Source organism: Gossypium hirsutum, chromosome D04 (genome assembly GCF_007990345.1).
Source record: "Gossypium hirsutum isolate 1008001.06 chromosome D04, Gossypium_hirsutum_v2.1, whole genome shotgun sequence".
Lineage (NCBI taxonomy): Eukaryota > Viridiplantae > Streptophyta > Magnoliopsida > Malvales > Malvaceae > Gossypium > Gossypium hirsutum.
The window spans coordinates 53,602,007-53,673,822 of record NC_053440.1 but is presented as its reverse complement, the minus strand read 5'-3'; the positions used below and the strand labels follow the sequence as shown (position 1 = coordinate 53,673,822).

At 32.5% G+C, this 71,816-nt stretch overlaps 6 protein-coding genes, 1 long non-coding RNA gene and 1 pseudogene across 16 annotated transcripts; 3 read left to right on the top strand and 5 right to left on the bottom strand.

Annotated features, from left to right (window-relative positions):
- Nucleotides 1-14,220: 14,220 nt before the first annotated feature.
- On the top strand, nt 14,221-15,859 carry LOC107898918 (peroxidase N1). The gene is made up of 3 exons (XM_016824490.2): nt 14,221-14,664; nt 15,001-15,163; nt 15,250-15,859. The coding sequence occupies exons 1-3, from the start codon at nt 14,263-14,265 to the stop codon at nt 15,663-15,665; spliced, it is 981 nt and encodes a 326-aa protein (XP_016679979.1). The 5' UTR covers nt 14,221-14,262; the 3' UTR covers nt 15,666-15,859.
- A 1,007-nt stretch (nt 15,860-16,866) lies between these two features.
- Nucleotides 16,867-18,904, bottom strand: LOC107898919 (chlorophyll a-b binding protein CP24 10A, chloroplastic). 2 transcript variants are annotated; one of them, XM_041090904.1, is made up of 2 exons: nt 18,476-18,897; nt 16,867-17,568 (listed from the first exon to the last, which is right to left on the bottom strand). In XM_041090904.1, the coding sequence occupies exons 1-2, from the start codon at nt 18,706-18,708 to the stop codon at nt 17,208-17,210; spliced, it is 594 nt and encodes a 197-aa protein (XP_040946838.1). In that variant the 5' UTR covers nt 18,709-18,897; the 3' UTR covers nt 16,867-17,207. The 2 variants fall into 2 exon arrangements, with proteins under 2 accessions (XP_040946838.1, XP_040946837.1); XM_041090903.1 differs by having other exon boundaries at nt 16,881-17,536; nt 18,476-18,904.
- A 13,661-nt stretch (nt 18,905-32,565) lies between these two features.
- On the top strand, nt 32,566-34,247 carry LOC107898917 (non-specific lipid transfer protein GPI-anchored 31). Its single transcript, XM_016824489.2, has 3 exons — nt 32,566-33,201; nt 33,326-33,352; nt 33,867-34,247. The coding sequence occupies exons 1-3, from the start codon at nt 32,829-32,831 to the stop codon at nt 34,034-34,036; spliced, it is 570 nt and encodes a 189-aa protein (XP_016679978.1). The 5' UTR covers nt 32,566-32,828; the 3' UTR covers nt 34,037-34,247.
- Nucleotides 34,248-34,742: 495 nt separating this feature from the next.
- LOC107898916 (BRASSINOSTEROID INSENSITIVE 1-associated receptor kinase 1) lies at nt 34,743-39,032 on the bottom strand. The gene is made up of 9 exons (XM_041091442.1): nt 39,016-39,032; nt 38,695-38,838; nt 38,059-38,130; nt 37,886-37,957; nt 37,681-37,757; nt 37,084-37,212; nt 36,653-36,994; nt 35,895-36,289; nt 34,743-35,287 (listed from the first exon to the last, which is right to left on the bottom strand). The coding sequence occupies exons 1-9, from the start codon at nt 39,030-39,032 to the stop codon at nt 35,027-35,029; spliced, it is 1,509 nt and encodes a 502-aa protein (XP_040947376.1). The 3' UTR covers nt 34,743-35,026.
- Nucleotides 39,033-39,188: 156 nt separating this feature from the next.
- Nucleotides 39,189-39,883, bottom strand: LOC121203281 (BRASSINOSTEROID INSENSITIVE 1-associated receptor kinase 1-like). Its single transcript, XM_041090902.1, has 3 exons — nt 39,667-39,883; nt 39,356-39,488; nt 39,189-39,264 (listed from the first exon to the last, which is right to left on the bottom strand). The coding sequence occupies exons 1-3, from the start codon at nt 39,746-39,748 to the stop codon at nt 39,189-39,191; spliced, it is 291 nt and encodes a 96-aa protein (XP_040946836.1). The 5' UTR covers nt 39,749-39,883.
- Nucleotides 39,884-44,836: 4,953 nt separating this feature from the next.
- On the top strand, nt 44,837-45,592 carry LOC121215953 (uncharacterized). Its single transcript, XR_005911938.1, has 3 exons — nt 44,837-45,093; nt 45,219-45,284; nt 45,425-45,592. It is a non-coding gene; the product is annotated as an uncharacterized lncRNA (long non-coding RNA).
- A 4,962-nt stretch (nt 45,593-50,554) lies between these two features.
- On the bottom strand, nt 50,555-57,164 carry LOC107898915 (BRASSINOSTEROID INSENSITIVE 1-associated receptor kinase 1-like). Of its 9 annotated transcripts, none has more exons than XM_016824486.2 (13): nt 56,703-57,164; nt 55,922-56,054; nt 55,727-55,798; nt 55,073-55,216; nt 54,552-54,623; nt 54,375-54,446; nt 54,178-54,254; nt 53,598-53,741; nt 53,170-53,511; nt 52,392-52,786; nt 51,377-51,784; nt 51,054-51,281; nt 50,555-50,811 (listed from the first exon to the last, which is right to left on the bottom strand). In XM_016824486.2, exons 1-11 carry the CDS (start codon nt 56,782-56,784, stop codon nt 51,467-51,469), a joined length of 1,851 nt encoding a protein of 616 aa, XP_016679975.1. In that variant the 5' UTR covers nt 56,785-57,164; the 3' UTR covers nt 50,555-50,811; nt 51,054-51,281; nt 51,377-51,466.
- Nucleotides 57,165-62,514: 5,350 nt separating this feature from the next.
- On the bottom strand, nt 62,515-63,947 carry LOC107898087 (glucose-1-phosphate adenylyltransferase small subunit, chloroplastic/amyloplastic-like; annotated as a pseudogene).
- Between the last annotated feature and the right edge of the window lie 7,869 nt (nt 63,948-71,816).

The window sequence follows — 71,816 nt, the reverse complement described above, 5'->3', positions numbered from 1 at the left end:
AGCCCAAATTTCTTTCAACTCCTGAAGATTGTTCTGAGTCACATTGATGCTGGTGTAATCCCATAACTCTGATGCAAACCCCATTGTCAGACTATCACCTTTCTCGAGTTGCGACTTTTCTGACCATATTCGGATAACCGCATTATCTTTTACCTTGCTAAGAAATTCACTTTCCATGATTGGCTTTTCTATCTAGTAATCGAATGTGAATCAACGCCTTTTACAATGAAATGCCATGCAGACAAAATGCCATGCAATCAAAACAAAATAAGTTAGTATCAAAATTAAAATCCGATACAAGAAAGAAATAATAAAGCACCTATTTGAAGTAGTTCTATCTAGGCTGGGTTCCTAGGGTTCACTATATGTGGTTTGGTTCTAAAGATAAGGTACCCGAACCAGCAGATTCCTCGATCTTCACCCATTATAGGCTCATATAGACCGAGTTCGGTTCAGGGGAACACATTTCCCTATGGCTGCACGGAGATGAAAATCTCACGAAGACATAGGTACGGATGTATCCCGAAAGCGATCCACTATCCTGCACGGAGGTGAAAACCTCACGAAGGAAATAGCTTCTCACTCCCACTTAAAAGGTGTGACCAACGGTCATGCAATGCAATGTGCAAAAAGATACTAAAGTTTAGAATACAAAACGTGATGAAAACTATAACTCAAAACCAATGCAATGAGAGGATCGTATATTTAAATCACATTTTCAAATTTCGACAAAAATACAAGAAATGATCAACACATGGCTTGACTCTCTTATTTTTTGAAATCCCCAGCGGAGTCGCCAAGCTGTTGACACCATTTTTTTGGATGGAAAACGGGGTCGACTTGGGTTTTTGAAAATGAAAACGAAAACGGGAGTCGCCACCAATCCTTTTTTATAAGGTGTGATTGGATCACCTCGAAAAGTGGTTGTTTTTATTAAAAGGTTTGATTTTATTAAAACAACAAGTTTGGTCCACGAAACTCAGAAAAACGGGTTCGGGAGTCGATTACGCACGAGGAAGGATTAGCACCCTCGATACGCCCAAAATTGGTACCTAGTTGATTACTTAATGTCTTAGTGTCGAAGATTGAAAACTTTAAAGAAATTTAAAATACGATCCTTAAAAAAAACTCGAATGGCATGGATTAAAATTCAAGAGGAAACTTGGCAATTTGGTTAAACGAGAAATCGAAACCCAACACCTTAGGGCACGTTCCTCGAATTTCCAAATGCTTATTTTGAAACCCAACACCTTATTTTGAAATTTTTATGAAGGATATTAAGCCATTTGGTTGAACGAGAAAAATCGATACTCAGCACCTTAGGGCATGTTTTCTCGAATTTCCAAATGCTAAATATTGCCTCAATTTGAAATATTCTCCCTTTTTTTTTGAAATATGGTATTTATATGCATGATGGAATAATAAATAAAATAACGTGACTAAAAAAAATAATATGAGCACAAAAATGAATAATAAATAAAAAACAAATCACTCATGAATATACAATAACAAGTAAAAAAAACTAAAGCATTAAATAAATGGACATATAAATAATTAAATAAATGAAAAAAATAAAGAAAATAGATAAAAAATTATAAAATATGAAAATATATAAGTACATATAAAATATATATATGAAGGTATACATATTTTAATACGTAATATATATATATATATATATATATAAGTATGTATGTACATATTCGTGAGAAAAAACAGGAAGAAAAAAATGTATATAGATATATATGTATAGATATGTATATAAATAAAAAATATATGAGTATGTATGTATCTATTAAATAAGTTACTAGATATATATATGCGTGTATACATATAGATTATAAAAATGTATATATATAGGAATCTAAAAGAGTTTATACATATAATGATTTAAAATATATAATATATTAAAAGAATTAAATAAATAGTATGCAAAAACAATTTATAATAAACAGTAAATAGGAAACTCAAAACAAATAATAATAAAGGAAACCCTATTTTAAAATGATAATAAAATAAAATAAAATAAATGGACTAGGGACGATACTGAAACCAAATCGAATCTGGGGGTTTTAATTGCAAAAACCATAAACAGGTCACTTAGGGATTAAAATGGCGCTTGCACAAAGAAAGAAGGACTAATTGGGCAATATACCCCAGTCCTAGAGTGCAATGTTCCAGCGCAGAGGACTATATATGGTCAAAGGACCTGATTGGAGCAGAAATAAAGTTTGCGGCCCAAATCGAAAAGAAATAAGAAGTTGGATTGCGCTTCCACGCAAGATGGAGGGACTAAATGCATAAATTACCCATTAAGGCAAAGCATGCTCAGATTCCCCCCACCAAATGGCGTCGTTTCAGTTATCCCCATTTAAAACAAAAAAAAAATTATAACTTCATTTTATCAGTGTTTTAAAGAAAAAAAAGAAAAAAAACTGAACCTATCCTCTCCCTTTCAAGGTTCCCAGCAGCCAAACATGGCCCACGCCGGCGAGCGGCGGTTCCAAAGGCCAAAGCTCCTTCACGAGATGTGGTCGGAGCGAGAAAAGGAGGGCTTTTTAACCCCGTTCTCGACCTCCACCTTAAGGCCCGGTCCTCCAGACCAAACAAGCCGAAACAAGGAGAGACCTTTCGTCTCCTTCTCGATCCGATTCCAACACCGAAGATGGTCTCCGGCGATGGGCTTTCGAGACCGGTAAGTGTCCCTTTTCTTTCTTTTTCGTTTTGTTTTTTTAGTTTCAAAGAGTAGTAAAAAAACAGAAAATAGAAGAATATATAAAAAAAATTAAGAACAGAGAAAGAAATTTGGAGTCAACCTTTTCAATTTTTCTTTTTTGATCTGCTTTTTTTTTTATCTCCTTTCTACAAGGTTATTTTAGTGGCTTTTATAGCCACGATTACACTGTTAGTCCATGTTACTGCTTGCTATTTTTTTCTATGTTTTGCTTTTGTTTCTGTCTTCTCTTTGCCGTTTCTGTGCTGCTTCTTTTGGTCTTTTTTGCAGGTGTCGGGGGTCAACGGAGAGGATTGCTATTTTGGTGCCAATGGAGGCTGGGCAGGCCTCGGGACGAGGCATGGGCGTTGCGCTCGAGGAGGAGCGGCGCAAAGGAGAGGGAACCCTAGGGTTCCCTGGTGCTGCTTCATCCTTTGGGGCCTATTGGGCTGTCGGGCTTTGGGCTTGTAACTTGGGTCTTGGGCCCTTTGTAATTTTTGGGTTTGTTTGGGTTTGATTTGGGCCCGGACGGAAAATGGGCCGTACATAGATTAAAAGAAAATAATAGGGACTAAATAGGCAATTATGCTAATTGCCAAATTTGAGGCGGCATAAGTATAAAAATCTGAAATTTTTATGTGTTAAAAAAATATTATTAAATTATTATTATTAAATTTTTAAATCATTATAATTATTATTATATTATAAAATAAATAAGATGGTGACAAATGTATGGTAATAATTTATACATGTGTCATAATTGTATAAATACATTTGTATTAAAATTTTGTAATTACTTATTATATAAGAAAATATTATATTATATTATATTATTAAAGTATTATATTTATTAAATAATAAACAAAACATAATTTAAAAGAATAAAAGAAACAAAAGAAGAAAATAAACAGAATAGGAAAGGACGAAACAGAGAAGAAACAGGGGAGAAAGAAGAAAAAGAAAGAAAAAGGAAAAATTGAAGGTTTAAGGTTTAAAGCTTTGATTGTTAAGTCAAATTAGCCATTTTCTCTTAATTCTAATGTTTTAAAAAGCTTTAAAACAAAGTTTTGATGGAATTAAGTTGATATTTTGTAAGTTCATAGGTTTTCAAGTATAGTTTATGTTGAACAAAAGAGATGAATTAGGGATTAAATTGAATGAATTTTAGGTTAGAATTGAAAAAGGGATTAAATTGTAAAAGAAACTATAAGTTTTATGTTTTAGGGACTAAATTGAGGGAAATTCGAAATTAGCAAAATATGCTGAAATTTTGATAGTTAAATTTTAGTTTGGATGAATTTTGAATAGAAATAGAGTGTGAGTTGAATTAGGAAAGTAAGTGAATTTAGTTAGGATTAAATTGAGAATTAGGAAGAAATTGAATAGAAATTCAATTATTTATTATAATTATTGCTGTAATTAATATTACAAATTATTATTATTTTCGTAGCTAACAAAGAACCCGAGGCATCGGCGTCAAAAGGAAAGGAGAAAGTTATCGAGGACTAAAACGGGAGATTTACGGTTTGTATTACTATAATTCAAGTTATTTATTATTAAATGCTAAATTTTAATTTATGTGTCTAGTAAATGAAATGTGAGGTAACTATTAATATTAGTATTAGTATTAGTATTAGTATTATTATTAGTATTATTATTATGAGTGGGAATTAAATTGAATAGTTGATATGAATTAATATTTGAATTGTTTATTGATTGAAAGCAGGAAATGAATTTGAATCGAATTGTGAATGGTATTAAATTGTATGGAAATGTATTGAGTTGTGAAAATGTGTGAATTTGTGAAATAATTATTGATTGAAAGGTGGAAAAATGATTGAATTGAAAATGTGAGAAATTGTGATTGAATTGAGAATATATGTGATTTAAATACCCTATTAACTAGTCGGGCTGAGTCGGATATAGTTGGCATGCCATAGGATTGGAAGAGTTCAGGGATACTTCGACCTCGAGTCGATGAGACACTGGGTGTCACTATATTTCTTCGAATAGATTCGATGAGGTACTGGGTACCAACTTACTTCGGCTTGGCCGATGAGACACTGGGTGTCAACTATTGCTTCGAACTATCCGATGAGGCACTGGGTGCTATTCTGGTGTGTTTGGTTGGATCCGTGTATCCGCCAAAGTCCGAGTCTTGTTAATAGGGTAATTAATGAAATGATAAATCAAACGAGTTGATCGAACGAGCTACTGAAATGAAATGAAAAAGTTGAATTGTGAATTGAAATGTGATATGAGATTGAGAAATGAACCTAAGGTTCATGATATGTTCAAATTCAAATTGTGGATATATGATACTGATTGATGAATTACTATTGTTGAGATATTAAATTTAAATTTGTTTATACGATTTATGCATTATATGTTTATTATTGTTATAATCTGAATTATGGTAATACCACTAAGTATGAAATACTCAGCGAACGGTTGTTTCCGTGCGCAGGTCGATAGAAGTCAAAGGTCCCGGTTCAGCATCCAGATCAATCCCGACTTCAGCATAACTTTGGTGATGTATATTTTCCTTTGGGTAATGTGACATGTACATAGGATGTGTATAAAGGTTGTTATGTTTTAATATAAATGGTTAAAAATATTAGTATTATAAATTTAAGATTTATAATGAAAGAAGTTTACCTATTTTGATTTATTTATTACCTTGTTAAATTTTAAATTGATATTATGTTGATTGAGTTTGATTAGAAGTATTTAGAATAGAAAATGTGAATGTGAAATGAATTGGTTGATTAGTTATATTTGAAAATGATATGGTTTTAAATTGCAGGGGGTTTGATGTAAAAATAAGCAGAAATGCTGCCGATTTTTTTTAAAAATGAATGAAATCAATTAGTAAAATTTATAACAATTTATGAATTATTTTAATAGGTTGGTTATTTATTTAAGAATTCTTTTTAAATTGCTTGGTATGTCCGGTAATGCCTCGTAACCCTGTTCCGGCGACGGTTTGGGGTTAGGGGTGTTACAAAAATAATAAAGACGCAGCTCTTAACTAATTATTTTCAACCATTTAAACAGAAATATAAACCATAACAGCCGAGAGAAGGAGGAGGAAGAAAGAAGAAAAAAAGAAAGAAGAAAGAAAAGAAGAAAAAGAAAGAAAAGATAAAGAAAGAGAGAAGAGAAAGGAAAGGATAAGCATCGGTGACCCCGCCGGACGGGGGAAGCAGCGGCGGAACGACAGCGGTGGCGAAAGGAGGTAGGGCCGAAAGAGGAAGAAGAAGGGAGAAGAAGAAAAAGAAAGGAAAGAAAAAAAAAAGAGAAAAAAAAACTACATTCTGGTCAACCCGACCCGACTATCGATCCGACCAAGATCCATACCCGACCCAGCAGGCGAGGCCCACTCCCAGCAGCCCAACTAAAGCAAACCAAAAAAACAAGAGCAAAAGCAAAAAAAAAAAAAAGAAGCAGGCCAACAGCAGCCCAACGCAGGTCCAGAAACAGTCCAACAGGCCCAAACCAGCGCCAGGCCCAGCATCAGGCCTAGCAGGCCAGGCGGCCAGCAGGCCCATCCCAGCGCCAGCAGGCCTTCCAGGCCCATTCCAGCAACAGCCCCACAGCCAGCAGCCCAGCCAGAAAAAAAAAAGAAAAAAGGAGAAAAAAAGGAAAAGGAAAAGAATTCGGGTCGCGAATCCTGTTTTTTCAAGTCTGTATTTTTGGGCTTTTCGGTAATTTTTTACCCATTTTTAATTTAATTCGTGTATTTTGATGACATTTTGTTTTTAATATTATTGGTATTTTAAGTATTTTTTATTTTTTTATTTATATTCTTAATTTTATTTTATTTGATTTTTTAATTCGAATAATTTTAATAAATAAGGTAACGAATCGATTTAACACTAAATCATTGATTTTATCATTATGTTGGGTGAATATTATCGGTTCGTGTTAAATACGATACGCCCTTTTAAAAAATCAAAAAATTCAAAAATTCTCGGGTTTTAAAATAAAAGGTTTGTTTTTTTTTGTGATTTTTTTAATTATCAAAATTTCATTTTTTAAAATGTACAATAATAAGTAATTTATCAAATATTTCTTGTTTTCAAAAAAATTTCGTGTTTCAAAAATTTCCGTTTTTTCAAAAAAAATTATGTTATTTCAAAATTCTCATGTTTTAAAAAAAATTCTCGCGTTTCAATCGGATCACGATTAAATATTAAATTGAACTCGTATTTTTGAAAATTAAGACAATGCGTGCTTAACGAGATACCAATTTTGGGCGTCGCGAGGGTGCTAATACCTTCCTCGCGCGTAAACGACTCCCGAACTCTAATTTTCTTTGGATATTGACGTGGACCTAAAATTGATTCTTTTTTAGAAAATTTTTAAAAAAAATTAAAAGAAAATTTAATAGGTGTCTGATCACACCTAAAAAAAAGGTCCTCGGCGACTCCCTTTTTTAAATAAAATTGAAACTCTATTTTCAAATTTTCAATAATCACTTCGACTAGCGCCCGTGCTAAAATTTTTAGGTCGCTACAATGGGTACTAATCTACTGTATCGATCGTCAAATCATCACTTGGAGTTAACATATAACCACATGTATTTCCCTCATCTTTCCATGTCCATTTTACTCTTTTTTTGCTACTTTAAGCTCTTCCTTACTCCATTATAATTTTTTCTGTGTTAATAGTGTTGGACAAAACACGTTAGCGAACAAAAATATATAAACATAAATGACAAATATTTATATATATAAAATAAAATAAATTGAATAATTTATATTTAAATTATCAGATATGAAAAAACTAATAAATAACATAACAAAAAGCAGAAATCAAAAAGAAGAAACGAGTTTTACTAGATGTTGAGGCCTATTTTACACAGTTCCCTATACAAAAACATGATGATCGAAGCAATAGCACCTCCTCTGTAGTGATTAACGAACAAATGATACTTTTTTCTATTATTGAACGTTGGAAAATATAGAGAGGAAAAGAGAAGAATTTTGGAGAGAAAATAATCTCTGTGTGAGAGAGTGAGATTGAGAGTAAAAATTTTTGAAGAAGCCTTTTATAAGCATTCAAAGTGGAGGAATTTTGAAAATATCCATGTATAAGGAGACAAAATCTGCTCCACATTGTGTGACCCAACCTCAATGGGTTTGGACTTGCATCCTTACATGCAAGGCAAGATTCCAAGCTTAATCATTCAATCATCATTTAAGTGGGTTCTCATATATATACATATCTCACACTTGGTATTTAACTAATGTGAGATCTAAGCTTTTTTTTTCCTCAACAAATATTTCTAAGGAGCTTACTTTGAGCATCAATTTCTCATTTATCATTCAACCATTTTGAGCATATGATATACCATTGTAAAGGTCTCATGGAGTAGAATATGAAACCATAATTTTATGATTCAACTCTCCACCTTTACCTATTGAAAATATTCCTCAAAGTTCCCATAAATAACAATTTTTCCAATAAATAGATTTCTTGAAGCATAAGCTCCGTCTCCTAAACACATTTGTTTTGTAAGAATCCAAGAGCATTTGAACTGATTTTATCATCCTCAGAGTGTGACTTTACGTGATCTATCACTAACGATGTATAAACAAAACTATTGTTCAAACGATAACATTACTAAATGCGAATTGATCTGGTTGGATTTCTATCTTGTATCTTACTCTTATTCTTTTTTCCCCTTAAAATAATAAATTTATGAACGTTATCATTTAAAAAAAAAAGAATTTCTAATTTTACTATAAAGATATATGTTCTTTGTTATAATAGACGTCGATAATGGCAATAGAACGATCGCAAAACAAGAAGAAAAGGAAAAATAAAACACAGATTTTACGTGAAAACTCTTTCAGGAAAAAAAGCTATGGGCAAATGAGGAGAAAGTCACCAATGTTGAAAACTGAATGGTATAAGAGGAGTTAATTTCGACTACATCTATTTAAAAGTTGAAAAACCCTATTCTAATCAATGTCAAATAGAAGAAGTGTAGTTCTATACAAATTCTACTTGTGCGGCCTTGCTTGCAACCCCAATTATATTTTGTTACTATATTTATTTCTTGAACAAGTGACGAGATTCAAGTCATACAAATTTTTAACATCCTTAATATTTAGTTTTTACCAAAACCAATTGCATGAATCTGTAATACGTTCTCAAATAAGCTACTAACCTAATTTACACCAAGATAAACCCTTACATAATTCAACCTGTTGTATAAAACAAGGACTAATTTAAATACAAATCAAAACATAAAATGATTTTTAGGTATAATAAAAATATAGAGGACTTATTAAAAAAGCTAACGTGATTCAAAACTTCTTGAAAATTTAAGACCTATTTTTCTTTATCTCATGTCAAAATTACAAAGTCTATCTAAAAATGATAATTAAAAAGAAAGATAATTGAGTTTGCTTATATAGCATTGTACACCAACTTGTCAAAAATACATATAAGATCCTAAAAATTCACATTTAGGTATAAAATCTTTTTAAAGTTACAAAATATTACAATTATATTTCATCGGTATATATCAAATTCAATCATTACAATCACAGACTGAATTCGATTTAGTAATTCATCGGAATAAAATTAGACTTAATGATATTTAAAATTAAAATCTAAAAATTCATAAACTAAAACGATAAAGTGTTGTGTTCAACAAAACATTGATGTCACTTGATAAGTTGCTGTTTCATTCCAAAATGCAATCTCTGATGTGGGCAAGGGCGGTTCATGATGACATTCAATTTCTGGAGGGTTCATGCGAAATGCAGCCCTTCCTCCACCTCCCCCAGGTGGGAGGAGTTCAATGTGGTAGGTGTTGCTAAGGAGGACGAGGCTGGATGTGGTGGGATGTTGCGAGATGGGAAAAGAGTTGTCCGTTCCTTGTTTTTTGGGCCGATTAATGCCGTTGGATTGGAAATGGCAGAAGTAATGGCTATTAAAACTGCCTTGGAGGTGTTTATTGGCATGGGATGGCATGTGAAAGTCCCTTTTATCATTGAATCTAGTTCGTGCATTGTTTTGGAGTGGATGCTGAAAGGAATTCTAGGTCGTGATCTTGTGGAATCTCTTTATTGGTATCGATCGTTGTATTAAATAACAGGTTCGAATTCACTTTTCATTTGTTCATAAGCAACTAGTTGAATGTCTCAAGTCGAGAGTGCTTCAATTTAAACGGTTATTCTAGAAATTTATATATTCTGTTTATTTTTTGAAAGAGGTTAGTGATAAAATGTAAATTTTTTTTCTTAAAAAAAAAACAACTGGAATTATTGTTTTTTGCTTTAATTTTCAAACACGTGCACTGTACTAACGACTAGAGACAGATACTAATTAGGTGTCACTCTTTCACTTTTTTTCAAGTCAAAAGAAAACACTACAAGCCTGTGTTCATGCTTGGGAAGCCAATCATTTTCATTAATTTTTCAAAATATTAATGCACGTGCTCTTTCTATAAGAGATTAGTATGAATCCAAAATTTAATTTCAAAATGTTTTATTATTTTACTCGTGCTTCGTTCGTGGAGTTAGAGATTTTTTTGAACGGAATTAAATTTATATATTTTATCATAGTGAAAATGTAATTTGATTATTTTAATAGTTTATATTTTTATAAATTTTAAAGGATTAAAATTAAATTTTTATTATTTTGAGAAGTTAAAATTTAATTTTAACTTTACTAATTTAAAATTTTATAAATTGTAAAAAGTTTAAATGAAAAAAATTTCATTTTAAGAAGAGGGATCCCTTCCATCCTAGATCTGTCCTTGCTTTGTTGGATTAATTCACGTACATATATACATATTTTATGAATATAGCATTTCACTATATTCTAATAAGCTTAGAATAAAACTTCAATTTAATACCAGAAATGATAATCTTCCAAGAAAATTAGTTTAAAAATGATTGGATTTTAATTTTAGCATTTAAATTCGATTAGAAGTGTTAATGATCTGAAATATATTTAGGGTAAATTTAGATGGTATCAAAATATGAGTTGTGAATTTTGTCCAAACTTTTAACAGGTTGTTCAAAGAGAAAAAAAAAAGAGAGAGTCTTTTTCTTTATTTAATTTAATAAGATCTTGCCTTAGTGTAGTCACATATTAGATCCCCTGTTTTATTTGACTTTCATTTATGAAATGCTTTATTGACTCATTTTATATCATGGATCAAAGAAGTTAAATTCAAAATCGGCAGGATATACCCTTTTTTCGAAACGAAATACGAAGAAAAGTTACCATAGAACTCTTTGGATCATCTGTTAGTTGCTTAACGAATTACTTCTTTAGAATGTTCAAAAAAAAAAGATTACATGGTTTTTTTATTAATTTAATTAATATATGCCTATTCCATTCCATTTTCCTTCATTTTTGATTATTTTAATAGGAATCTCGGTATCCACCAAAAAAATTAAATCCATGAAATGAAAGAATTATAAAATCGTAAGACTTGCCTTTCAATTATTTCAGATTAATTGAAATCAACACAAATAAAATAGATCAAGCGAAGAAATAAAATTGAGATACTATGTACAGTACATATATTTAATTGATATCGACATGTATGAAGATACATATTGTGGATTCATCTATATTAAGCTTGTATCTTTCTACATTACAATAGGGTTAGTAGGAGTCTCGCTCCTTGAAATGGGAAATTTAACCTTTGGTGACCTTTTACAAATTATAAAATTTTAAATTAGTCCTTTAAAAATATAAAAATATAAACTATTAAAATAGTGAAATTACATTTTAATTCTAATATATATAATTTAATTTTGGCCCTAATTTTTTTTTAGTTTTACCCCTAGTGTCTACTGTCACCCTTATTTTTTTAAAAAATTTTTTGAAATAAATATTATTTTATTAACATTTAATAATTTTATATTTAAACATTTATTTTACTATCATATATACCGAGGGTGTTTAATAAACAAAGTTGAGTCTTTTTTAATTGATTTGGGCATAAATGGAAGATTGAGTAGTTAAACCCTCTAATTGTAGTGTTTGGTGAATGGAGGTTTACAATAGCTTGTTGTGCTAAAACCTCCAAAACAAAAAAACATGGATGCACAAATTTTTTCACGGCTGATTAAGAATGAGATATGTGGAATGACATATCTGACCATGCTTACTCAAAAATTACTCACTAATTAATTTTCATAATGGATGCTTATTTAAATAAAAAATACTTGCGCAAATAATTTTCATAATGGATGTTTTAATTCTTTCATAATAGTATTTTATTTCAATAGTTTCACCTAATAAAGGCTAAAGTATTATAGGCAAATAAATACCTAATAATAAAATATGTCATACCTTTATTTATCATTTTAAATAAACAATTAATAAAATGAGTTGATCAACTTGGTTACTATAATCAACTATCAACCAATTACCAAACAGAGCTATAATTTTATCTAAACTTTTTCAAAATATATCGAAAGCGAACGAATATTAAATTTAAATCTAAATTTAATTACTTATTGGGACTTTGTCCATTTAATTGTATAATATAATTTTTTTATAATTTATATCTTTACAATTATAATATATAATAATATTACAATGCATTTGCATATGTCAATTAATTAATTATTCATTACGTCCGCTATCACAAACGACAAAAACTCGGTTGTCCAAATCAGCTGCAGTTGACTAATTATTGGATACATAATAAAATAAATTATATTTTATTATAAAAAATTTTTAAATGAATAAAAGATTTGGATTAGATAAAAGGATTTACATCACGAAAAAATGACAGCCGGGCGTTTAGCCTGTTTAATTAATCATTGATTATTACAATAACAAAGAAACAGCTCATTCGGTAATTATATAAATGTATTGATTGTATATAAAAGTTGTATTTATATCTTAAAAATAATTTCTCATTTCTCTTAAAAGATGTAAAAATATTATGAAGGTCTTTATATTAGGAGTAAAACTGCAGTTTATCCCCTTTACCAAAAAAAAGTTAAATAAATTAATTTTTGTACGTTAGATTAAAAGATAAACTGATTATGCTGTTAAAAAACGTGGCATACCATCCGTTAAAATTTTTATCAATTTCTACTATCAAAAACTAGTATGACTGACGGGAAAATCAGACAGTTACACATGACATGTCACGCGTACCTCAGTATAATCTTTGTTAGTTCAAGATTTTCAATTTAATTGAATAAGTTGTTAGCTATTTTTGTGTTAAGTTAGTTTCTTTGTAAGCCTATAAATATAGGCATTTATGTTTTGTTTTATCAATTCAGTGTTCATCAATAATAGAATAACCTTGATGCATATTGTAATTGTCTCTTTCACGTTTCCTTCTTCAACAACAAAGACTAATTTACCTATTTTTTAACAAAGAGGTAAAATAGAATCTAACTCGACCTCAATAGTATTTTTACCCTTAAAAGATAGAATAATTTAAACCAAATTATTTCTAAAAACAATAACATCCTATCAATAAACTACAAGTTTAAGTTTAATCTTAAAAAAGATTGAAAAGGAAAAAATTCCCACGCAAACTACATAAATTTTTGCAGAATGAATGACCTGGAATGCAACAAATTAAAGCCCCCTAAATGAGACTATACCAAATTTCAATAACTAAACCACTAATTTTAATATTAAATCTTTATTCTTTACGCACTATGCTCTTGTTCTTCTCTCATTTTGGATATTTGAATATTATTGCACCCTACTTTACAACCTAGAGAACATCAGGACCACTCCTTTACACTAATTAACTCTAATTAACCATCACAGAAAACGTGTCATTTTCTCTATATATACATATTGTTTTCTTCTTTTTTCACAAAAGCTTCATCTTTCCTGGGGACTCATTTATATGAAACACACAAAAATTATGTAGACTCTTATCAAGTCTATATCAATCCCATCGTCACGTATCTAAAAGGCTAACATATTCTATAAGAGACCAACCATAACAAGACTAGTAAAGATAAATGTCGGGACTTAAGCCAAAGAGTAACCATCCATGCCTATAAATAGCCTTCCTTACCCTTGATGAATCTCTTCTCATACACTTTAACATTTTACTCAATAATTCTCAATACCTCACCACGGTGTGAACCGAGGTCAAAGTGTTTTCATGCCTTGAGCACGAAAGATACCTCAAAAGCAGCTTGGAGATGTGGATTCTACGTAAAGTGTTGTCGTGCTTCAGTTTCAATAACTAAACATTTAATTAATACCATGGATTCATTCATTCACCTTATATATTGTAAAGTAGGTCCGTTACTAATGCATAATTGGAGATATAGTCAAAAGGTAGTAATATCTTTGTTTAATCATCATTATATAATCATCAAAATCGGTGGAAAAGATAATCACTACCACAGTATTTCGTTGACGACGACTTTTGTCTCATTTGTAAGAAACAAAGCCATGCATGCAAGTTGATAATAATGGCCTTGAAATGCAACCTTTCTTTGCCTATAAATACAGCTTCTCAATTACCAAAACCCACAATCACAAACCCTTTTAGCTTCTTTCTCTTTGTTGCTTTACACCCAATGGAGATGAATTGTTTCAACCATAGAGTCTTCTTACTTACCCTATTGCTACCCATAGTTGTCATCTTAGTGGAAGGCCAAGGCACTCGAGTTGGGTTCTACTCGACCTCATGCCCTAAAGTCGAGTCAATCGTAAGCTCAACGGTCCAATCTCATTTCAAGTCGGATCCAACTATTGCTCCGGGGTTGCTTCGCATGCACTTCCATGACTGCTTTGTACAAGGATGTGATGGTTCCATACTGATCGATGGGCCTAATGCCGAGAAAACTGCACCACCGAACCAATTGTTGAGAGGATACGAAGTTATCGATGATGCCAAGACTCAACTTGAATCTGTATGTCCCGGAGTTGTTTCGTGTGCCGATATTCTAGCCCTTGCTGCTCGCGATTCCGTAGTTCTGGTAATTATATATATACATATATTTTATGATTCATTTGGATAGTCGGTGAGAATGTTGTCGTTTCAGTTTTGTGTCATCAGGACCGTGCTAAGGGGGCAGGGAGGGGCTGCCCCAAAATGACAAATTATCAATTTAGTCTCTTAGAAATTTTTATAAGTTAGTTTAATGTTAAAAATACACTTTAGCCCCTCAAAGTTTTAAATTCTAAACTAACAAGCATATACAAAGAAAAAATTATACTTTTACCCATTTAAAATTTTATATTTTTACCCTGAAAAGATAAACTTCTGACTTTGTCCTATGTGTCCCTAACAATGATTGTTAACATATATGCAGACCAGTGGAGCGAGTTGGGCAGTGCCTACTGGACGTCGAGACGGAACGGTTTCACAATCATCTGATGCTAACAATTTGCCGGGCTTCCGTGATACCGTAAATGTGCAAAAGCAAAAATTTGCAGACAAGGGTCTCAACACTCAAGATCTTGTCACCCTTGTAGGTAAACATTTTATTACACAAAGTTTGGTTTATTGAACGCTGTCGTAGATACTCAATTTTGGTTACTAATATTTAATCTGTTGTCAGGAGGGCACACAATCGGCACTGCTGCTTGCCAATTCTTCAGCTACAGGCTTTACAACTTCACTTCAACTGGAGCTGATCCTTCGATAAATCCCGCATTTGTTTCCCAGCTTCAAGCACTTTGCCCTCAGAACGGTGACGGGTCACGGCGAATCGGACTCGACAACGGCAGCGCCAACAAGTTCGACACTTCTTTCTTCGCTAATTTAAGGGATGGCAAAGGAATACTTGAATCCGATCAAAGATTATGGACCGACAATTCGACCAAGACGTTTGTGCAACGTTTCTTGGGCGTTAGAGGGTTGCTTGGATTGACCTTCAACGTTGAATTTGGTAAATCCATGGTGAAGATGAGCAACATTGGAGTGAAAACGGGAACTGCTGGTGAAATCCGCAAAGTATGTTCTAAAGTTAATTAAAATGAACATTGAAGATTAAGAATAATGCTATATACACAAGTGGCTGATCAAAGGGAAGTGCTTGAGTGTATACAAGTTTAAGTCTTTGTTTAGAAAAAAACACAATCATTTAGGACAAGATTTGTCCTGTCTCTGGTTAAGTTGTCACTGTCTTAATTATATAATATATGAATCGAGTGAAACAGTTTAAAGTAGAGCATGATTTGCTGGTTGCTGGAATTGTTGACGTTCTGATTTGAAAACCTATGGATTTTGTCTACGTTGATGAATTCGATTCATATACAAACAAAAACATGCAAATTTAAGTCAAATATAATCTAATTTTGATTTGATGAATCCAATGCTCATGAACTGTTTGTTATTATTATTTTTAAAGCGGTAATTGCTAACTATTGTATTCTATTCTCAGTTCGAATTTTAAAAACAATATTATTAGGAGGGACAACCACGAATTTTAAATATGGACTGTAAAACGGACATAAAAAATATAAACTTTTGAATAATTTCCTCGTAACAGTTTCTGATTATATATGCTCTTTTAAGACAATACTTAGAACTACCAATAGCTCAATCTCAACCCATAAATACGAAGATAATGCGTTTCAGTGCACTCAAACCCACATCCTTCTGCTATTGGTTACTTTTTTCAAATTTGTGGGTAATTTCAAGAGGGCATTTTAATAGCTCAATTTTATTTTTCAAATTCCACGTGGTTTTTTTAAAAATTTCCCATAATTTTATTTAATTTAAAATACATGATCTCACTATAAGATAAAAACTTAAACTTTAAAAATCATTTTTATTTAATTATAATATATATTTAAAATGTTATTTTATTAAAACTATTTATAAATTTTTACATATCCATATTTGTTATAAAATAAATAGATAGAGAGTAAAGAACAAAGAGTGAGTGTATTTTATTGATCAATTGAAATATTTGCAAAGCTTCGCTAAAAACTCTATTTATAGGCATAAGAAATATAAATAAAGTATTAAAATTTAAAGTAAATCAAAACTTATTTTGATATTAATGGACATCCATTTAATAAGATATTGATAATAATATTAAAATTTTATATTATTTATTTTAAAATAAATATTTTTTAATTTGTAAAATTCTAATAACCTAATTTTTTTAAAACAATTACTTATCTAAACAAAACAATTGCAAATCCTATCATTCTAAATTGCTAGAATTCTAAAAAAATTTAAAAATTTTCATCTTGCTATTATTTATTATATATTCTATATATACATTCTTAAACAGTATCCTTTGAACATGTATACTAAAGCCATTATTTTCCTGTCTCATCTTAATTATCTACATTAACTTGCTATATATAATTTTCTTTACAACCCAAGAGCACCGAGGGGTGTCTTTCCTTGACCAGCTTCAAAGTAGAAAATCAACATTGCCAACATAGCAATTCTAGCATGTTTAATCTCCGCTAGCTGAAGTCTCTCCAGTTTGTCATAATCGGGGATGTAGACACCATTTTGGATGGTACCCGCAAGGCCTAATGGGTCGAAGAACTTGCCTCACGGGTAACCCTGCTGGCCGGTGGCGTTGGCGAAGTTCTCGGCTGTTTTCGACCATAGAGTTGCCCATTCTACGGATTGAGATTTTGGGTTGAAAAAGTCTACCCATCGCTTGCTCTCCACCCAACCCATGAGGAGGAGTTGGGTGCCAAGGAGTGAGCCGAAGGAGAATGGGGCTATTGCACCGGGGTCGGCTCCGGCCTCGAACCATGGTACACCACTCCAGGCTTGGCCTATGAAGATGCCGACCACGGCGGTCATGGCCCAGCGTCCGTGGATCAGCTCTGCTTCTCTGTACCATTTGAGGAAAGTTGGGTCCTTGCCTAGACCTAGTGGGTCGAATCCATAGTCCCCAGGAGGCCTGTGGTTTGAAAATTAACATCAAAGTCAAATTATTGAGGGGGTATTCCATTGATTCCATTAATAATCCAACCTAAGTTACATTAATTGATTTCATTGGAGTTATATTAGTATTAATCGAATCAAAATTATTATGAAAAAATTAATAAAATCAAAATAATTTAATTATCGATTTTCATTTAATAAAATAAAATAATAAATTGAGATTTATTTTAATTTGATATAATTGTTGTTACAATAATTAAGAGAATGTCAATTCAAGCACTTAAATTCATATTATCCTTCAATTCAAAATTTTGGATATTAAATACTTTCAAATATTGAATAATACCATACTAAAAGTCTAAAACAATTAAATATAAAATATAAAAACTTATTATGACGAGGCTTACAAATAAAGTTTTCAAAATTAGATCGGTGGATGAGTTGATCAAGTCATTCATTCTCGATTTAACTGGTTAGTTTGATAAGATCAAATGAACTATTAAAAAATTATAAAAAAATAAAAATAAAAATAAAAACAAAAAATATAGATAACCAATTCAATTGTCGGTTCAATTGGGTTTTTACTCAGCTCAATCAATCCATACCAATTCACGGATCAATCAATTGAATTCCTTTCTCCAAATCTGTATCGTAACCGATTCTCAATCTAATCAGCTAATCCGATCAGATTATCTTAAAAATAAGCAAAATAACATTAAAATATTAATCCTACTAAACTTATTAATTTTGTTTAATCAAATCAAATTAATCAAATTTTCTTAAAATCTCTTATATTAACTGAATTAAAATTGTCATGAGTAATAAATTAATCAAACCCAATTAAATTTCAAAAAGTGAACTCCTATAGAACTACTAAAACAAATTAAGAGGGGAAGGCAAAGATGAGAGGGAGCAACACATACGAGCCATCGAGCCACTCAGGGTCAACTAAGTTGCCACCACCTTTAACAGCAGGGAGCCAAGACTTTTTAGGTGGTGCGGCCGCTACAACAATCAGCTTCCTCTTTCGCGTTGCAGCAGGAGTGGCTACTATGGGTCCAATACTACTAGCTCCCCAAAGGGCCTGGCTCCTGTTTCCTCCGCACAGAAATGAAGAACCTAACCCATTTATTACAGTCCCAGATGTCGAAGCCATCTTGGGCAGTTGATGTTTTGCTGTTTTTTCCTAGTTGTCTAGTGAAATCTAGAGAGGATATATATGAGAGACTAGGGTGGTTGTTAGGGTTCATCTACATCTCCACGTTGCCTCCAACCACGTGGGCTTGCACCTAGCCTCTTCTGTTTTTGTCTTTTGGTTTGATAGGATGTAAAACACGACAGGTTTCTGCTGCCACGCTATTCCCTTTCAAAAAATATAAACAAAAATTGAATTTAGTTACAAATTGAAATTTTTTTGGGTGTTCTGTGCTGTTACAAGTTGGAAAGGAGATTATATCAACACAGTTCGAGTTCTAGCGATTAGGGTGAATTTATCTATTGTTCCTCATAATCAGATGAACTGATTTTTTAAGCTATTAGGGACTAATGCAAGTAAAATCTGACGAAATTTTAGCTTGAAATTTAAAAACATTAATATTTTTATTTTTAAAAAAATTTAATTAATTATTCAAATCTCTAATGAAATTATTGAAATTTCAAAATTGTTAGAAAAATTTCACAAAAATATGAATTCAAAAAGAAATAAGATCAAAGACGCAACTCTTGAATTTTTTTTTTTGCGAAAAAAGGAATGACAATACAATATTATATTAGCGATGAGATTAGTTTTTATATTCTCTTTTCGATGAGTATATACCATTTCCCATTGAACCATTGACAACAATATTTGCTGAATTAATCTGATAAGTGTTGAATTAGAGGACCTTGAGAAAGCTACCTGAATAACCTTCATACTATCTGTTTAAATCAACATTTTGTCCCAGTTCCTGTTATGTAGTACCATCAAACTATTTAAGATACCCCAAAGCTCAACATTGAATATAGAACAAAGACCCAACCTCTTGTTAAATCCAATGACCCATTCACTGTGGTGATCCCTCAGCACTCCCCTGCAGCGGCCTCTCCTAAATCAACCTTGATTGCTCCATTAGAGTGTAACTGTGACAGCCCAAAATTGACCCTAGTCGGGAAGTGGTTTCGGGACCACAAAACCGAGTCATAAAAATAATTGATTTCCATATTCTATGCTTATTATGTGTGTACATGAGTATGTGGAAGTTTCATTCTCCAATTTTGCCAATTGCATGAGAAATTATTAAATAGGGATTGATATGAGACATGGTGAAAATATGATAGGCTAATTTAAAATGGTCTATTAATGCATGTTGTGAAAATGATGGGTTTGCATGTCAAATTACCCAAAATTTGAGCTAGTGGTTGGCCATGCTATGGGTGGAAACATGTTGGGAACATGTTGGCCTAGTGAGGTATGTAGGAAAAAAATAAAATAAGGGGCATGGGCATAAAATAATGAAAAGGAGTCTGATGAATACAAAAAAAAAATGTGTGTAGTTGTTTCCCCCCCCCATTGCCGTGAGCTAAAGAAAAGAAAGGACAAAATTTTTGTTCATCCTTTCTCATCTTCATTTAGCCGAAACTAGAAAGAAAAAAACAAAGAAAAAAAAATGCTCATCCTTTGGTTCATCCTTGGCCAAAAATTTTAAGGAGGAAGGAAGAAGAAAGGTTGAAGAGGTTCGGCCATGCATGTAGCTAGGCTAAGGTATGTTTGATGATGTTCCATGAGATGCATGCATGTTTTAGTTGTTAGCTTGAGTTCTACCTAGCCCATGGTCTAAATCTTGCTATGTGATGGAAATGACACTCGGCCATGGATGCATCATTCTTGGTTGATGTTTGATGTTGTGGTGATGAGGCATGAGGATGAGTTAAGATTCGGCCTAGGTGGAGTTTGTGTTAATGCCATTGCATGCTAAATATGAAGCTTGTTAATGATGCATGTGATGGTGGCTTGATGATTCTTGAACCTCCTTTTTAGCATTTTTGAGTGAGCACATATGTGCATTGGTTGCTAAATGGAGAAGAATCGGCTAGCAAGTTGTGTGCTAAGGCCGAATATAACTTTTGCATGTTAATGAGCAATGCATGTGTTAAATTGATGGAAAGGGAGAGGATGCTTTACTAGTGTGTATATGTGTGTATTAGCCAAGTTTTGAACTTGAAACAAAAGGGTGTTTAGTCAATACAAGTGACCATACTTGTAGAATGTATTAAGTGTTGAAATCGGCCCCAAAATAGACATGCATATTCGGCCAAGGGGGAAAAATTAGCTAAAATGTTGAGTTTGATTCTTGATTCCGTACATATGTGACTTTAATGTCTAATGTATAAATATGGGCTAAGTGCCTTGTGTTCCTCTTTTCGATGCTCAAATGATTAAATCAATTTATTTGTTTAATTAAGCTCAAGAGCAAAGGGGAACTAAATCCGATAAAGGGAAGGAAAAAGTGGTCGAATAGCTATCGGAATCGTTTGACAACACCCGAGGTAAGTTCTTGAGTAAGAGAGCTTAAATTATGATGTGATTAGATCATGTTTTAAGCAAATTAAAATCATGCTCTTTGTGTGGCTATTGAGCCGAATTTGCAAGAATGATAAATGTCTTGTGTTTGAGTTTTGCTAACGAAAATGAAATACGAATGGGCCATGATTTATTGTTAAATGTGCATGGTTATTTGAATGATGTCCGGGCTAAGTCCCGAAGGCTTGTGCTAAGTGACAATATCCGGACTAAGATCCGAAGGCATTTGTGCGAGATACTAATTCCGGGCTAAGCCCGAAGGCATTTGTGCGAGATACTAATTTCGGGCTAAGCCCGAAGGCATTTGTGCGAGTTACTAAATCCGGGTTAAGTCCCGAAGGCATTTGTGCGAATTACTATAACCGGGCTATGTCCCGAAGGCATTTGAACGAGGAGCTATATCCGGTTAAATTCCGAAGGTACGTGATTTGGGAATGAATGAACTTGCTGTAAAATTCCAGTTAATACTCTCGAAACATCCCAACATTGAGGTATGTTTTGTATGTGCTTGAATTTAGTTGAGCCCTTACAAATAAGTATTCGCTCAGTTGATAAACGAGCTACCGGCCTTTGGCTGAGTTGATCTTTTGTGTGTGTACATAAGGGTTGATAATGTGAAGCAAGTACGATATCGTAAATTTGTGCATATGAAATTATCCGTTTAGCTATATGAATGCTATACTTTTGTTGTGCTGGAATTCCTTGCTCAAAACTTACTAAGCATAAATTGTTTACTCCGTTTTATTGCTCCTCTGTTTTATAGATTTGGTTCTCCAGCTATCGGACTCGGGATCTTGAAGTCAAAGTCGCCCACACTATCAAAGCCCCCCTTTTGGTACAATTTTGGTTGAACTTCGAAATGGCATGTATAGGACTACCCGTTTGTTGTGGGTCGTGGACCCTTTGGACTTGTATAAATTTTGGATAGCCACGCGAAAATGGCTTATATGTGTTTGAGTATAATGTTATAATCATTTGGTGTGGATATGCTTGACAAGGATTGGCCACGGGGATGGTTAATCACTTTCATAAATTGTGCTATTTATGCAAAAAGGGCTAGTTGAATCATGGAAACCATGAAATAGGTAAAGTCTACCTTAAAGGCAGATGCTGACAGCAGCAGTGATGTAGATTTGGAAAATCACTAAAAATATTAGGAATGGAATTAAATAGTGAATAAATTATGTAAACAAACCTTGATGAATCTACTTTCATAGGAAAGTAACAAAACAATCATACGGACAGTATGTTAAGAGATATTCAGGTTCTCGTGAGACAGGGACAGAACAGTTTCTGGATTCCCTGTTCCGACTTTGGAAATTCATTATAAATTAACCAGAGATAATTAGGAGTCATACCATATATGTATAGATTCCTCTCTGAGTCTAGTTTCTATAGAAACAAACGGCATCAGTATTGGAGCCCTGTACAAGGAGATATCCAAGTCGTAATGCTCAAAGGTCAGGGTAGTCGATCCCTGTAACATGGGAGACTTTGACTAATAAACTGTACTAATTGGCCAGACCAAAAATTCTAGAAAAAAATATGTATATGGGCATATGAGTCTAGTTTCAGGGAAAAATCACAAAACTGATTTTCGAGTTGTGAAACTCAAGATATGATTTTTAAAGCGACTAGTACGCAGATTGGCAGTGTCTGGGAAATATTTTTTATAAGGGGTTTAAAGTCTGTTAACACCTCGTGTTCGACTCCGGTGTCGGTCTCGGGTTCGGGGTGTTACAGTAACCGAATCCAATTACCAGATAAGGAGGAAGATGCTTGTGATTAGCTCCAACCTAGAATCTACATCATAAGTAGACTTACATTGCCGAGCCCAATTGTAAGAACACCTAATTATTTCATCGACACTCCACGACGAACCTTGAAAGATTGAAGATTTTTGTTCTTCCAAATATGCCAAGTAATTTTCAATAATGGTTTGTGGCAAGGCTTCTTGGATTTTCTTAGGCAATAATAATGAATAATGAAAGTGATGAATTTAGACAATAATGAAACCCAAACAAACAACTTAAAGTGATTGAAGAAAAACTCCTAGAATTGTTTCTTTTTGCGCAAGTAATGTGAAATTCAAGAAATTCCAATGACAAGAAAACAATTGGAAGAAGAATTTAGTATTAAAATTAGTCAAAAATACAAAATAAGAGAAGGAGATGAAATAACCTAAGAGTTAAAGTGAAGAATTCAATCTTTTTTGAGTGTTAAGCAAGTAGGCTATTCAAGAATTAATATAAATGATTGATTTTTTAATACTTGATGCGCAAGCTTCTTGTTGAGTAATATTTTCTCGTATGTTATTGATATGAGTGTTCTTGTATTTATACATGTTGTTACAGATGTTATTACAGCTTATAATAAAACCTTACTATTTTGTCTTGACTTTCTTGCCTTTAGTACTGACATTTTTTGCGAACTCCAGGTCTGTCGGGTACGTGTCGATGGAGCACGCTGTAACAACCCTATACCTGGTCTAATCGTACTGACCCAGTATAAGGCTATTACATTTGGTGTCAAAACGGTTATAGCTAGATATTGTTTAATTAAAACATTTATACATAGCATTTTAATTTACCAACCATATTTGCAAACATACATGTAGTTTTACTAATTCATTTCATATATATACCAAAATATGTAAAGTACCTAAAAATAAATAGAAGTTCAAGAGTTTACATTTTAGTTCCTAACACATGGAAGCATAACTGACTGTCTATGTACATGCCATTTTAATTTAAAATATGGTACCTACTTTTGAAGCTTTTGAGGATGTGATGAGATGAGAAATCTTCTATACTGACTTTACCTCTTCGAGTCAAACTGTACCTACGCGTTAAAATTAAACGTGTTAAGCCGGTGAAGGCTTAGTAAGCACTACAAGAATAAACAGATAAATAAATCTAAATAAAATATTTCAAACTCATTCTGTTATTACGTATTTACGTACGTATAAGCTTCATAAAACTTACCTTAGCATATTAATGATTTGCTTTTATCCACAAAACATAATCTTAGCCCAAAGTAGATTTATATAGAACACACTGGATATACGGAACAAATACAGAGGTGCATTATTATGCACTAATGAACAGAGAGCAGTAAAGTGCTATACAGAGAGCATAGATGTGCTAAACAGAGAGCACTGACGTGCTAGTAATCAGAGAGCATTGACGTGCTAATAATCAGAGAGCACCAACGTGCTAATAATCAGAGAGCACGCTAAAGTTCCTTAATGGCATGCCACTAATATCCTGGTAGTTCTAAAATCCATCTACTTGGGCATTAGAACTGAATTTCATTCATTTAAATACTTTATAGAATTATTTCGAAAAAGACTTCTCATTTCTCCATCATAACAATTTAGTGCTTATTTCACAATTCACAATTTTCACACCATTTTCACATATATATACTTTTGTCACAACATTTACTTAATGTTCAAACAATATACCACCTTATACTTTCCACCTATAATTTTCTTTACAAATTTCATAATTCCATAATCTTTTATTTTACTTTATTTTATTTTATTTCTAAATAATTCTATACTATAATATAAGCATTTAAATAAAAATTTTAAAGTAAAATTATCTTGTAGTACTTACAACAAAAAGGTTGAGATGATGTCTTCCTTCACTCCTTAGCCTTCTCTTTTCCGTTTTCTTCAATTAGATCCTTTCCTTTCCTTTCTTTCTCTTCAATTTCATATAAAACACATAACATTTATATATATTAGAAAAACAATCAAATAACTTTCCTATATTATTTAATAAAAATAAACATATATGATATAATAATTTCATAATTTCTTACCTTAGCTAACATTTCAATTTAATTCATAACTAAAATTATTTCTATTTCTATCACAATCTATACCTTATTTTTACTTAATTCTACTTACAACTTGACTTAACTCTCAAATTTTCACTAATAAACCTAAATTTCGAATTTCTTACAATTTTACATTAAACTTATAACTTATTTCTCAATTTAATCCTTTTCCCAATCCTAATTTGAATTTCCATCAACTCAATCTCTAATTCATCCACTAATTCAATATAAACTACATAAAAAATTCTACTAACTTTCAAAATTTCAACATATACCTAATAGTATTTTGTTCTAGAATCATAAAAACTCAAAAATTTCAAGAAAATGACTTAATTTGACTTACCAATTTGAAATTGAACCTTAAAAACCCTAATTTCTTCTTTACTTTTTCTTTCTTTCTTTCTCCCCTGTTCCGTTTCAAATTCTATTCTGTTTCTTTCTGTTCATTTGTTTTATATATAATAATATAATAATAATATAATATAACAACTTACTTATTAATTAAATAATATAATATATAATATATAATATATATATATTTTAAATTAAAAATATCTTAGATTTTTCATTTGTTATGCCGCCTCAGTTTTAGTAAAAAGGCATAATTCCTATTTGGTCCTTTTAACTTTCTTTAATTTATAATTAAACTTTCACACTTATTTCAATCTAATCCTTTTTTTTCCTAATTACTTCTAATTACATCAAATTCTCCTAGTCAAAATATAATTAGACACATAACAAACTTTGTAAATATTTATAATAAATATTTACGAATTTGATTTACCAGAACGAAGTCCCGAAAATGCATTTTTTATTTAATCTATTTAAATAAATTTTACCATATAATCAATAAAATTTTATTATCAAAATTTTCATGCAACCTTCCTATCATAATATAGACCATACCACAATATTAAAATAAATTTTCTTTCTAGCTCGGATTTGTGGTTACGAAACCACTATTCCGATTTACTGAAAATGGGTCATTACACACGCGGTCTTTTCTGTTCTTGAGACTGACATTTTGGGTAGGCTCCGTGCTTGTCGGACACGTGTTTGGATTACCTGCAGAGCATGCGGTCCTTTCTACAAGCTCCTTGGGTGTATGTGAGTTGAGACCGAGGTCTTCTTTAGGTTCCTGCAAATTGGATCTGCGGCCTTGTCTTGTGAGCTTGGTCCTTGGCTTTGCTTTGCGGGCTGGGTTCGCAAGCTTGCTTTGTTGTCCTATCGTGGTTCGTCTCGCATTCAATCTTTTAATGGGACTTATCTGAGTCACTGCTTAGAGACCCGGATCCATTTTAGGACTCGGGTTAATGATTACTAATGTATAACACTTCTGTTAAATTCTAAAATTTCCAACAAAGAATTTGAAATTAGATGAGAATAATAAGATGGGAAAATAATCAAACAACAACGATTAAGAATATGGAGGAAAGGTCTTTCGGTCTTGAGAGCAAAATAAGTTTTTATTGTAACACAAGTAAGCTTGTGGCTAATAATCCATAAAAGTAACATGTTTTTAATCCCATTCTTGACGCGTTTTTAGATGATTTATCATGTAAATTAGTGAATTTGATGCTCAAAATCCTTTAAATCCATGTTTTTATACTTAAGTGAGCATAAGGAAGTGAAAGGAGCGAAAAACGAGCCAAAATCAGACAAAAAGAGTTGTTTTCAAGATCTATATGGCCTGGGCATTTCCACATGTGCTGGGCACACGCCCGTGTGAGCCACACGGGCTGGCCACATGCCCATGTGCCAGCTCGTGTCGATTTCGCATCCTGCTTCTCTTTTACGTAGAAAAACTCAATTTTTAGGGTTTCTGAGCATTCTAACGTTTATAAATACATATTAGAAGAGGACCTAAGGGGGCACATAGAGAAGAACGAAGAAAAGAGTCGAAGAAAGCCATCGGATTCAACTCAGAAGCGGATCTCTTTCAAGATTGAAGATCTCCATTCAACTTCCTTAGAAGTTTTATTGGGTTTCTTTATGTCTTGTTGTTATCCTAACTTTGAGATGGTTTTATTCAAAATTATGAACTAAATTCCCTAGATACCTAGGGAAGATAAAACCTATAATGGATCTTATTATTTGATTTCTGAATTACATGATAAATACTTGATTCTTGTTCTCGATTATGTATGCTTATTTCTTGTTTTAATATTTTTGAGATATTGATTCAAGTTTAATATGCTTATTTCAGTGGAGCAAAAGTCCCTGTTTAAGAGTAGATCTAGCATAATTGAGTGGAGTTGCATGCAATCCTAGAAATAGGACAACATAAATCTACCAGATTAGAGTCAAATCTAATAGGAGAATCTATAGATCGAGTTAATACGACAATAAGAGTTTTAATTAGAAAGAGATTTCAATTAATCAACTTAGAGTCAGTTGTTCTTACTCTCAAAAGAGATATTAACATAATTTAGGGATTTCTACGGATTAAGGCGCAAGTGAATAAATCATTTAATTTAGATTAAGATTAACAAGTGAAATTTAGGTGGATTCTTTCCTGGGTATTGTTTATCTCATTGGTTATCTTCGTTTATTTTTCCCAATTCACTCTCTGTCGCGTTCTTAGTTAATTTAGATTAGTAAATTTAGATTAAAACAATTCATTCAATTTATTGGCTAAATAATAGAAAAACAATAATTACTAGTACTTTTAGTCCTCGTGGATACGATATTCCCTTCTCACCATAGCTATACTATTGTTCGATAATTATAGTAATTATCGTAATTATACGCTTGCCTTTATCGTAATTATAGTTAGCTTAGTGACCATCAGTGGTAAAGGGAGGTTCTCTAATGCATAAAAATTGAAAAATTAAGAACAAGAATAAGAAATAAAGATCAATAAACTCCATAATTTACTAAACAGAAAACAAAAATAGTGTGAATTTGTGGAATGATGAAATCGAATTTGATGAAGATGGACGAATGGTGATGGCTGAATGGATAGATGATCCAACCCCCCTTTGATGTTTAAATTTAAACACCAATTAAGGACTTCAAACGACATTTAATCAACCCTCCTAATCAAGTTATTGGGCAAGTTGAAGTTATGAAGAATTTCACCAATAATTCTTAAAAAGAATTGAGTTACCATGGATATAATTAAAATAAGGGAGAAATTTTAAAATTATACATGTACTTTGATTCAATGTGAAATTTGATGCGTGAACTTTTATTTGGTACAATTATGTACATGAAACTTTGATTGTGGTTCTTATATATATAAATGAAACTTTAATTTTGATTCAGTCATACACATTTAAAGAAATACATATATCAATTTATTTTTATATTGGATAAATATAATTATATGTGTACGTAATATATAAACATAAAATGATGATATATCGGTAACTGTGTTAATAATTTGTGAGAATTGGATTAAATCAAAGTTTCATGTATAAAATTGCACAAAATCAAAGTTCATGTATAGAATTGAACATTAGACCAAAGTTCATGTATATATTTGAGATTTGTTTGTTAAAATAAATAATTGGACTTATAAAATATCGTAAATTAAACTTCAAAGTCATCCCAAAGCTTCGAAAATCGTGATTCATATATTGAACTCATACAAAAAAAATTTGGTCACACATTTTTCACTAAAACAATTATAACTTGAGCTCTTGAACTTGTTTTGACGTGTGTCAAAATGCATTTTGGATATAAGAGACAATTATATAATCCATAAGAAGATAAGTCAACTCAGAAATTCTTAGCTCCTATTCAAAAAAGCGTGGTAAATTGATTGATATTCCATATTTGAAAAATAGAAGCTTCAATAAATTTAATTTAATAAATTTCACCTAATCCGTGCAAATATCAACTTTGATTAGGAGTATAAAGAGTATTTCCTACAAGCAAGTACAATGCAATTTAGACACATCTACAAGGAAGCTAGTATACTTGGGACTACATTGCTAGGATGTGCAACAACACCAAAACATTTAAGGAATTTCTTGCTGAAGAACAAGGAGTTACTCATTAGAGGTATTGTGTGATGTAATACTATTTTACCAAGGTTGTTATCCTCTTTGCCTACCAAAATATATCTACGTTTAAAAAAAATAATTTTGAGAACTAAAAAAGGTAATCTTTCTCGATAAAGTTGGTTGATTAAGATAAAATTGTATCCTGTAATAATTATACAGGTACCTTTTGATGCATACGATTCAACAAAAATTGTGAAAAAAAATTAATGTGTAGATTCCAATCATCCTCAGTTTTTTCTAATGTACCTTTTCTAACTTCTAATTTCTAATGAAAGGACCTTTTCTTACTTTTTTTTTTCTTTAAATAAAATGAATTTCAAAATGAAATTTTAAAAAAAAAAGATAAGTTTTGATCCGTTTTCCTATAATTCACTTTATATAAATTTATATGTGAATTTTCTAATAATTTATTTTGATTTAATACTCACCATTAGTTAAAATATAACATGAATTTAATTCAACCGTTTGAAATATCAAAAATTATTTGGAATTTGACTTAATTTAAATCGAATCCATCAAATCGGATGAATGTGAATAAAGTAAAAGATATCTGCCGACCTCTTTTGTTGAGTGGCATTGAAACTATTCAACGTTTTAAAAACTCCCACCCAACAAAGCCTAATTTGGTGGATTGAATGGGGGACTTATAAAATGATGTTCCCAGCAAAATTATAACAATGTTGGAAGAGAATGGTCGACAAAATTTCAAAATTTAAGCATCTTGAAGACAGCTTCAATGATTTGCTTCTCTAATATCATAATATCCCATTATTATCTGAAGTAACATTTCTTACAAAAGTTGGAGTTCAAATTAATAAAAAGTTTGGGTTAAAAATATATATTTAAAACTAGATGAATTATCAAATTAATAATTTATTAATTGAATTTTAATTTAGTCGACAATGCTGTTATTATAATAACTAGAAAAACGTGGGTTTAAACATTTTTAAGAGTCTTTTTATCCACTATAAAAGTTAAAATTATGGGTAAATGTAGAAATTGTATGAAAAAACACGATAAGACTTTTTACCGTTAAGCAATATTTCATTAATTTTTTATATCTATATTATTATTTAATATTTTGATTGAGTTTTGTTTCACCCATCAAATCAGCAGTGAATTGAATAAAAACCCATTATTTATATAAATTAATACATATTATTTTGAGTATTTTTTTTATTTTTGTATTTTTATAAAAAAATCTAGAAAATACATGCAAATGAAGGAATATAAACTCAAAATATATAGCATTGCATTTACAGTAAAATAAAACTGTAGCATTCATAATTTTCATATTTCCAAATTCAGGTATAATTGTTATACTATTAATTTTTTTTAAATTTATTAATATGATTTTTTAAAATAAAAAAATTTTTACTTGATAGCAACGTAATTAAAAAATAACTTTATAATGAACGTGATTTTAATAAAATAGAAAATTTAAAATTTAAAAATAAATTTAAAGACTTCAAACTTACGAAGTGTAGATATACTTATAATTTATTTTAATGATATTGAAAATATAAAAAGAGGGAAATGTTGTTTAATACATTGTTAGGAGGGTCCCTCTTAAACATGCAACGCGAGCATCTGCAATGATAATCCCCGGTTGGCAATGGCATGCACGCCACTGCCCACACGCAATAAAGTAAAAGGAAGGCGCCGTTTCATCATAGTTTCGCAACAAAAGGAAGAAACGCTTACTATTATTATTTTATTGTTTAATATTTTATTATTGAAAAAAATTAATTTCACAAGTTCGAATATTGATGTTGAGGACAGTTGATTATTTTTGGGGAAGTTTCCGAAATGCCATCGATAAAGTGGTAGTATATATGCTTTTAAATGTCATGTAAGGGACAAGGGTTTAAACCCTATTAAACTCGCAATGCTCATGTTTCCTTTGTAAGTGGTCGTACGTCATGTATGGTCTGATTCAACGAGATGTTTCTGCTATGTGAATCCTACCTTCAGCTCAAGCTCTTTGTAGATTTAGGGGCAAAACATAGTTCGGCTCAAAGACAATACTGACCCAATAAAGGGTCTATTAACTTTGAGTGAACAATATCTCGAAGATTTCTTCTAAAGAAGTTGACCTCCTCTCAACTATTATCATATATCTCTACTTCTCTTTTAAATATTATTTTACTATATCCTAAAGATATAAGTGTTGCTAATTTCGGATAATCCGCCCCTAAAATGGAAGAAAATTTTAAAAGAAAAAAAATTAAATTTATAAAAAATGAAAAAATTAAAATTATAAACAATGATGACATATCTCCATTATTATGGGATCACTAAGAAAAGGGTTATTATAATGTTTGAAATATTATCTTGATGTAAAAAAAAATTAAATAAGGCAAGTTACTGAAATCATGAAAGGGTAAGGCAAAGGCACAGCTCAATGCCCTTTTACACATGCTTTAACTTAGCTACATGCAAATGTTTAGGGACCCATTTTAAAGCTAATTAACCCAATCATTTCCAACACTACATGCTAGTGTGATCCCATTATTTTATTTTCATTGGGGTTCAAAATGATTAGATTTAGAGTAAATTTAGAAATTTTAAACCTAATGCAATTATAATATATAAATTAATAAAATGTGATAAAAATAAATAATAACGGTTAATAAAATCCGATGGTTATTGATTCTCATTTATTACTATTGGAGGATGGATGGATTAAACTAAATGCGGATGGGGCGGTGTCATTTAATAAAGTGAATGCATCGATTAGAGGTGTGTTTAGGGACTCGGATGCAAGGTGGTTATGTGGCTATACTATGTTGTTGGGTAAGGATACAATTTTTAAAATTGAAGTTAGATCTATCTTAAAAGGCTTTCGCAAAGCTTGTGATAAGAGTTTTAGATGAATAGAGCTGGAATGTGATAATGCGTTACTAATTTATTCTCTTTTAGCTAGTAATGTTGTTAATAGTAAAATGGTGAAATTAACAATTGATTTATGAAATGCCACACCACGAGTGGGAAGTCCAAGTCCAAGTACATCATGTGTTGATATCTCAAAATGAAACTGTGGATTGCATGACCAAAGTTGCCACCCTATTTACTAGTTTATAATTGGTTGTTGCTCTTCCAGAGGCAGTGAAAGATATTTTGCTAGAGGATCGTAATAAATTCTTAATACTGTAAAGATGTGTGAATGTAATCGCATAATCGTTATTTAATTTCTAAAAAAAATTATCTATATCTCTACAAAATTCTTAATATCACAAATTTTATATAAATATATAATATCTGAAATATAATTATAACATGTAAATGTTCAAATATAATACAATTATACTAACATATAAATCTAATTTCGAGCTATAATTTCGGCATAAATTTGCTCTTTTGACTTTGTTTGACTTTTATAACATAGATTGAGCTTGAAACCACAATTTATGCAAACTCATCAACAATCCATTTATAGATAGGCTTTTAAATAAATAAAAACATGAAAAATCCCTCATTTTATTTATTTATACTATATTTTAAAGTAAATTTATTAAAATTACATGAGTTAAAAGTGAAATGATAAAGATTTCTCCTATCTTAATCAGTGGTTGAGGGTTCAATTCCCACTTTAAGTAAGGAGGAACATTAAAATTCTGACCAACATTTACCTCCTCAATAAATCTCAACCAAATAAAAACAACTAAATTCACAAAAATCATAAATAAAAAAGAATATATTTTTTAAGAAAATTAACAATTTTATTTTCATATTTTTCTCGTCTTCCTTCCACAATAAAACCCCCCTCACCTCTCCTTAATTTAATTCCACCATTAAACCTGCCCATTGTCGTCTCCTTTTCCAAACAATCAAAAGATTCAGAACCCACTCTTTTCGACAATGGCAGTATCAACATTCTCTTTTGCTTTGAGCCTTGCTATTCTCTCAATCTGGGCCGTTGATGCTGCTCACCACCATGCGACAGCGCCATCCCCTTCTTCTTCTTCATCCTCCTCTTCCTCCACCGTGGACTGCTCGACTCTGATACTGAACATGGCGGATTGTTTGTCGTTCGTGTCAAGTGGGAGCGAGGTGTCGAAACCGGAAGGAAGTTGCTGTTCTGGATTGAAAACCGTGTTGAAAACGGGCCCTGAGTGTTTATGTGAGGCTTTTAAGAGCAGTGCTTCAATGGGTGTTTCATTGAATGTCACTAAGGCCTCTACATTGCCTGCTGCTTGTAAAGTTTCTGCTCCTTCTTCTACAAACTGCGCTGGTAAGTAACTTTGCTACTACTTCATGCATTCATTCATTCAACAAAAGAAGAAAAAGAAAACAGATTTTGGGTTATAGTGTTGAGGACTAATTAGTACTAATATTGTTGTTTGTGTTTTTGATAGCATCTGTCACTCCTGCTGGTGCCCCAGGTATGTGTTCTGATAAATCTGATCGTTAATATATAACTATATACATATTATAGTATTACGATGAACAAATTGTTGCGAGAGACAAGAACCTCTAAAGGATTAGTAATAGTATAATAAGCCGGTTTTGAGCAAAAAGATTTCATGTTTGAGATCTGATCCTACAAGGGTCTTATAATTTTTTTAGCAAACGTATTTATTTGTGCAGTGATCAAATTATTAGGACCACTCATTGGTGGTCAAATTGGTTTGTTTGATTCAATTAAATAATTTATTAAAACATTTTAAGAATAGATTCAATTACAAGTTTAATTGGTTTGTTTGATTCAGTTGAATTTTATCTTTCTTCATACTGATACCTTGGCTGGTCCAATCCAATTCTCAAAACAGTTTTTTAACATTTGTTAGCAAAATTTCATAAATGTCGGGTGGATGTTTGGATTTTTTTGTAAGCAATATAAACTTTAGCAGGTTGATGTTCTTTATGACCCTTTATAATTCCTTGGCAAATTTGCAGATGTGGAACCATCAGCAACAGCAGGTGCACCCACAACATTCTCTGCAGCAAATGAGGTAGCACCAACACCAGCTCCGGGAATCTCAGGCTCTGCGGTGCTTTCGGTTTCGGCCGGATCTATTGTCGTAGGCATTATAAGTATGTTGGTGTCGGGCTACGTACTACGTTAAAAACGTTACGGATTATTGGACATGAGAGTGAGAGAGAGATTATTGTTTATTGATGTGTGGTTGTAATAGATTTATGTTTCATTTTGTGGGGTTATTGGAAACTCTTTGAGCTTTGGACCATCCTCTAAAATTTAGTGCTATAGTGTTCTATATTTGTTTCCCATTTATTTCTCTACTAAATTGAACCCTGAGAAGGTATTTTCCCCCTCAATTTGATATCCATAATTGATTTTTTGTACTAATGTCACGGGATTATTATTCTCTTTTCCAAAGATTTACTCGAATAGACCTCTTTGTGGGATTTCAATAGTAGATTTGGGTTTGGATTAATGACGAATTTTGACATTTAAATTCTTATTTTGTTAGAAGAAAAAGAAAAGAAATTGGTTTTTGGTCCTTTCTGAACTAATTCTTCTGTAGTGTAAAAGATTGACAATTTCTCATTCTTTTTGGCCGAAAATCAAAAGGAGATTGTGAAAAGTTGAGAGTGGCTTATTGAAATGAGAAGATGGCCTACTATTGTCCCCTTTGATCTCGGAGGAAATAAAAAAATATATGGAGATAAAAGATAAAAATAATCATCAAATAGTCGGATGTAATGTTAAGGCATATTGTATTCTTAAGGACAGGACTGAAGTTTGAATCTTGAAGATAATATTATTAAGAGCAACAATCACTAACCGTAAACATGAACTATAAATAAATATCATACATATATTATTTTGATGGGTTGTTTATATGACATTTTCAAAATAAATATAACCAAATTTTACTCGCAATGAATTATATGCATTTAAAACTGTTTAAATTAACCTAAAAAAAATATGAACTAATAAAAAACCCTGAGACAACTATATCTATATATCCATAAAATGGTGAACAATCACCAACTCTGACTCGCGGGAAGTGTTTTGTATTCTTGTAGAAATGGGGTCATCTAGGACCGGATAATTCGTCTGGTCGGAGGTAAGAAGTGGAGTCTGCAATGATCTAATCAGCATTCGGTTGGTGGTTATGGTTAAACTCCTGCCGGAACATTTCCTCTTTCTGCCACTCTTCCCATCTTTCGGCTAATCCATCACCCTCCAACATGCTGACCACTTCGGACATCTTTGGTCGTTCCATTGGGGTGCCTTGAGTGCATAAAAGAGCTACCTGGATTAGCTGTTCTACTTCATGGTCTATGTAATTACCCTGAAGAGCAGCATCAACCAACGTTTCTAACCTCCTGTCTTTCAGAAGCCCTTTTACCTGAAATTTTTAAGCACCCGAGAAAATAATGAAACAAAAACCACTTGGTCCAGTACTAAGCTGAACTTGAGTTTTAATATAATTACGGTCAATAAAGATGTGAATCTTAGTGGCATAAGAAATCAATATCAAGATTGTACTAACTTATTACATAAGATTCTCTAATATCATTAGTTATGAATCAAGTTACACTCGGATCAATGCAACCACCTAAAGCATGCTTCATGGTGTAAGCAAAATTAATGAACAGAAAGTATTCTAGGAGCCTTCACCCTTACCCGACACTCACACTCAAATCTGAGTAACATAGGATAGAATCTCCCCATAAACTATTTCTATATTTAATGTTTCGCTCTTCGCCTCGTAGAGTAAACATTGTTAAGTTTCAACTCTTTCTATTCACCAGCTTTTGCATTTTCACCTTGCAGGGAAAATAAAATTAAGCTTCGTTCTTTAAGAGTGGTGGTTCTGCTATACCATCTTTAGTGTATTGCTTTTGGCTAACCAAGTGATGCGATAATTAGATAATTAAAACACTAGACAAGACTGATAAGTCAAACTTTGAAATGCATCATCAAGAAAAGCATAATAAGAAGACAGTACTTACCCAATCAAGCAACATGACATCATCATCATTTGGAAGCCGAGCTAGATCGAAAGCCCTCTGTCCTGTAATGAGTTCAAGAAGCATGACACCGTAGCCAAAAACGTCAGATTTCTCTGATGACTTTCCGGTTGATAGGTATTCAGGAGCTATATAACCAATTGTGCCACGAACAGCAGTTGTGACGTGTGTATCTTTGTAGTCCATTAATTTGGCCAACCCAAAGTCTCCGACAACTGCTTCAAATTCCTCATCCAACAATATATTTGCAGCCTTTACATCACGGTGTATAATCTTAGGGTCACAATGATCATGCAAATATGCAAGCCCCCTTGCAGCTCCTAATGCAATCCGTTTCCTTACAGCCAAATCAAGTGGTGCTTGAGATTCCGGACGTTCTAGACAATGTAAAAATCAGATCAATAGATGGTCCATTGTAACAAGCACATGAATTTCTAACAATTCCACTTCGATTCAAAGACAATCCACATTCACCAAGCACATGAATTTAAAAATAACAAATGTTATAATACAAGTTTCCAGTAGGTGATCAGTAGCTCAGAATATCATCTCAAACTGAAGAAGCAAAAGAGAAGATATTTGATAATTGAGGCTAACATTAGATTTAATAATTAACAGCCAGAAAAAAATGGGCAACCTGAAGAACATACATATGATAAATGGCGCACCTAATACAGAGAGCATAGCACAAATGTGAAACATGAGACTAAAGAAATAAACGAGGAGAAAACAGCCAGTACCTCTTAAACAGGATGCAACGCTACCATTAACCATAAAGGGATAGACTAGCAGCCGTTCAGTAGCGGTCATGCAAAAGCCACGAATACGTAATAGATTCCGATGCACAGCCATACTTATTATTTCCACCTCTGTTCGGAACTGCAACTCTCCACCTTGAGTGCGCTCCTCCTTCAGTCTTTTTACTGCCACTAGAGAACCATCAGCTAAGCGACCTTTATAAACTTTACCACAACCACCTCTACCCAGAATATTTTTATTGCTAAAATTATCGGTTGCCACTTGTAGTTCAGGTAAAGAAAACCTCTTAAGTTGTCCTAGATGAACTTCTGGGTCCTCCTCAGCTGTAAAGAAAACTACAAGAAAGTAAATACAAGCACACGATGACATAAAGTCAATTAAAAATAAAATTATCTTTTGATAAACCACTAACCAGGGACATCAAAGAAATGATCATGTGGTTTCTTTTTTAGCCACCAAGCAAATACAATTGCGGGAGCAGCAAACAGCAGGGCAATGCCAGCAGCAACTCCTCCAGCAATAGCACCAGTGGCACTATTACCTGCAAGTATGAAATTAGATAAATCTAGATACTGTTGACACAAAACACCTGTATCACGAATATTCGCAACTATTAACATCTGGTACCAACACCAATGGAGCAGGCAGCATTTCAACTGAGAGAACTAGTGGGCTAGGAAATCAGAGGCACAGATAATGTTCTAGCTCACCAAGGAACCTAAAGCCATCCTAGGTACTATTGTAATCAGATTTTAGATCTGAGCTCAAAGGCACCTTCTTAAAAAACAGACGCAGATGTAAAAAAGCTGAGGATGAGCAATATACTCAAATCTACATCAATTTTTCGTATGATACAGGTACATGTTAATACCAAAAAATTTGGGAATGCGAAGGAATATCTCAATTCCCAATAAAATACAAATAAAAGTGAAGCAGGCCTCAAAGTTAAAGCACAATTAAAAGCTAATAATAATAACAATAATTATTATTAATAAAAACCAGAACAAACCTGATGGAATTGGAGCTGTAGGTGTGATAGGAGGCAGCGGAGCAGGTGGAGGATTATTCAATCGATTATTAGCAAAACTGTGAACAAGAGAAGCATTAATTCAAGAGGCTGGCCTAAGAGTACAGAAATGATAAAACAGGAACAAGCAGTGGAGATGAGGATCTGGAGTTAGGGTGAGAGAAAAATGAAACAGCAAGAGAAAAACCTGTTAGGAGTGAAGAGTGAAAAGGAACCATTAGCTGGAATATCTCCTTCTAGCTTATTGTTTGAAAGATCCCTGCATGGCATCGTACAACATCCCGCACCATTAATTTATTGTTCTTGCAGCAAAGGTTAAACAACTAATGTGTGAAAAAAAATATTAACAGCAGCACTCACAGCACTTGCAGTGACATAATAGTAGTTAAGGGCATAGGAATTTGACCCGTCAACGTGTTGTTGTTGAGACGCCTACTCCACAGAAAGAAAACATCAAAATATTGCATATTGATAAGATGACTAGATACGTAACTTAAAAGAACTCATGCTTAGTGAAGCCTACTACACAAAGAACCATTTGTATAGTGCCCATTTTAACCAAGCACCATTGGCTCGGCAGCCTATTAACCAAGAAACCATTTCTATGATGCCCATATCAACCAAGCACCATTATGCCCAGCAGCCTACTACACAAAGCCATTTCTATGATGCCCATATCAACCAAACACCATTGACCTCGCAATTTATTGGACTTAGACCACATGACACTCACATCAGACGAGGATGGCTGTTACAGCCCGGAGACTTTTTGGACTTATCAATGTTATGCGTACATTAGAAGCGAAGAGGAAATACTTATATCTACAAAAATTATAAATAAGGACATACATTCTTAGTAAAAATACAATTTACTTATCCAGTTCAGCTAGCAATATATCAACACATAAAAGGCATTCTACATATACTAAAACACATGACTAGAAAGCAAGAGGGCAAAGAAATTAAGTAAATTAACTTCAAAAAATGTACTCGTACAGGAATCGTAGCTTTTGAAGCTTGCCCAGAGTAGATGGAATGTGTCCGGTTAAAGTATTCAAGTAAAGATCCAAGCTCACTAAGTTGGTCAAATTTCCAAGATCCTCTGGGATTATACCAGATATGTTATTACCATAAAGCTCCCTGTCATAAAAAAAATTGGTAATCTTCAGCAAAAGAAGTTCAATAGAAGCACATAACCCATGCATGTATCTATGAAAATGCAACCAAATCCAATGGAAAGATGACAACAGATACAAACCATTGTGTAATGACAAAAGCATAGAACATCATTGTTTACAACTATTTCTACTAGTATACCTGAGTAACTCAGACATTCTGGTCAGTTTTGGTTACTAGGATGACAAAAGCATGCTGGTGTTTTGTTTTTCCTTTACGTATGTCTCAATATTCTAGCAATGAGAGGTAGCATGTAAGAAATGAGTTATCTATTTTGGGGTCAACCAAAAATAGACTAGGCCTACACTATCGACTTACAAATTCTGCAAAGCCGGAAGCTGTCCAAGCTGTGGAACCAAATGACCAGACAGATTTGAATTCCCGAGATCCCTAAATTGAGAAGGAAGAAAGCGTTTACTATGTCAAACTAGAAAAGTCGAAAGAAACACAAAAGCAGTAGTAATATGAGATATAAACTTACACTCTTGTTACACTATTTTCACAATTACATGTAACATGAAGCCATGTGCAAGGATTAACAAGGGTCGAGTTCCAACTTTGCAAAACGTTATTAGGATCAGCCAAATTGTTCTTCAATGCATTCAAAGCATCACCTGTTTCATACAAAAATAAAGCAACTGATCATTGAAGGTCGCATACGATCATTCTCCAGTCAAGTCAATTACTGCACCCAAGCTAACTGAACTTTAAAACAAACAGCCAACCTTATGCCACTGCTAAACCATTTGCAAAGTTCAAACAAGAAAATAAGAGGAAACAATCATGACGAACCTTCCTTATTTCCTGAAACTCTGAAAACCAAATCCAACACCAAAATCAACCGTAAACAAACGGAGATTAACCGCTCCATCATTCTAATTCCGGCTATCTTCCATTATAACCAAAAAGTAATACAACCAAATATTTAATGGCTTAAATAAGCAAGCACAAAGTAAATTTGAAGCCGAAAAAAGTAATCTTCTCACAGCTCTACCGTTGATGACCAATGTGAGTATCAGATTCTTCTTGGTCATCTTTAGAAAGCTTAAGCCATTATTATATTGAAGCCTTCAGATTTTATAAAATTAATAATATAAAAAAGGGAAAATATAAACATAAAACAAAGAAAAGACTTAGTAGTATTTTTTGAACAATCTCATTATAGGTTCTGATCATATCTATTTTTTTTAGCACAATGTGTACAATTATTCATAGCTCTTCCCCAACCCATAAATAGGAGGATAATGTGCTTCAACACACTAGAGCTCAGATCCTTCTCTATCCGCAACAATACTCATGTCAATCGAGTTAAAACTCAACCGGCAAAAAACAAATTGTTTTGAAAGAAATTTATATTAAGTTTATTTTTCCTGAAATTAACACAAAAATAAATGAGAAAAATATTTTTCGTCAACTTTTTTATATCAAATAAACAGACCTTAAATATATATAAATATATAATTACATTATTGAAATTGCTGCATTTATTGAGAAAGTGAATAACTATTTTTTAAAAGTAAAAAAATAAAAAACCATATCCCCAGAAAATTACAAGATCATTATTTAACGTGTAATAATTTTAAAACCAACATAATATCAAAATTAAGACATTATTAATAGTTCAATGACAATTAGGTACGATGAAAGGATTTGATTCATCTAATTCTAATACTTTAATTATTTAATTAGAATGTTTTTAAAATGAAAAACCAATTTAGAATAAGAGCATATTTGATGAAATTAACCTTAATTATAGATATTTTTTTATTTTTAAATAAAAATAAAATTATGTTTTGATTTTTTATATATTTTAGGGATAAATCTCAAAATTATATATGAACTTTAGTTTAGTATGTAATTTTATACATAATTTGTTGGAGATAAACTCGATTAAACAACGAAAAAGTAAAAAAATGAAGAAATTAAAAAGATCAAACTCAAATATTTTACGTGGAAAAATCTCTCCGAAGAGGACAAAAAATCACGGATAAAGATAATTTCACTATAACGGTAAAAAAAAGAGTACAAAGATGGAGATAAAACTAAACCCCGAAATAAGAACCCTCAAAACGTAAATACAAAATTCTCTAAAAGCTTATAAAAGCTAATACCTAAATGTGTAATAGGTTGAGTTTTCAAAATTTGTAAAAGGCCTATTTATATGCTAAATTCGTAGGTCAAATAATATTAAAATAATCTACACTAACCAGAGTTCGACTGAAACAAATACTCAAAGTTTAACTAGGAGAAGAAAATCGAGAAAATTGCATGACACGTCACCACATTGCAACGTCCCCTATCGTGTTGGTGCGACGTCATTTCTGATTTTCCCTATTTTCGTCGTCGCGACTCGCTCTTTGTTTGTGCCTAAATTTGACCGAAATGCGAGGCATACTCTACAAATCTCCATATTGACTCGTATTTCCACAACGTCTTCTTTGCCAAAGCCTACCATAGGCCTATCTTGAACTATGCAAGATATTAACTGAGTTAAAATTGTGCCTAGAAGTTGGAAGACTTATAATCTTCGACTTGTGTACTGCCAAATCAAAACTGATCTGGGTTTGATTTTCACGAACACACTGCCTTATCTTTTCAAAACCTCCACCCAGTAGAGAACCTCTCTTATATGAAACGGTCATACCTTTTTCCCTCCTATGACCTAGTTGCCTCTGCTTTAAACGAGTCAAATTCGACTCCATAACGAACAAGGGACACCCGATTTCACCGATCACCGTCGATCCTTCCAAAACATAAAGACTGCCAATCTTTTTACCTTTCATCAAAACGAGAGTCCCACGAGATACTTTAATGTTGTTTGACTCGATGTTAATTTTACAACCCTTCAAGTTCAAAATTCTTAAGGAGATGAGATTTTCTTTAAGTTAGACACATGCCTGACATCTGATAGTGTCCTAATTGTCTCGTCATGCATCTTGATCCGAATAGTATCAATATCAATTTTCTTGATCTGAGATTTTCTTTAAGTCAGACACAACTCCACCTTCAATTAAATTGTATGCGGAGAACCAATCCCTATTGGGACACATGTGGAAAGAACACCCCGAATCCAAGATACACTCGGATGTAAGCTCGGAGCTTTCACTTGTTGACACCAACAAGAAACAATCACCCTTATCATTGGCCAAATTAGCACCAGCTAAATCTTCCTCATTGCTCTCAGCAGCCCTTTTATTTCGCAGTTTGTAACAATCTGCCTTAACGTGACCTAACTTCTTACAATAGCAACATCTTTTGCCTCGCTTCCCTAATGCTACCAAAACTGAGGCTTGCCTATCTGAACCGAACTCATTTTCAAGTTTGTCTTTACTCAACAAATGACTTTTCACATCCTCAAATGAGAGGTTATCTCTACCATAAATTAAGGTCTTCTTGAAAGACTTATATGAAGGGGGTAAATAGCACAATAATAACCTTCATTGTCAATCTGAACCTCAACATTTTTTAAGTCATTCAAAAGAGTAATAAACTGACCAATGTGACCTTTAAGGTGCTCACTTTCATTTATGCAGAATGTGTATAGACATTGTTTCAACACCAATCGATTAGCCTGAAACTTTGTCGCGTAAAGGGTTTCTAACCTTTTCCATAAGGTGAATGTCATTTTCTCCATCAAAACCTCCTGCAACACATTATTTGTTAGACATAATTGAGTCATGGATATAGTTTTTTTTATCTAACATATTTCATTTTGATTTGTCCATGTCTGCAAGCTTCTTCTCTGTAAGGATCTTCTTAAGATCGTCCTGAATCAAATTTTTCATTATTTAAACTTGCCACAAATTGAAAGTTGTAATGCCATCGAACTTATCAATATCAAACCTTATTGCTGTCATCTCTGAACAGGTTGAATGCGAAAATCGAACTAGATTTGATACCGGTTTATTGAGGATAAACTCGATTAAACAAAAAACAAATAAAATAACGAAGAAATTTAAAAGACTGAACATAAATATTTTACGTGAAAAAACTCCTCCGAAGAGGATAAAAAAATCACGGGTAAAAATAATTTCACTATAACTGCAAAAACAAAGAGTACAAAGATGGAGATAAAACTAAACCCCAAAACTCAAAATAAAAATCCTCAAAACATAAACACAATATTCTTTGAAAGCTTGTAAAAGCTAATACCTAAATGTGTAATGGGTTAATTTTTCTAAGGTTGTAAAAGGTCTATTATTACATTACACGTCGCCATATCATGGCATCCCCTGTCATATTGCCACGTGTCATTTCTACTTCTCCCCTATTTTCATCGTCGCATCGTCACAACGTTTCTCTCTGTTTGTGCCTAAATTTGACCGAAATGCAAGGCATACTCCACATAAACTTTGATTTTGTGTAATTTTATACATGAAATTTTGATTTGGTCCAATCTTCACTAACTATTAAAATTTATTGATATAACATCATTTTATGTTTATTTATTGCATATACAAATAATATATTTATCAATTATAAAAATAATTTGATGTATTTATTTCTTCAAATATGTATAATTGAATCAAAATGAAAGTTTCATGTATACGTTTGAACTTAATCAAAGTTTTATGTGTATAATTGCATTAAATCAAAATTTATATATCAAACTGCACATTGAATCAAAGTTCATGTGTAATTTTGAGATTTGCCTCCTCTTTTTTTTTTTAAGTTATGACTTACACCTATATCAACTACTCTAAACAAAATCAATCATTACAAGCACTGAACTCAATAAGTAACTTAGTAACTAACTGAACTCAAACTAACTATAATTAGAATAAAAACAACTAATTAAAAGTAACTATAACTTATAAGAAAATTTGGTTTAGAAAACAGTGTTTTTAGGCACATCGAAAATTTAAATTTTTTTCTTAAAATCAAGCCTTGTGATATTTATAGTAATAAACCCTTAACTGAATTATTACATATGCTTTGTACAACGCAGTTTAAGTTGTTTCTCATCTTTGTATCAAACTGTCTTCTCTACTATTCTCGAACCATGAATAGTTTTGAGTATATGCTCAAACAAAACGAACTGAATACACAAAATGAAAAAATTTTATTGACTTTCAGTGTCAAAGTTAATTCTCTTTATGGGAATTAGAAACTATGAGCTTTCACAAAAAATAAAATTTATTCTTATAAATAAATTTTCACTATTTTCTGATAGAATAACGACACTCAATTAATTGTGTTTTAAGTTAGCTCATAGTTCCTATTTATAAAAAATATATACAAGAGTTTTGCTTAAACAATGGGTAATTAAATAATAATATTTTAATAGAAAATACAATATTCTACTAAGAGTAGAATACAAGAGGCAACGACAACCCTAAGGTGTACTAGGGTTTGTCACCCCTCATCCTTCAGGATGGGCTTTCGGGCTTGTCTCGTGTATTGGGTACAATTATATGCGTTATTTAGACTTTTATTCAACACTTATAATTTATTCAACCCAATAACTATTTTCTATTTCTCAAAATATTAATTAATTAAATTATTTTCTCAACCCAATTCTAATTCCGTTAAAGTCATGACAACTTTACCGTATTAGAATCTATGAGGAAATATATTTAATTGTCTCATTCAGTAAAACTATGATGATTAATTAATTTAATTCTCGCTTCAAACTTCAATAATTTAATTACAAATTATCACATCCCAAAAATCGGGTTAGTAGGAATTGAGATTAGTAAACCAAGAGTGGTCACGTCCTGTTTTGAATAAATGTTGTAGGAATCATATCAACTGATTTGATTTGGTTTAGTGGTTAAGTGCTCTGTATATATGCATAAGGTCTTGTGTTCAAATTCCTTCCCTTGAGTTTTTATTGTTTTACTCCTACACTTGACTGGTCAAATGTAGGTTATATTTTATTCTTGTTAGTTTCTTGATAAGAATGAGTTTGTTGGTTCAGTAGTGAGGCTTTAGCTTACCTTTAGGTCCCAAGTACAAATCATGTTGCTGTTCCTCTCCCCCACTTTCTCCATCATTCTATTTTTTTTTTCATTTTTGTTGATGGCAACACCTCTCTGCCATTTTTTTACCCTTTTCTGATTTCTCCTTCTCATTCTTTTGCTACTCATTTTATTTTTGATGTCGAGCTTCCTTTTCACTTGTTGCCATTTAGACGTTTAGTCTTAAACCGTTGCTTCTTCTGTGTTCATTCGTAGTTGTACAAGTTTTGAGCAGGTTGTCAGGGTATTCTTGATCGAGGTAAGTGTTTTTCATGTCCTCTTTAATGGTGTTATTTATTTGCTCTATTCTTTTTCAAGGAAGGTATGTGAAGTTTTGGTTTGGTTTGTGAGATTTTGGTTTAACTGATGTGATGAATTTGATAGATGAGGAGTGTGAGACACATTAACCCTCATGTGAATTGAGAGCTTTGGAAACAGTTTCATCTTTGGGTAAGTAGTCGACTACTCAATTTAGGGACTGACTGGTGTTGGTTTGCAAGAGCCGAATGCTCAGTTTGAGCAAGGGTTGAATACTCTAAGATTAAGTTGGGTGATTTTGCTAATTGGTTTAGTTCTGTCATCGTGTGCAGGGTAGGAATTGCTACTTTAGTGTCAACATCTCAAAAAAATGACTAGGTGTATAACGATAATCTTGAAAAACAGCGAACGATGCGAAGCCATAAAATTCACTACTGATTCCACATGGGCGTGTGGTGAGCTGTGTGGGCCACACGGACGTGTGCAAAGCTGTGTGGACCACACGGGCGTGTAAGTCCATTTTTAGTAAAATTTAGTTAGGGTCATGTTTTGAAGTGAGGTTTGAGGTTAGTGATTTTATAGGTTTGATAAGTGTTACATACGATGTATGTTAAATGAAAATTGTTGTTCCGATATGATTGTGTAACTTCTGGAGGTATGTTTCCTTATATAATATGGTTATGATATGTAAATTAGTGAGCATCATTAGCATGTTTTTTATTAGCTATGTATATACGATTATTGATACGTTACGTTTTGTTCCAATTCTCATGGCATCTGACTTTGTGGCTATTCTGATTAAATTGATTTGTTATTATTGAATTCGGACATATTTGTTTTGCAAAGAATAGAAATTCCATGCCTATTCATTTCTGTTAAATATATGATTGCATGTTCAACATGCTTACCGTTTTGATTCTGAATTTGCATGTCATGACACATTGCATGGGGTTGGGATATTATTGTCAGGAGGAAGTTCAGCCAGTTTAATGATCTGCATTATCTGGTGGTTTAGCCACATATCTGGTTTGACTATTTATATCTGATCTTGCAATTTAATTGCAACTCTGGTGGCATTGTCCACAATTATCTGTTGGTGTGTTTCTGGATGGACGAGTTCTCGAGAACTCTTTTTGGTGTGCAGTAGAGTTGGGTAGGAAGTTTTCTAAAACATCTGCATTATGTTTTTTGAAAATACTGCATTGACATAACCATGCATGCACAATTTTTCCATTTGAATTTGATGAAATTCTCTGCGATGCTTTGATCTATTTGCTATGTCATCTGTATTTCTGTTTGAGTTAAGTTACACATTGAACTTTATAGCTCACTGCTTTTTATTTCACAATTTCAGGTAATCGTCAAAATTAGGATTGGATGGCTTTTGGGAACTCAAATTGGTTTTCTCGCATAAAATGGTTTGATTTGTTAATAATTAAAATTTCTAGACTTTTGATTTTTGGACTAATCTTCAGATTTAATTTTGGTTTCGGGTTTTGTGGTGGTTTTCGTTATTCAATTAAAGATTTATGCATGGTTTCTGTTAATTAAAAATAAATGCTTGGTTTTCAAAATTAAAAAAGCTAAGGAATTTCCGCTGCAAATTTAAAATGAGTTTAACGACAGTTAATAGCGAATTTTTCATTATATACTCAATTGACAAAACTATACGTTTTCACTTATCGAAATCATAGTTTTCAAATTATCAACTCTGAAATTTTCCACTGCAAAACTAAATGTTAAATTAACAGTTTTTTCGTAAAAATAAATAAGTTATGCGCGTGACTTTCTAAAAAAAACATATAAGAGTATTGCCAAAAATAATATTTTCATATCACACAATTTCCAAAGCTAGTTTTCATTTAGGGTTTTCAAACGGAAAGCGTATTACCTCAAGATTTGGTCATAATGACTAGGCTAAGTATGAGGTGTTACACAAATAATTAAATAATAATGTGAATATATTAATTTAATTTCTAAGTCATCTTTTGTACTTAGCGAGAAAATACATTCGCAACAGATAGTGATTAATGCGATCTATTTTTCTTGTTGTTTTCATTTATTCCATAGTATCAATTCTTTCATGCAATTCGTTTCAAGTTATCTCGAACTAGCGGAGGGACCGATTGGACATATATAATTATGATTCAAATAGTTTGTAATTAAGTTCTAATTATTCGTCTATTAATTACAACATTATTTAATCATGGAGTCATTCCACTATAGTATCATGACTAAACTCTAGTTTATTATATACTGTTATGAAAGCAACTAAATAAGTGTTCGTCCGATGACATTGTCATAAGTGTGTTATCCTCATAGAATATCCTTAATCTCTTTGAGATAAAATTCGTTCCCCTAATATTATCATATATCATCTCATGGTTCTCATTACATCTTTCGATATGAAAAAGTCAAATACTAACACATAGTAATTAAATCATTTGTCTTGTGATAAATTACTCGTGACCACATTACTTTTCAAACTACTATGTAAAGCCAATGAGAGGATATCATTTACCTTTACAAGGCTATGATTCACTATTGTGGAATGATACTATAAGTCGTATACTTAATGTACCAGCTTTTGGTTCCTTATCTATTTAAACTTAGGCTTTTAATACATCAAAGTATGAGTCACATATACATAATCCATCATCCACATAAGATTAAGGCATGCCACACTACGAACGTCGTAAATGAATAAATCCATAAATGGATTTATGATAAATTCAACTTGGGTCCTATACGATGTATTGTCTAGACAATCACATCTATATTACTATCTTTCGAGAGTCATCCGCTCTGGTACCCAAGATAAGTTATCTCTCCAATTAGACTTGATAAGCAACATAATAATCTTTCAATCGATTTATCCAATTTCGATTAGATTAGAGACTATTTAGATTAGCTATTAATATAAGTTGTCTTCTCACATTATGATCCGACTATATAATGCAACTTGGTATTAATTAAACCTTAGATAATCAATGAGCCAATATTTGCTTACATTTTGTTTTGCGTGCAAAAACCATTGAGAACAAATATAAACGATATTAATGTATGATGAAATTTTATTTAAATCAATCTATTCGGAAAAATTACAAGTATAAATAATAACATATAAAATGCACTTGGGGCACTTAACTCTAACATAACTATAATAAATTTGGAAAAGAACTCATACATATACATACGAAGGGAGTCGAACTTAAATCTAAATATTTTTAAGACATGAAACTTACTTTTGGGTCAAGACCTCATTGACGACAATTTATATTTTTTTAATCACTTGTATATTTAACTACAATTTTTTTTTAAAAAATAAATATTTTTAATTATCTTTGAATTTTTAAAAAAAATTAAACTTTTAAAATTAACTCGTATTTTTGTTAAAGAATTTTTTTTTTAAATATACCTTGATGCATCCCTTTTTGTTTTATTTTTTTTAATTTAGGCTTATATGAAAAATAGGTATTCAAACTATACAACTTTTTTCATTTAGATAAAGTAAAACTTTTTGGTCAAACTAAGCACCTAAAATTTTATTTCTTTACGATTTTAGGTACCAATTGTTAACTCCCGTAAAAAAATCCTCTAAACCAATCAAATTATGATGTCATTTTAATTAAATAAAAATATTTAAAATTAACATTAAGTAAAAATTAAATTAAATTAAAAATAAAAAAAATTGATCCAATCTCGTATTTCAGACTAGCAATCTGGCAACATGTCATAATTTTAATTTAATTTCTTCTAAATCTTAATTTTAAATATTTTTATTCAATTAAAAATGTCACATGTAATAATTTAATTGGTTAAGAGGGTTTTTTTAATAGGAGTTAATGGTTGGTACCTAAAGTGGTAATGAAATAAAATTTTAGGTACCTACTTTGACAAAAAAAAAGTTTTAAGTACCTAAAGGGAAAAAATTGCATTATTTTAGTACCTATTTTTTATATAATCCTTAATTTATGTGATTTGATTAAACTTTATAAATTTGGTATAATATAACAGAATATATACAATAGTAGATTAGTTGGAGATTTGATTTTTTTTTACTGGGTGACCATGAAGGTTATTTAATTATTAACAAGTCTATGTTTTAGTCATTTAATTTTAAAAAGTTATAAAATTGTCATTAAATTATTTATAAGTTTTTATTTGAATCACTGGAATGTTAAAATCGCTATTGTATGGCCTTCTTTATTCTCACCTCTGACACCAATCGAAAGGGTAAACTTTCTCTCATCTTCTATAGTTTAATTATTTCATGAAATAACTTTGAATGTAATAAATTTACAAATCAAAATCCAAATGGTTTTCTTCTCTAGTCTTTTGACACCATCCATCAGATTAGCTTGGATTTAAGATATGTTCTTCTACTCGTCGACGCGTACTACTTTATAGTACTGATCATCGAATTGTTACTCAAAGCTTATACTAATATATTTTTAATTTTCAACATAAAAGAATCTGAAATTCTTATCAACCAGTTAATTTTTAATTGAATTTTTATTTATTGACCAAATGCCTCATGCTTTTTTTTTTTATAATTCAAACCAAACAGTCTTTTAACTTAAACCAAAATGGAACCTTAAAAGAGTGAATGGAAAATTTCTTTTTACTTTAATAGAACAAGAGGTTTGCTTACTGAGTTTTTCTTTGAATTGAATTCAGAATTGTTCGAATTGTATAATCTTCAATTACTGACATTGGTAAACGGCCCAAAGCAATTATCGACTAGACTTTAGAGAAAAAGACTTAACAGTCCTTGACTTAAATAAAAATATTCGAATAATTCAATGACTATTTTATAATTTTTTAAAATTTAACAAATAAAATGTAAACTTATTAATAATTTAATGACATTACTGAGATGAAATTTTCATAAGACGTTAAAACTATCATGTTACATAAATGTGAAAGGAAAGCAAAAAAAAAAACACAAGCAAATATAAGAAGGTTAAATTATTTAATTAGTTCAAATAGTTGTTCACGTAAGGATTCTTAAAAGATAAGATTTAATATGTTTTGTAATGATTTTAGAAAAATATTTATAACAAAAAAGAAAGTTTCAAATATTTGAAACTTCTTATATTATCTCATTTTCATTATTCTCATATCTTTATTGTTAATTTGCAACAATCTCTTATAATTATGAAAACAAAGAAAACTATAGTAAGAATAAAATAATAAAGTAGACACAAATGAAAGTATAATTTAATAAAAACACATTAAATCTTACTATAATTTAATAAAAAATTTATACATGTCCTCTATTTATAATATTTCAATCACCATAGATTAAAAAAACACAAATAAGAGAATTAAGGTACGTTAAATTCTTTATGGATTATATAAAGATAAATTCTTTACGGATTTTGGGAGTTATATGGACACTTATTTATCAATGGATTTATAACACTCCCCTTTGGATATTCATCAACGAAATTAAAAACTTATTAAAAAAAATCCCATGTGATAAAAACTTAATAAAGGAAAAAGTGTAAATAATCTCCTATTACAAACTTTCTCATTAAAAATAACGTGTTTGACTCCCCAAATGACAACACCATAATACATCTTTGAACCACACATTCCAATACTGCATATTAGTCTTCGAAACGTTGTGGTTCGCAATGCCCTAATAAAAAGATCTGAATGTGATTGCTGTCGACTTTCGAAACCAAAAACTCTTCAAATTCTTAGCTTTTACCTTAAATTAAAGTTTATAAATCCAATCATGAGTCTAATTGAAGCAAAATAATCATGTAGCATTAGAAGAGGCAAATATGGTAAATTTTTTTAGTGTTAATTTTTTTATATTGTTAAACATAAAACATAGATTATTTTGTTTTTGTGTTATTTACAAACGAAATATAAACTTTTCAATATCAAATGAGTAACAATTCAGAGCGCTACTAGACGCAGCTAATTTTTTAAAGATGACGGAAATACCTTATTTTTCAATGTGGCCGTCGCTGCTTACAACCATCGAGAAAAGGTGGAGACCAGATACCTTTACCTTCTTGCTTTTCAAGCATGGCATCTTCGAAAATTTTTAATGTGGTAACTCATTTATTGTATGTATTCCCGTAAACAGTCAACACTAACATTTCGGTTTTTGTCAGTTTTTTTTTTTTTTATAGCACCTAATGTTTTTCTTGACTGCTGCAGTTGGCAACCCTATAAAAAGAAAAGAACCACCTCCATACATTTACCATATATTACAATAAGATAAAAATGGGGCCAAAGAAAAAATTGAAAAGAAGAGGAAAAACCTGAGACACCTATATTGTATATCCACAAAATGGTGAACAATGCACCAACTCTGACCGCCAGAGGTGTTTTGTATTTTTGTAGAAATGGGGTCATCTAGGACCGGATAATTCGTCTGGTCGGAGGTAAGAAGTGGAGTCTGCAATGATCCAATCAGCATTCGGTTGGTGGTTATGGTTAAACTCTTGCCGGAACATTTCCTCTTTCTGCCACTCTTCCCATCTTTCGGCTAATCCATCACCCTCCAACATCCTGACCACTTCGGACATCTTTGGTCGTTCCATTGGGGTGCCTTGAGTGCATAAAAGAGCTACCTGGATTAGCTGTTCTACTTCATGGTCTATGTAATTACCCTGAAGATCAGCATCAACCAACGTTTCTAACCTCCTGTCTTTCAGAAGCCCTTTTACCTGAAATTTTTAAGCACCCGAGAAAATAATGAAACAAAAACCACTTGGTCCAGTACTAAGCTTAACTTGAGTTTTAATATAATTACGGTCAATAAAGATGTGAATCTTAGTGGCATAAGAAATCAATATCAAGATTATACTAACTTATTACATAAGATTCTCAAATATCATTGGTTATGAATCAAGTTACACTCGGATCAATGCAACCACCTAAAGCATGCTTCATGGTGTAAGCAAAATTAATGAACAGAAAGTATTCTAGGAGCCTTCACCCTTACCCGACACTCACACTCAAATCTGAGTAACATAGGATAGAATCTCCCCATAAACTATTTCTATATTTAATGTTTCGCTCTTCGCCTCGTAGAGAAAACATTGTTAAGTTTCAACTCTTTCTATTCACCAGCTTTTGCATTTTCACCTTGCAAGGAAAATAAAATTAAGCTTCGTTCTTTAAGAGTGATGGTTCTGCTATACCATCTTTAGTGTATTGCTTTTGGCTAACCAAGTGATGCGATAATTAGATAATTAAAACACTAGACAAGACTGATAAGTCAAACTTTGAAATGCATCATCAAGAAAAGCATAATAAGAAGACAGTACTTACCCAATCAAGCAACATGACATCATCATCATTTGCAAGCCGAGCTAGATCGAAAGCCCTCTGTCCTGTAATGAGTTCAAGAAGCATGACACCGTAGCCAAAAACATCAGTTTTCTCTGATGACTTTCCAGTTGATAGGTATTCAGGAGCTATATGACCAATTGTGCCACGAACAGCAGTTGTGACGTGCGTATCTTTGTAGTCCATTAATTTGGCCAGCCCAAAGTCTCCGACAACTGCTTCAAATTCCTCATCCAACAATATATTTGCAGCCTTTACATCACGGTGTATAATCTTAGGGTCACAATGATCATGCAAATATGCAAGCCCCCTTGCAGCTCCTAATGCAATCCGTTTCCTTATAGCCCAATCAAGTGGTGCTTGAGATTCCGGACGCTCTAGACAATGGAAAAATCAGATCAATAGGTGGTCCATTGGGACAAGAGTTCAAAAAGTATTTGGCATCCATGAATTTCTAACAATTCCACTTCGATTCAAAGACAATCCACATTCACCAAGCACATGAATTTAAAAATAACAAATGTTATAATACAAGTTTCCAGTAGGTGATCAGTAGCTCAGAATATCATCTCAAACTGAAGAAGCAAAAGAGAAGATATTCGATAATTGAGGCTAACATTAGATTTAATAATTAACAGTCAGAAAAAAATTGGCAACCTGAAGAACATACATATGATAAATGGCTCACCAAATACAGAGAGCATAGCACAAATGTGAAACATGAGACTAAAGAAATAAACAAGGAGAAAACAGCCAGTACCTCTTAAACAGGATGCAACGCTACCGTTAACCATAAAGGGATAGACTAGCAGCCGTTCAGTAGGGGTCATGCAAAAGCCACGAAGACGTAATAGATTCCGATGCACAGCCATACTTATCATTTCCACCTCTGTTTGGAACTGCAACTCTCCACCTTGAGTGCGCTCCTCCTTCAGTCTTTTTACTGCCACCAGAGAACCATCAGCTAAGCGACCTTTATAAACTTTACCAAAACCACCTCTACCCAGAATGTTTTTGTTGCTAAAATTATCCGTTGCGACTTGTAGTTCACGTAAAGAAAACCTCTTAAGTTGTCCTAGATGAACTTCTGGGTCCTCCTCAGCTGTAAAGAAAATTAGTAGAAAGTAAATACAAGCACATGACATAAAATCAATTAAAAATAAAACTATCTTTGGATAAATCACTAACCAGGTACATCAAAGAAATGATCTTGTGGTTTCTTTTTTCGCCACCAAACAAGTACAATTGCGGGAGCAGCAAACAGCAGGGCAGCACCAGCAGCAACGCCTCCAGCAATAGCACCGGTGGCACTATTACCTACAAGTAATGAAACTAGATAAATCTAGATACTGTTAATACAACACACCTGTATCATGAATATTCGCAACTATTAACATGTTCAGCTGGTATCAACACCAATGGAGCAGGCAACATTTCAACTGAGAGAACTAGTGAGCTAGGGGATCAGAGGGACAGATAATGTTCTAGCTCACCAAGGAACCTAAAGCCATCTTAGGCAATATTATAATCAGATTTTAGATCTGAGCTCAAAGGCACCTTCTTAAAAAACAGACCCAGATGTAAAAAAGCTCAGGATCAGCAATATACCAAAAAATTGGCAAATGCAAAGAAAAATACAAAGGAATATCTCAACTCCCAATCAAATATCTATATAAATACAAATAAAAGTGAAGCAGGCCTCAAAGTTAAGCACAATTAAAAGCTAATAATAATTAATAATAATAATAATAATAAATCGAGAACAAACCTGATGGAATTGGAGCTGTAGGTGTGATAGGAGGCGGCGGAGCAGGTGGAGGATTATTCAACCGATTATTAGCAAAACTGTGAACAAAAGAAACAGCAATTCAAGAGGCTGGTCTAAGAGTACAGATATGATAAAACAGTGGCGACGAGGATCAGAAGTTAGGGTGAGAGAAACATGAAATAGCATAAGAGAAAAACCTGATGGGAGTGAAGAGTGAAAAGGAACCATTAACTGGAATATCTCCTTCTAGCTTATTGTTTGAAAGATCCCTGCATGGCATAATACAACATCCCGCACCATTAATAAATTGTTCTTGTAGCAAAGGTTAAACAACTAGTGAAAAAGAAAAACAAAAATCTAACAGCAGTACTCACAGCACTTGCAGTGACATAATAGTAGTTAAGGGCATAGGAATCTGTCCTGCCAACGTGTTGTTGTTGAGACGCCTACTCCACAGAAAGAAAACATCAAAATATTGCATATTGATAAGATGACTAGATATGTAACTTAAAAGAACACATGCTAAGTGAAGCCTACTACACAAAGAACCATTTCTATAGTGCCCACATCAACCAAGCACCAATGGCCTCGCAACTTATTAGACTTAAACCACATGACACCCACATCAGATGGGTATGGCTATTACAGCCTGGAGACTTTTTGGACTTAATCAACTTTATGCATACATTAGAAGTGAAAAGGGAACACTTATATCTACAAAAATTATAAATAAACACATACGTTCTTAGTAAAAATACATTTTACTGATCCAGTTCAGTAGCAATATATCAAGACATAAAAAAGCATTCTACATATGCTAAAACACATAACTAGAAAGCAAGAGCCCAAAGAAATTAAGTAAATTAACCACAAAAAATGTAAAACTTTCTCGTACAGGAATCGTAGTTTTTGAAGTTTGCCCAGAGTAGATGGAATGTGTCCAGTTAAAGTATTCAAGTAAAGATCCAAGCTCACTAAGTTTGTCAAATTTCCAAGATCCTCGGGGATTATTCCAGATATGTTATTACTATAAAGCTCCCTGTCCCAAAAAATTTAGTAATTCATCAGCAAAAGAAGTTCAATAGAAGCACATAATTCAAGAATGTATCCATGAAAAATGCAACCAAATCAAATGGAATGCAACCATCTTCAAGATTAAGATCACATAACAGATAAAAACCAATGTTTAGTGACAAAAGCAGAGAGCATCGTTGTTTACAACTAGTTCTACTTTTTCTAAGGTGAAGTATACCCTGAGTAACTCAGGCATTCTGGAATGTTTTGGTTATTGGGTTTTACCTAGTCAGGAATTTAAGAAGAATTATTCTGAATGAAGTTATTCATTACAACCAAATCATGGAAAATAATCTGAAGGAAGTCCTAAACAATCAAAAACATCATTAGCTATTTGGCAAAGCATGCCAGTGCTTTGTTTTTCCTTTATTTATTTACCTTTTACTGCTTTCAATAATTCTAACAATGTGAGGCAGCATGTAAGAGACAATTTTTTTTTTTTTTTGTATATCTAGGCCTAAACTTATCGACTTACAAATATTGCAAATTCGGAAGCTGTCCAAGCTGTGGAACCAATTGACCAGATAGATTTGCATTCCCAAGATCCCTAAATTAAAAAAAAGAAAAAGAAAAAAAAAGAGGGAAAGCATTTACCATGTCAAATTAGAAAACAGAAAAACACACACACACACACAAAAGCAGTAGTAAAATGATATATAAATAAACTTACACTCTTGTTACACTATTTTCACTATTACATGTAACATGAAACCATGTGCAAGGATTAACAAGGGTTGAGTCCCAACTTTGCAAAACGCTATTAGGGTCAGCCAAATTGTTCTTCAATGCATTCAAAGCATCACCTGTTTCGTACAAAAATAAAGCAACTGATTATTGAAGGTCGTGTAACATCATTCTCGGCAGGCAGAAATCAGCAAATATTATACAATATATATATATAAGTATATATATTACAATGAAATAACCATAGGAACATGAACTGGTAAGTGTTTCTCCATTTGCAACAACAGAAAGCAGTCAAAACAGAAAATCGGTAACGAAGATTTATTTCATCACATAAACAGATAACAACAAAGAAGTTAAAATCATATCATGAAAACATTTAAAATATTGTAAAGCGCTAAAGCTCCACTATAACTTGAAAGATTCAAAACAACAAACAGAGTTCAAGACGACATCAGACATGGATGAAGACAACGCATTGGTTAATTTAACCAAAACTGAATATCGAGAATTAGAACGTAAAATTGTATCGAAAACTTTCGCATAAATTAGTGAGTAAGCGTGCAAGTATCTCTCCAGTCAAGCCAATTACAGCACCAAAGCTAATTGAAATTTAAAACAAACAGTCAACCTTATGCCACTGCTAAACCAATCCAATAGCTACTAAATTCATCTAATTTGAATCATATACATTAAATTTAACAATAATTCCATTTGCAAAGTTCAAAGTTCAAAGAAGAAAATACGAGGAAATAATCATGACGAACCTTCCGCATTTCCTGAAACTCTGAAAACCAAATCCAACACCAAAATCAACTGTAAACAAACGGAGATTAACCGCTCCATCATTCTAATTCCGACTATCAAAGAGCTAAATCTCACATATTGATCGTTAACCGAATCAAGTAGCAAAAAAAAAAAGGAAACTAAAGAAGAAATTAACAAACGATGAAATTCAAAAACACTCTCTCTGAACTAAAACAAAAAAAAAGGTTAGATTAAAAATTCCAGAAAGTTCTTGGCTTCACTCTCTCTAGTTATCGTCTAGAAAGTAATTACAGTATTTTTTTTCTTTTCACGCTCCGAGTATTACGAAAGAAAATGGAGAGAAAGAGAGGGAAAATTTAGTGTTTGGTAAGAGGGAAAACGAAAGAAAACAAAGGAAAATTTAGTGTCTGTTGGTTTAGTCAAAAGTAGTTCGATTAGGCACCACTCACCAATGTGTTTTCAAATTAAAAAAAAACAAATATCGTAATTAGTGCATTTAGTGATAAAGTGAATAATTATTCTTTTTAGAAGTAAAAAATATGAAATAATAATTAACATTTTTGCCCCACTGAAGCTTTGACACTTATGGTAAAAAATTTCTTCAATCATTCTCAATTTTAATCTTATCAAATTGGTCCCTTTTTTAAAAATAATCATACATAATTTATTATGGTATTAATGTTTTTAGTTAATCATACATAATTTTAATAGATATAATACAAAATTTAGCCCTCAGATTCTACACATTCTATTAATTTGGTCTTGATTTAACAAATTTAACCCATAACATTTGTGTAAATGTGTAAAACTTGAGGTTAAATTTGTTGATATTTTAATTGAGATCAAAGTGACAAAATATGTAAGCATTGAGGGTTAAATTTATTATTATATCTATCAAAATTATGTATAATTGATATAAGACATTAACGTCGTGATAATTGTCATTAATTGCTTACTTTTAAAATTGATAGGGATTAATCTATTTCTTTTCTTTCTTGCGTTTAATTTCAAAATTAAAAGGGAGTAGAAAAGCCTTTTTATCTAAAAAAAAATGAGTTTTTGTATTTAGGTTTGAGCTTTTACATAAGTAATTCATCGGATCTCCAATTCTATCATGCGTAATTGAGTATGTATAATTGTCCTTGTAATTGCATTGTATTTGAACTTTAAAAGTTTATCTTTAAAAAATAAAGCAAATAATTAAAGGGTAAACTGCAAGATTAGTCAATTAACTATTAGTAAAGTTTTTTTTCTCACTCGACAATGAAAATTTACAAAAAAATATTATCAAATAATTTAATTTTCTTTTTGTATGTTTCCCTTAATTATGCAATGAAAAGATTAGGTGATAATTTTAAAATTGACATAATAATAAAATTAATTATTAATGTCTAATATTGTGTGAATTTAATTTTAATTTTAAAAAATTAACACTTAATATTTAGATATTATTTAATTCAATCCAGATTCTAAAAAAATATAAAAATAATTTTAAAAATCAAAAAATAGTTTTTTTTCTCTACATTAAATAATTAAAAAAAGTTGTGTTCTTTTAATACTCAAAATTGGTGTGGCTAATAAAATAACCAAACAGCTATATCCGTCGTGTCATGTGTATCTTATTCTGACACATAGGAATCAGTTTTTAAAAGTAAAAATATATGAAATTTTTAACAGAATGACCAATTTACTTTTTTATTTAACATATAGAGACTAATTTGCCAATTTTTTTAGTAGAGAGGGTAAAATGCAATTCAACTTCTAGTATAATGGTCCCTATAGAAAATTTCCCTAATTTCACCATTTCTACTACTCATCTATACTATATATAAAATGACTCACTAAATTGGTGTCATGAGTCACCTCAATACCAATTCAATTGTGAAATTACTAAAATTACTTCATATTATTATAATGATATTTTAATCTTTTCATACTTTTAGATAATCTTCAAAAAAAAAACAATTGAAAAATATTATTTGAAAATCAAACACATAACCAATAAATTCATGTAAAAATTTCTTACCACTTCATCGATAATAATTTATTTGAAATAAATTTATAGATATATTTTTAAAAATGAAATATTTTCGTCCACCAAATTTAATATTAATAAAGGCATTTCCAATAATGGGGTTGTTAAATATATTTATAAGAAAAAAAACAACAATGGGGTTTTTAAAACTTAGGTTATATTTTAATAACAAATTCATGAATTAACATTTCATTGAAAAACCCGATTGAGTCTTAATTTGATTGGTATGAGTATTGTTGTTAATGTAAGAGGACATGAGTTTGAGTACGCTGAAGCGCATTATCCTCTTGTTTATGAGTTGAGAGTTATAATAATTTTAGGCATTCTATAAAAAAAATAATAACAATGACAGTATAATTATTTAGTCTTAAACCAATAAATATGAAGAGGGAGAAAGATAAAGGCGGATTTGAGGGGATTTTTTTTATGGTAAAAAATGGCTAATAAGACAAATCAAGCACGGGCAAAGATTTTTTTTTCTTTTTAAGTTTTTAAAATTTGGATTTTTTTAAGGACTAAAAGTAAAAACTTTTTACTGTCTATTTATTATAGTAATTTGTTTATTTTTTCCCCATTTTATTCTAAAAAGAATTCATACTTTAGGGTTTTGATTAAAAAAAACAATATCATATTGTTTAATGCTTATTATAATGACTGTAAGTGGGAATAAGGTGGAGTAGGAAAAATTGAAAATAGATTCAAATCGAGATGTCTAGACGGTTTATTGAATGTAAATTTAAAAACTATAATTATTTGAAACCGAATGGAATTTGATTTTTTATTTAATTTATAATTAATTTTAATTTTTATATTTAAGATAGTAAAAATAATTTAAAAGTTCTAGAAAATTTATTGTATTTTAAAAATATTTATGAAAAAAAAGCCAAAAACTAATATAAAAAATCGTTAATCAAGTCAAACCGAATCAAATAATAAAGGATGGTTCAAAAAATTCGATTTAACTGATGTTCCCCTTAGTGGGAAGGGGATGATTGTAAGATTCTTAAAAGTGGTCTGTTTTTCTTTGTTAAAGTGATACAGTTAAGGTTTTCTAAGCTTTTTTTTTCATAAGAAAAAGCTTCATTCAAAGCGAAAAATTACAACGATCATTAAGATTGGTACAAGCAAAACTCCAAATCAACGAGTCCAAAAACTCATTCAAGAGAAAAAGCCCGAAGGCTAAAAAACCAAGACCCGAACCCTTGGAAACAAAGTCGAAGCGGGCAACACCATCCGCACAACATGTAGATCACAGGAGAAAGGGGAGAGCAAGGAGCTTCCCAAGTACAGTCAAAATGAGGCAGCAAAATCACTTTGGCGAAACAAAAAAGGAACCACATTAGAGACAAAAGTCAGAATCGTATCGCTGCAACCACGAGTGAGGGGAGAATCAAGCCTAAAGGCAAAGATGTCGTCTGCACGATCCAAAGGGACCTGAGGCCATATTGTGATTCTCGTTCCAGATCCTTCACTGACTGGTTGAACCATCCCTGATAGGAAACAAGATTGCAAAGAAAACTCAAGCAAACACAAAAATAAATAGAACACAGGTCCGAGAGATTAATTATGTATTTGTTAGATATTTAGATATTTAATTAAGGTATTATTGTTAATGCTACATTAAAGGATGTAATTTTCATGCTTATTAATGCTTCTCAGTAATGCCTTCAATTAATATATTATAATTGATACAATGAAATGAAAAAAAAAGTTGTTGATACAAGGAAGAAGTTATGGTGGTTATGACGGTTCACCCAAGAGGGTGAAAAGTTGTAAGGAGATTAAGATGATTGGAATACGAATACCCAAAGAGGACTGGATTGGAAAGAGGGACAAGAGTGAGTTTAGAGTGTTAGCGCAAAGAGCGTATCTTGACCTTCTATTCTTCTTATACTCGTCGGCTTTTAAAGGATTGTTCTTGATCATTCTCAAGGTGTCATGTGCCATCCACATATTAGTTCTAAACTCTTTAGGATTTAACCAAGCTACTGATACCTTGTCGTCGTAAGTTTGAGTTGTCATGTCAAGGGAACATATATATGTAATGTATGAGTAACAAATAATTTGTCAGTGTCTAGCGCATGGTCTTAATGGTATTAGGTTGCGAGGTCTTGGGGCTACAATATCCTAGGCTCGCGGGCATCCTTAACTCACCAGATAATTCTTCCTAGTCAAGGGCATTGACTTGTGAGGTTGCAATGATGCGAAGCAAGCTTGTGAGATATAGGTATAACAATTGCCCCTTGATCAAAAGAGAGGTTATAAAGTGACCTCATTTGAAGCATTGAACTTTTACTATCTATCCTTTGAGATGGTGAGGATTTCCTCAATTATAGCGAGGTGGCTTACATTGTTGCAAGGTACCTACTCTTTTGAGATGTGATTTCCCTAGTGAATATAGATGCTTGGACTTAGAAATATTTTTGAGGCATTTCAGAGGTTTTGAACTTTAAAAAGATTTGAAATTTTGAAATAAATGTTGATTTTGATTGAAGCATGGTTCAAGGTGAAATGTGCTATAATTAGCATAATTGGTGTATGTGTCAAATTACCTACTACATGAATTATTTGGATCTGACGTGTTAATAAAAAGAAATAATCTTCATAAATTTAATAACATTATCTAATTTTTTAAGTGTTAGATTCGAGTTATTTATACAGCAAGCACACATATGTTTATAATCTAATCCATGTATTTTAAAAATGTTCTCTGTCATATTCGAACTAGCATTTAATGTCTAAATTGACAACTAGCTAAGCTCATGGAAGGATTGATTTTGATTGATTCAATACTAATACTTTAAGGATTCAATTAGAATGCTTTCGAAGTTAAAGACCAATTTAGAATAAGGGTACATTTGGTTAAATTAACGTTAATTATAAAGAAAAACATTTTATTTTTAAATAAAAATAAAATTACTTTTTTTAAAAAATATTATATATAAATTTAAGTTACAACTTACAATTATATCACCTGCTCCAAACAAAATTAATTATTACAAGCACATATTTTTAGAATAAAAAAACCCAAACTAATTAGAATTAGAATAAAAAATAGCTAACTTAACCTAAAGTATCTATAATTATGATAAATATGAAAGAGAACTTAAATATTATCGTATGGTAGGCTAGAACTTGAAATCTAAAAATGTTTTTATTGTAATTTTTATGTTTTTGAGGTCATAAGAGCTTGATTTAGTTAGCCCATGTACCAATTTGTAAAATTGTTAAAGTTTCCAAAAGTTTCTATTGATGAATACTTGAAGAAATTGGTACTAAATTGTTAGATTTTAAGCTTAGAATTGAAAAGGACTAGTCTGGAAAATTGAATTACTAGTTTTTGAACATAGGGACTAAAGTGTATAAATTTTGAAATTGTTGTAAAATTTCCATATTATAGACAACAGAGGGTCTTAAAAGGATGTAATTGAGATTGGTTTCGAAATTGAAGCTCAAATTTAAAAGGTATTACAAATTTGGTTTTAGGGACTAAATTGAATAAAATGTAAAACTTTAAGGGCATTTGAAAAGTAAAATTGAACTGATCCATGCATATAATAGAATATTATAAACTATTTGGAATTGATAAATTGAATTGAATTATCGTATAGATTGGGGATTGAACCAAACCAAGGATAATTGGGGAAAAGGCAAAATTATCGATTAGCCTTTACAATTCAACTTGTTTGGTTATTTAACCAGGTAAGTTTGTATTTTTTTTTACTATTGCCACCGACAATTTCATCAAAAAATTTGGCTCAAGTGGTCAGTGAAACTTATCTCTCTTTGCAAGACTCTGTTGAAACCATAAAAGAAATTAACAAGATAAAATCATGACCTACCTTCACATTGTCTCCAATTCGAGCATTCTTGTCAATAATGGCTCTCTTGATATGTGAATTCTTTCCTATACCAATTGAAACACTGCCCTTTGCAGACATAAACCTCTTGTCTACATCAGTCTGGAAAGACAATCGAGGAAATATAGATTACTCATGGTGACTCGCGGATTGAAAATGTATATATATATTAACTCCCAGGTTAAGCTACCTCATAATAATCTGCTCCCATCAGTAAGGTATCTTCTATGATTGCACCCTCGGAGATGCAAAATCGAAGACCAACCACTTAATGGTGAATTTTACAGTTCTGCAATCAACTAAAATATTCGGATCATTAACTACTGAAAGTAGTCTCTAATTCCCATTTAGCCTGTGAACTTTAGTAACCATCTCCAACTAGAAAAAAACCCAAGCAAATTATCAACCTAGCCCTAAGGAAATCACATTAATAACGCAACCCTCACCGATAACACTATCTGTAACATCAGCATCAAGCATTTTGGATGGTGACAAATACTAAGGCTATGTGTAGATTAGAGACAAACGATCATAGAAGTTGGGAAGAAAGTTTAAAACCATTAAGGCAATTAAATAGATTACCAAGCTAGTCAAATGAGCATGCATTTATGAACTAGAAATACCTAAAATCCGGCACTGGCTTTTTGGTGATTCCCAGATTTGTGTTATAAAATGCCTCAATCGTACCAATGTCCTCCTAGTAGCCATCATATAGGTAAGCTTGCACCTAGATAGGTTAACAAGCAATTAGACCTCCTAAATTAGTAATTCTATATGATTAGAAGAAAAATCATTGTAACAAGATAAATGGATCCCGTCATGCAAAAAATTCTAACACCGAAACTTTGGTCAAGCATACATAATGAACTTACTGTAAGAGTCTAGGGTATGCTCCATGAATGAGAGTACAATTTCACTCAAACTGCTCACAAATGAATGTATATCTTGGCAATGATCTTATTGTTCAAAACTGTTCATTGCTAGAAACAAGACAAGACCTGATTCAATCTCAAGATTGTTCAAATTCTTACTAATGCTGTAGAAGTGGCTTGGTGAATAAAGAAGTACCAGATAAGATGCCATATATATCAATTGTCAATCTTAAACAAGATAAAAAAAAGATTGGTTACCATACACTGAAAAGCAAACACACAAACTACCTTACTTTGCACATAAGCCATTCAGAGGAAGGGATCTATGAAAAGTATCCTTACCCTTATCCCAAAGGAAGTAGCACCTGGAATTATTTCACTTCCAAAATTATTGGCTCCCGGAAACTGGTCTCGAAGAAGATTCAACATCACATCTTTACTCACAACATATATACCCATACTAGCAATGAAAGGCATTTCTTTTTGTTATCTTATCATCAAGCCCTAGAATTGTAGTATCAACCTAAAACTGTTAGAGTATCTGAAAGTTAGTTAGTTGATAGTTAAGATAGCAATTAGTCCGTTAAAGAAACAGTTTCTCAACTATTGCTATAAATGCATGTATCAGGTCATTAATATGGTTCAATAAAGTTTAATATACTTCTTCAATCTTAAATATTCTCTGGTTATATTTCAACATGGTATCAGATATCTTTCTCTTCCTGGGTCTAATACTTTAAAGATTTCAATTTTTTTTACTGTGCATGGATCCACTATTGAGTCATTCTGCTGCTTATTCTGCTGCACCAACGATGGCGTCTAATCTTGCTAGTGGTTATTGATAGCAGATTTTTCTCGACCAAGAAAGTGAGTATACTTCTTGATGATTCTAACTACCTCTTATAGCGACAACAGTTTTTACTGGCTGTTAAAGCTTACAAACTGCAAAGCTTTTTTGATTTGAATACGAGACCACCCCCTTCCATGGTTACAGATAATGATGGGGTGCTTCAATAAAATGTTGAATTTGCTAAGTTCGAACAGCAAGATAGCGCTCTTACATCCTGGCTTTTGTCTTCGGTAAGTCCTGATGTTCTTCCTCATCTCATTGGACTTGATACTAGTGCTCAAATATGGAATTCTGTTGTAACGTTGTATGGTAGCAAAACCACTTCTCGATTGATGTTTATCGTCGAGCGTTACACTCGCAACGCAAAGGTGATATGTCTATGAAAGAGTTCTTGCTGAAAATTAAATCCTATTGTGATAATCTTGTTAGTTGTGGAGAGGCTATTAGTGCCCATGAGCATATCACTGCTATTCTTAACGGGTTGTCATTCGAATATGAATCCATTGTCTCAATCATTCTTGCTGGTTAGCATGCATACACGGTTTAGAATGTCACAACTATACTAATTGATGCTGAAGCTAGGCAACAGGTTACACATTCTAAAAACCCTAGTTCTGCCAACTTAGTTTCTCAACAACCTGCACAGTCCAGCACTAATACTTCTGTGTCACCGTACCGCGAGTCAAATTATTGGGGTTCTGGGCGTGGCCAATCGTCTGGAGCTCGTATTCAATACCAGCTATATGGAAAAACTGGACACTTGGTTGATCGATGCTATCATCGATTTTATGCAACGTATAAAAGTACCAACTGCAGGCCTCCTCTACAGGTAAATATGTGCGTGCGCACCTAGCCCTTCTCCGTGGACATCCTCTTCTCTGCCAACTATGTCACCAGTGATTCAATCTCTTCCCAACTAGTCTCATCCATCAGCACCTATGTCTACCTGGGCTTGTCCATATGTGACTCACTCCACTCAACATGCTTCTCCACCCTCAACTACTGTTTCTCCACCACATGCGCTTATTGCTACACCTGACACTATGGGCGACCCTGCTTGGTATCCTGACTCTGGGGCAACACACCACCTCAGTCATTCTGCTACCTCTCTCGGTGATAATCCACCACTGTCGCACAATGGGCCAGGTATGGTGTATGTTGGAAATTGTAGCTCTCTTCCTGTTATATGTACTGGTCAGTCATCCTTACTCACTAAGGCACGACCACTTTACATGAAATCACTTTTATATACTCCTGGCATTACTAAGAACTTGTTGTCTGTGTCTAAGTTCACCAAAGACAACCAGGTGATGTTTGAGTTTCTTCCGACACAATGTCAGGTACGTGACTTAAAGACCAAGGAGGTACTTCTTATAGGATCGGTGTACCATGGCCTTTACAAGCTTCATTTAAATGACAACTTCAGAAATCATCAACCCATACACACAGCACACTGTCTTACAGCAAAAATGTCTGCTCCTCTGAGTGTATGGCACTCTAGACTAGAACATCCTTGTACAAATGTCTTCTTATGGATTTATGGCATTGTAATCTGTCATTTGATGTGAATAAAGAAGAGTTTGTCTGTGTTGCGTGTCACCTAGGCAAGGAGCATAAACAACCATTCTCTTCTTCGACATCTCAGTATTCTGCTCTTTTACAATTGGTTGTTACTGATGTTTGGGGACCAGCTCCAGTAACCTTGAATGGTTTTCGTTACTATGTGGTTTTTACTGATGCCTACACTAGATATTCACGGGTTTATTTTTTACACAAAAAGTCTGAGGTTCTGACCGTGTTTTCCTAGTTTTATAGACAAGTTGAGCGCATTCTTGGTTTACAACTATAGACTTTGCAAATAGATGGAGGGGGTGAGTTTTATTCTCTCAGGCAGTATCTCGCTCAGTATGGAATCATACGCCAATTCACCTGCCCCTACACTTCAGCTCAAAACGGCATTGTTGAGCATAAGCACCGCCAGATTGTTGAAACAGGTCTCGCCATGCTTGCGCATGCTTCTATGCCTGTATTATTAGAGTAATGGTTTTAGCTGTGCCATCTACCTCATCAACAGACTGCCCTCTGCTCCTCTAAGCTACACCTCTCCGTATAAAAAACTTTATCGAGCCAAACTCGATTATTTCTTTCTCAAAACTTTTGGGTGCCTGTGTTTTCCAAACCTAAGACCATACAATAGACATAAGCTTCAGTTTCGTTCCACTCACTGTACTGATGCGGTTGTTGAAAGCACCAAAAATATCCTATCCCTAATAAATAATGAAAACGAATAGTAAAAGGGAAGTAGGGTCAAATCCTCACGGACTGGACTTGCACAATATCTTGTTCCATGAAATCCCAAGCAGAATCTTGCCCAAGAAAACCTGCATTCCTGAAAAAATAAAATAAAAAAATAAAAGAATTAAATGTTTGGATCTAAAAATAAAAAATAAAATAAAAACAAAATTAAGAATATTGAATTGAAAATTAGAGAAATTAAAATTAGAGTTTAGAAAAAGGAAATTCTTATGAGGGATTCTAGCCTCCAGTTGTCTCGTTCCGCCTTGGGTTCAATCCTCGACTTTTAGATGATCATTCCCAAACTGAATAAGCCAGTTATAGTGGAAGAAAACGCCTACGACCACCAACTCCAAGGATTTAGACTTACATTTGGTGGAACCTGACTCTAGCCAAGAATTACTTCTGTGGGATCTTCTTATGCTAGATCAATGCTTCTCAATGGCGAATCCCACGCCATTTTGTCTCTTGGGCTCGCCAACCTCTGACGCTGTAAGCTAACGAACTGACTGTGTAACCTTCTCAAAACATACAAAGCGACCGCCTTTGCATACATTGAAAAGCTTACTTCTTAAGGGACATAGACGGAAACGTCAGCCCCGTAGTGCGGAGAAATGATGAATACTCATTGAGAAGGCTAAGTACGGATTCTAAGCCTCATGAACCCTTTTGGGGATTTTCGACAAACTTCGGCTAGATGGGTTTAGTGGCTCATGGTTGTGGTAGAAAAGAAAATAAATAAAATAAAAATAGAGATTTTATTGAAAGGAAATATGAGAAGAACAAAAGTCAGACTTTTGGGGAGAGAGTGTTTACAGAAAAAGACTCATCTCTTTGAAGTCACTTCACCCCTATTTATAGTGCTAGGAGAGATAGTCTAATCCTACTTAAATTCCTAAAAGATAAATACATTTAATTGAAGATAAATAAAGATAAATAAAATAAAATCCTAAAAATAATCCTTAATAATTATCTCAACATTAATTATCTTAATATAATAGAGTTTAATATAATAAAATCTCTTCTTTTTGCATTTCAACCCTTGTGTCCTCCATGCTTGCACTTTTGGCACCAACTTTTCCTTGTGTCACACATTGGCCTATTTTATCTCTAAATTCACGCTTTTGGTCCTTAATTTTGCTTTTGCCTAAAATTTAATCCCTATGAGATAAAAGATCATAAATAGCTCAAATTAGCAGGATCATACTCAGAATAAATACATAATTAATACATAAAAATACGTTATTCTAGAGTGTTATCATGTACCTTCTTGGGTTACCCTTCCATTCACAAAGGGTATTGATGCCAAGATAGTAATGGTTGAATATACATCACTCGACACGTTACTTTTCATGAAACCACGTTTCCATTCAAAACTACATGTACTCAGTCTTCCACAACCATAGGTTACTCTTCTACACCTAAAGACTGCATGTCAGCTAGTTCCAGATTGCTTGTTCTAGCCCCCAGCTCTTGGTCTTCTAGTTCTTCCTCACCCAACGCTTTAGTTAATAGTTCTTCTTTACCTACATCAGCTGCTATACCTATGTTGCCCACCTTAACAACCCCTATTCAGTCTAGTATGCAGTCACCTTTTTTGCAGCCTCCTTCCTCTACCTCTACTAGCCCCATGCCTTCACCAAATACTACAACATATGCTCTATCTCTTATTCCAATCCTACAAAATTCCTATCCGATGATTATCTGTAGCAAAACTGGTGTCTTCAAACCAAAGGCTTACTTGAGTAGTACATGTGAGTCACCTGATACACCTACTGATGTTCATGCAGCTATGGCACACACTTGCTGATGAGATGCAGTTCATACTGAGTTGTAAGCTCTTATTCGCAACAATACCTGGAGTTTGTGCCCGTTACCTTTACATCGACGCACCATTGGATGTAAGTGGTTATTTAAAGTTAAAAAAAGGCTGATGGTACTGTTGATCGGTATAAAACTCGGTTGGTTGCCAAGGGTTTTTCTCAACATGCAGGGACTGACTTTCGAGATACCTTTAGCCCAGTGGTTCGTGCAGTCACCATCAGGACTATTCTTGCTATTGCTATAATAAAGGGCTGGCCTCTACGCCAGGTTGACATGAGCAACACTTTCTTGAACGGAGAGCTAGCTGAAGAAATCTTCATGGATCAGCCACCTAGGTTTGAGGTGTCAGGACCCAACAACCAGAGGTTGGTATGCATGTTAAATAAAGCTTTATATGGGCTGCGTCAAGCTCCACGGGTGTGGTTCGACACCTTTAAACAATTATTGGTTAGTCAACTCAATTTTCATGCGTCCAAAGCTGATCCATCCTTTTTTATTCGCACCACTAGTGATAGTCAACTTCTTCTTATCGCCTATGTCGATGACATTGTTCTTACAGGTAGTTCTAGTACAGATATTGACAGTGTGGTAAGTCAACTTCACAACCGGTTTGCGCTCAAAGACTTGGGTCAACTCAGTTTCTTATATAGAATACGATGATGAAGATGAATCAGATTATGATGACTGTTGACACCATTTTTCGGATAAAAACGGGGTCGACTTGGATTTTGAAAAAGGAAACGAAAATGGGAGTCGCCACCAATCTTTTTTTGATGAGGTGTGATCGGGTCACCTCGAAAAGTGGTTGTTTTTAATAAACAATTTAATTTTTATTAAAACAACGCTTTTGGTCTACGAAATTCAGAAAAACGGGTTCGGGAGTCGGTTACGCTCGAGGAAGGATTAGCACCCTCGATACGCCCAAAATTGGTACCTAGTTGATTATTTAATGTCTTAATGTCAAAAATTGAGAACCTTGGAAAAATTAAAAATACGATCCTCGTGTTAAAATAAAATAAAAAAATTGGAAAAGAAACATATTTCACGTTATTCGAGAAAGAGAATCATATCCAGTAAGTTAGGACACAATGTCTCGAATTCCCGATACACGAATGGAAAATACTTGTCTAAACAATTTTAGCCATCTCGGATTTTTAAAAAACGAGATCACGACCAGTAAGTTAGGACGCGATTTTTATCCCGAGATCATTTAAAATTTGAGTTTAAAAGGATTCGTGCATTTAGATTTATTGTGAAAATTGAAACCCAGTAAGTTAGGGTACGATCCTCACGAATCTAAACACGAAATGCCATCCTTTTAAAAAAACAAATTTTGTCATACCGAGCAAAACAACATATATAGTCGTTATAAAAAAAAGGGGTGGAAACTAATTGCATTATCGATATGCGTGGTAATACCATGATAGATACGAAAATGTATATAAAAATAATACAGGCCATAACAACTAAATAAAATAAATAAAAACAATTCAATAACATGTGAAACAATATAAAATAAAATAAAATAAAATAAATAAAGCACTTATGTAAAATAGTAAAGAGCATGTAAATAAATGAATAAATTACCATCAAATGAAACAATGATTAATGAATAACATTATAATATTTATAGATATGGGTATGTATGTATGCGAGAATTATAAAATATGAAAGTATACATACGTGTATGTATTATAAAATATATAAAAATATGAATTTATATGCATATGTAAAAATATGTGGAGATTTACATATATATAAAAAGGGACGCATAAGTATGTGTATATATTCATGAAAATATATATGTGTATAGATATACATAAAAATTATGAAAATAGAAGTAATACAAATATATGTATGTAAAAATATGTACTATTTACGAAAATTAGAAATATGTACGATTATTATGAACGTATATGCATGCACAAAGTATAAAAATAAGTGTATATGTATGTATAGTACAAAAGTATGCATGTAAATATATAGAAAAATATATTTATATATAAAAGAAAATATACGTGTATATATAAGAGCAACTATAATAACGATAATAGTAATAATACAAAAATAGTAATATAATATAGAAATATAATAATGAATAGATGAGTAAAAAAATAAGATACAAAAATAAAACAGATGGACTAAATAGCAATAAAAACAAAAGTATTGGGCAAAAATCGAAATAAAAAAAAAAGAGTAAAGAGGATTAAATTGTGACGCGCCGAAAGAGGGGGATCAAAATAGTAAATAACCCAAAGCCCCCAAAATGCAGCGCAGCGGCGGACCAACTCACAACAAAAATAAAATTGCAGGGCTAAATTAAAAATAAGAGAAAACAACGAAAAAGGATCAAATTATAATACATTGCAAAATCAGGGGGACTGCGCGCGCAATTAATCCAAAAACTAAAAAAACGCGGATCCTCCGGGTCGGGTCGGGCCAACACGCGGGTATAGTCGATCGAACGACGCCGTTTAGACATTGGTGCTCCAGGTGCCAAACGGCACCGTTTCACTTCATTATTTAAATAAAAAATTCATTTTTTTTGCTTCATTTTCCTCCGAAATTTCAGAACACCCCTCCCTTTTTACTTATTTGAGCTCTGCTAGGGTTTCAAAAAACCCATCCTTGCCGTCATCACTCCACCACCGGGACCGGTGGCCACCACCACTCAGAGGGGATTTTTCAGTCGGGCTTCAGACGCCTTTTAAAGGCCATGCCACCAAGACGTAGATACACCGAAGGGAGGAGGCTTTCGGCTTCCTTCTAGGTCCGATTCCGGCGACGGTGAGGGATCCACGACCGTCGGAGGCTCCGGCGAATTCCTTTTACTCTTTTATTATATGAAAATGAAAGAAACAGAATCGAAAAAAAAAAGAAAAATAGGTCAACCTTCTTTTCAGTTTTTGTTCTTCGATTTCTTGATATTCTCTGATGTTAGTAGTGTTTAAAATATTCCCTCTGTTAAGATTGTAATATTTGTAAATCCACTGTCTATTTAGAATCGAAAAAAAAAATCCCCCGTTACATAATAGATCCGGCTTTTTATAGCCGAAAGAAAGAAGAGAAAAAAGTTTTTCTTTGTTTCCTTGCGTGTTTGCCATCCTCTTTGCAGATGATGTGACGAGGGCGGCGGAGTTGGTGGCTACCAGAGGAGTGGCGGTAGGTCTGGGCAGGTGGCCGATGGGACAAAGCGATGGCAGAGGGAGGTCAAGTGGCCGACCCTAGGTGCGGCGCACATAGGGTTAGGTTTATTGTTTTGTTTCTGATTTTGCTAATTGGGTTAGTGTGTTGGTAGTTGGGCTTGTATTTGTTGGGTTTTGGGTTTGGGCTGGTGAGTTCAGATTGGGCTTGTACAGCTGCCCCTCTTTGCTCGT

Bases quoted from the DNA above. Each gene is read 5' to 3' on its own strand.
- LOC107898918 (XM_016824490.2), top strand. From the start codon at position 14,263: ATGGAGATGAATTGTTTCAACCATAGAGTCTTCTTACTTACCCTATTG. The intron at 14,665-15,000 runs GTAATTATATAT...ACATATATGCAG, and splicing joins CTCGCGATTCCGTAGTTCTG to ACCAGTGGAGCGAGTTGGGC. The intron at 15,164-15,249 runs GTAAACATTTTA...ATCTGTTGTCAG, and splicing joins AGATCTTGTCACCCTTGTAG to GAGGGCACACAATCGGCACT.
- LOC107898919 (XM_041090903.1), bottom strand. From the start codon at position 18,708: ATGGCTTCGACATCTGGGACTGTAATAAATGGGTTAGGTTCTTCATTT. The intron at 17,537-18,475 runs GTATGTGTTGCT...TCGACCCACTAG, and splicing joins CCTGAGTGGCTCGATGGCTC to GTCTAGGCAAGGACCCAACT.
- LOC107898917 (XM_016824489.2), top strand. From the start codon at position 32,829: ATGGCAGTATCAACATTCTCTTTTGCTTTGAGCCTTGCTATTCTCTCA. The intron at 33,202-33,325 runs GTAAGTAACTTT...TGTTTTTGATAG, and splicing joins TTCTTCTACAAACTGCGCTG to CATCTGTCACTCCTGCTGGT. The intron at 33,353-33,866 runs GTATGTGTTCTG...GCAAATTTGCAG, and splicing joins CACTCCTGCTGGTGCCCCAG to ATGTGGAACCATCAGCAACA.
- LOC107898916 (XM_041091442.1), bottom strand. The intron at 38,131-38,694 runs GTACGAGTACAT...TCTGTGGAGTAG, and splicing joins CTTCAAAAGCTACGATTCCT to GCGTCTCAACAACAACACGT. The intron at 37,958-38,058 runs GTGAGTGCTGCT...GATGCCATGCAG, and splicing joins ATTATGTCACTGCAAGTGCT to GGATCTTTCAAACAATAAGC.
- LOC121203281 (XM_041090902.1), bottom strand. From the start codon at position 39,748: ATGATGGAGCGGTTAATCTCCGTTTGTTTACGGTTGATTTTGGTGTTG. The intron at 39,489-39,666 runs GTTCGTCATGAT...TGTATGAAACAG, and splicing joins AGTTTCAGGAAATAAGGAAG to GTGATGCTTTGAATGCATTG. The intron at 39,265-39,355 runs GTAAGTTTATAT...TTCTCAATTTAG, and splicing joins GAAAATAGTGTAACAAGAGT to GGATCTCGGGAATTCAAATC.
- LOC107898915 (XM_016824486.2), bottom strand. From the start codon at position 56,784: ATGATGGAGCGGTTAATCTCCGTTTGTTTACAGTTGATTTTGGTGTTG. The intron at 54,447-54,551 runs GTGAGTACTGCT...TATGCCATGCAG, and splicing joins ATTATGTCACTGCAAGTGCT to GGATCTTTCAAACAATAAGC. The intron at 52,787-53,169 runs GTACTGGCTGTT...TCCATTGTCTAG, and splicing joins CGTTGCATCCTGTTTAAGAG to AGCGTCCGGAATCTCAAGCA.